The sequence below is a fragment of the Panthera pardus genome, unplaced genomic scaffold (genome assembly GCF_024362965.1).
Source record: "Panthera pardus isolate Hobbes unplaced genomic scaffold, ASM2436296v1 HiC_scaffold_333, whole genome shotgun sequence".
In the NCBI taxonomy this organism is placed as follows: Eukaryota; Metazoa; Chordata; class Mammalia; order Carnivora; family Felidae; genus Panthera; species Panthera pardus.
Genome location: NW_026526914.1, coordinates 236,445 through 298,756, shown reverse-complemented (window position 1 = coordinate 298,756; position 62,312 = coordinate 236,445). Strand labels below are relative to the sequence as shown.

At 55.0% G+C, this 62,312-nt stretch overlaps 4 protein-coding genes across 4 annotated transcripts; all 4 read right to left on the bottom strand.

The window, feature by feature from the left end:
• Nucleotides 1–12,321: 12,321 nt before the first annotated feature.
• LOC128774519 (testis-specific Y-encoded protein 1-like) lies at nt 12,322–15,031 on the bottom strand. The gene is made up of 5 exons (XM_053893585.1): nt 14,345–15,031; nt 13,051–13,128; nt 12,783–12,894; nt 12,499–12,644; nt 12,322–12,393 (listed from the first exon to the last, which is right to left on the bottom strand). Exons 1-5 carry the CDS (start codon nt 15,029–15,031, stop codon nt 12,322–12,324), a joined length of 1,095 nt encoding a protein of 364 aa, XP_053749560.1.
• Nucleotides 15,032–21,978: 6,947 nt separating this feature from the next.
• On the bottom strand, nt 21,979–24,526 carry LOC128774538 (testis-specific Y-encoded protein 3-like; the record flags this gene model as incomplete). The annotated part of the gene is made up of 6 exons (XM_053893604.1): nt 24,344–24,526; nt 23,387–23,545; nt 22,617–22,694; nt 22,361–22,472; nt 22,123–22,268; nt 21,979–22,029 (listed from the first exon to the last, which is right to left on the bottom strand). Coding segments are annotated over exons 1-6 (729 nt in total), but the record flags the coding sequence as incomplete, so codon positions are not given.
• A 12,641-nt stretch (nt 24,527–37,167) lies between these two features.
• On the bottom strand, nt 37,168–39,876 carry LOC128774520 (testis-specific Y-encoded protein 1-like). Its single transcript, XM_053893586.1, has 5 exons — nt 39,190–39,876; nt 37,897–37,974; nt 37,629–37,740; nt 37,345–37,490; nt 37,168–37,239 (listed from the first exon to the last, which is right to left on the bottom strand). Exons 1-5 carry the CDS (start codon nt 39,874–39,876, stop codon nt 37,168–37,170), a joined length of 1,095 nt encoding a protein of 364 aa, XP_053749561.1.
• A 6,938-nt stretch (nt 39,877–46,814) lies between these two features.
• LOC128774537 (testis-specific Y-encoded protein 3-like) lies at nt 46,815–49,362 on the bottom strand (the record flags this gene model as incomplete). The annotated part of the gene is made up of 6 exons (XM_053893603.1): nt 49,180–49,362; nt 48,223–48,381; nt 47,453–47,530; nt 47,197–47,308; nt 46,959–47,104; nt 46,815–46,865 (listed from the first exon to the last, which is right to left on the bottom strand). Coding segments are annotated over exons 1-6 (729 nt in total), but the record flags the coding sequence as incomplete, so codon positions are not given.
• Between the last annotated feature and the right edge of the window lie 12,950 nt (nt 49,363–62,312).

The following is a 62,312-nucleotide window of genomic DNA, read 5'->3' as shown; positions in this document are numbered from 1 at the left end:
TTCGGCGGTCCCGCCCCTAGGTCACCCGGAAACTGGGGCGCGTCTGTTGCATAGGCAGGAAGGCTCTGGGCCCCGTGCAGTGCAACTCCTCCGGGGGGCTTGCAGCCGGCCCTCTGTGCGCTCTGGGTGCCCTGTTTGGCTTCTGGCCATGCGAAAGCGACCTTTGCATTCCACGCTGCGCTGGGCACGCGGCTATCTACACACACGGGTAAAGGGGGACCTCCCCGCTTTGCCCATTTACACCGCCACCTTTGTTCATTGTGCCCCTAGTCCGACAAATCCACTCAGCGGATCACCTTGGCTGTCCGGGAGACGCATGTCAGCTGTGCGCCTGCTGTCTGTGCACCCCGGTTTTCCATCTGCTCAGCCTCCTTTGCATACTCTCTACGTCCATCCTTGCTCCCAGAAGACATGTATGTCATGACAGCAGTCTAGCAGTGCACCGGCTAGGGAAGGTCGGTGACCAGAGGTGTGTGACGTGGAGAGGACGCCACACTAGGGGAGGCTGCGTATCATGCGCGCCGCTCTTGCCGTTTGTCCCCGTTGCCTGGAAAGTGACACACTGGCAAGCACACACCCCCCTCTCATGATGGGCTGCCCATTGCTCCCGTGTGTGGCAGTGCACAGGAAAGACCCGTGACCGTGGGCCCTGGGATTCCTGGAGCTTGTGTCTGTCCCACAGACAGCGGTCCCCTTCCTCCCACAATGCTTGGCCATCTTCTCACAGGGACCCTCCCCAGGCCTTCGTTGGCCGTATGTCTGTTCATCCTGGTCCCATTTCCTTTACCACTCACTTAGGCGGCAGGCTGCCATGAGCGTGGGCGCTGGCTCAAAACACTGTCCCCCTGTGCCACAGGCAGCGTGATTTCAAGGGTCTCCGAGAGGTATCGGGGGGTTGGGGGATGCAGTGTTGGGACCCAAGTGAGGGACACGCCCCAGGGTCTACATGAAGCCACATGACCACTTTGGGGAAGCAATAAGCTGCAGACGGTGTGCAGTGAGGGCGATGATGTGGTCTCCCTCCCTGTCAGGGCAGTGGTGATGTGGACTCCCTGCCGGTCTATGTCAGACAGCATAAGCTACACACACACACACCACACAGAGCCACTGCAGGATTGGAGGCTCGAGATGCATTGCCTGGCCAGGCACCACACTCATGCATTGCCTTTTCCCTTTGGTGGAATGCAGTGTTCCCCTACCTCTTTATGGGACCAGGAGGCTGCCAGGCAGGCGGGGGATTCTAGGATTTCCAAATTCGTGTGCCGGGCCCTCTGGCCAACATGTTGCTTCCGTGACACAGAAGAGGTTCCTCCAGACTCGCTGGGCTATGTCAGGATACGAACGGGGTACAGAAATGCTCCAGGGTGGCTGTGATATATGAGGCAGCACACCACCGCTTCAGGTGACAGCAATGCATAGAAACGCAGGTGGATGGGGGGAGGCTGAACAGGTGGTAGGGGGCTGAGAGGGGGTGGCCAGTGTGACCGACAGAGAGGCAAACTCTTACCCAGAAAGGGAGAGGAACAGGTCCAGTGGTGAGCCCTCAAGCTGCCCTCAGCAGAGGACGTAGCGGGTGGGCAAGACAGGAAAGCAGGCCCAGACCCTGGTGCACCTGACCTATGCAACTCACTCCCTCCAGAGAAATGGGGCCTGTCAAACTCCCACGCATCGCCGGGAGACCCCGTGGCAGGAACGTGGGAACAAATCTGGGTCCCAGGTGCAGGGACTGTCTGGGACAAGCAGGCAATGCCTTTCAGTTTGAACAACACCTACCACAGTATTGGGGTCCCGGGGCCGGGCCCCAACTTCGCAAGGGACTCTAGACCAGCCAGGCCTGTCTCTGCAGGGTCATCCAGGAGGATGTTCACCGAGACACATACCCTGGCTGGGACCACAAGGCCTTGCGATGATCCCCTAGGCCGCTCCAGGAGCAGGGCCAGACTTACTCATGCTCTCTGCTGCCTCCCTCCACTAACGCCCACTTCCTTGCAGGGAACTTTGGTCCTCCTCCACTGCGCCATGGGTGGCCCAACCCCAACTTGCCCCTGGCCAAGGCAACACAGGACGAGCGGACCCAGGCAAAGTCCGGGCTTTCCTCCCGTCATGAAAGGTGATCAGCTAGCTCCGTGTCGATCCCAGGCGCGAAGGGATTGCACTCGCTGCACTTTGGCACAGGAGCCCCCCCTTACTCACCAAGTCAGGAAAGCCCCCAGTCTCTTTCCTTCGCTTGCCAACGGCCTACACACACTCACTCAGGCACAAAGATGCACGGCCACGCGGCACGTGGACACAGACACGTGCACGCTGCCAGCACAAACGCTAGGTCTCAGGCAAAAGTACTCACAGGCGCCAGCCACAATACATTCACAGACACACTCTAGTGGACCTGTGCACTCACTCATGCCCTCTGCCACATCCCACTCACGAGGCTAGCTCCTCCTCACGACTCACACTTGCTTTCCCCCTTCACACAGCACGTGCATTTGTCCTGGGGCCCAACCTGGCTGACAACTAGGGCAGATTCAGGACCTCCATTGGGTCACGGAAGCTTGCATTGAGATGCCAAGGAAAGAGAGCCACAACTGATACCAACCTTCCAGTACCAATGGCACCGGAACATGGCATGTGGAGAAACACCAGCTACGACTAGGTTCCCTGGCTCCTCGGCTCCTGCCCTTTCTTCAGACCCTCTCAACACTGGGCAGTCCCTTGGGTTTCAGTACCTCCCAGCTGGCTGCAACCTACAGGGCAAGGGCCAAGGGACTGACCTTTCTCAGTTCACATGTATACCCAGCTTGTGTGGGCTGCCTGGAGGCAGTCACGGCTTAGGAGGTCTGGATGTGCTCTGACCCCTGGTACTTGTGCGTTCCTTTGTGTGTTCCCCTGCAGCCCTGTGCCATCAGCAGCCTACTCCGTCCATATGGACACGCACAGCTCACGGAAACCCAGATGCACTGATACTGTGCAAGGACAGCACAGAGACAGAGAAAGAGAGATGGAGGTGCGGGAGGGAGGAAGCGTTCCCTCAAGAAAATGATCACAGGGACTCAGAGACAGACAGAGGCCAGAGGGACATGGAAGGAGGCCGAAGAAGGAGAGTAAGTCGCCACTAGAGACAGCCACAGAGGGGGAGTGTGTGTGTGTGTGCCCGTGCCCGTGCGTGTGCGTGTGAGTGCGTATGAATGAGTGAAATTGTCTGGGACTGAGACAGGGGTGTTGCCACGATTCCTGGACTCTCGAACGCCCTCTTCCAGCAGAATGGAGGCCCGGTATTGTCAGCAATCTCAGCGTTTTCCGGAACAGGACTCCCTTGCTTTGGGGCCCTAGCCCATCCTCAGGCTAGGGCCATAGAGCAGAAGGAGTGGGAACTTGAGGCATGAGGCTCCAGACTAGGCCCAGCAGGTGGAGTGTCAAGGCCCAAGGTTTTTAAATGCCTGCTGCCTCCTTCTGGAGCCCACCAGCATTTGGGAAGCACGCCCACGGCCCCGTGGCCCTTCGGACACTGAAGTGGCTGTGGCTGTGGCTGTGGCTGTGGCTGTGGCTGTGGCTGCGGTGGAGGTGGGGGAGAGGCAGAGGCAGAGGCAGTGAACTTTTTGACCATGGGTCCTTGGGGTGAAGGCGCTCCAGGCCAGACCCAGACAGTTGGCTGCTGTTCAGGAACAATCAGCTGGAGGGCAGTGGGCGTGGCTCCAGCATTTGAGCCCCTGCCTCCCCTCCCAGGTCTGGAGCAGGTTCTCTGCCTCCCCCTCCAGGGTGACCTCCCTGTTTGGTACATGCCCTTTTCCGCTTTGTCACCGACCACAACTTTCCTGTGGGATGTCTCATATCGGAGAACTGGTGCTACAGATCTCACCTCTTTGGGGAGGAGCCCGGATGGCAGACAGCATGGAAGCTTCTTAAGTGTCTCGCGTGCATGAGATACAGCCAGACCAACGCTAAACCATCCTACCCACCCAGGAAACTGACTGGAGGATTAGCACAGCAATCTGCATATCCTGAACCACCGAATTCAGCAGGTACGTGGCATGCAGAAGTGAACTTGGAGAGCGAGGAGGCATGGGAAGGGAGGTGCTTTTGTGCGCGGAGAGGCGAAGGAGACTGGGCAGGTGGAAATTTTACTAACTTTCTTTAATACTCTTCTACATGATTCTTTCCTTTTGTGTCTATATTCACAGATTCTATTTTACTCCCATCTTCTCCTTTTAGTCTACTTCAGTGTATTGGTTTTTCAAATTCTCACAACATTTCCCTTTTTAATATTTTTTATTAGTATTTTCTAAATTTTTCTCCACTCCCACGTTTTTTTCTCTCCTGTGTCAAAACCACTTTCAACACCCAGGTGAAACATGCCTAGAATCTAGCATCATTCATTCCATTATTCACATGTGTGTTTTTAAGTTTTTACTTTTAACATTTTATAATTTGAATATTTCATTGAATTTTCTACCTCATGAGTTCCTTTTCTCCATTCAAAATGACAAAGGGAAGGAATTCACCCAGAAAGAAAGAGCCTGAAGAAACGAGAGCCAGGGATTCAACCAACACAGACACAAGCAAGATGTCTGAAGCAGCATTTAGAAGCACGATTATGAGAATACTAGCTGCAGTCCAATGTAGATTAGAGTCCCTTTGTGCAGAGAAAAAATGCAGTAAAAACTGGCCAGAATGAAATTAAAAATGATATAACTGAGCTGCAATGACGGATGGATGCAGCGGTGTCAAGGATGGATGAGACAGAACAGAGAATCAGCGATTCAGAGGACCAACTTATGGAGACTATGGAAGCAGCAAAATCGAGGGAGATTAAGGAAAAGAGCACGATTGAAGAATTGGAGAAATCAGTGACTCATGCAGAACGAAAACCAACATCAGAATCATAGGGGTCCCGAAGAGGAAGAGAGAGAAAAAGGGGTAGAAAGGTTATGTGAGCAAATCATAGTGGGAAATTTTGCTAACCTGGGGAAAGACACACCATCAAAATCCAGGAAGCACCGAGGACCCCATCAGATTCAACAAAAACTGACCCTCAGCAAGGCATATCATATTCAAACTCACAAAGTACTCAGGCAAAGAGAATCATCAAGGCAGCAAGGGAAACAAGTCCCTAAACTACAAGAGAAGACAGATCAGGTTTGCAGCAGACCTATCCAGAGAAACTTGGCAGGCCTGAAAGGAGTGGTAGGATACGTTCAAAGTGCTGAATTAGAAACATCCACAGTGAAGAATTCTTTATGCAGCAAGGCCATCATTCAAAATAGAAACAGAGGAAAAAGGTTCCCAGATACACAAAATTTAAAGGAGTTTGTGACCGCTAAATCACACCTGCATGCAATTTTAAGGGGGGACACTCAGAGGGAAATTGATATCTATCTATCTATCTATCTATCTATCTATCTATCTATCTATCTATCTAACTATCTATCTATCTTTATAATTATATTTATATATACAAATAGATATAGAATTATATATATAGATGTATATAGACATATACATATCGATATAGATATAGATATATAGATACAGTTAATACAATACATATACATATACATACATACACATACACATACACATATACATACACATACACATATACATATAGATGGAGATGGAGACGTAGATACAGATATAAAGATATATAGATATGTTTTCCTCCAACTCTTCAAACAAGATAATGGCCATAAAATCGTGTCTTTCAGTACTACTTTAAACGTCAGTGGACTGAATGCTCCAATCAAAAAACATAGGGGAACAGAATGGATGAGAAAACAAGTTCCATCGATATGCTGTTTACCAGAGACCCACTTTAGATGTGAAAACAACTTCAGAGTGAAAAGAAGGGGATGGAGAATCATCTGTCATGCTACCCGTCAACAAAACAAAGCCAAAGTAGCCATACTTCTATCAGACAATCTAGACTTTAATTTAAGACTGTGTCAAGTGGTACACAAGGCCATGATGTCATAATTCAGGGGTCTATCCACCAAGAAGACCTAGCAAATGGATACATTTATGTGGCGTATTTGAGAGCAACCAAATATACAAACCAATTAAACGCAAACATAAGGAACCTCATTCTTAGTAATGCCATCATAGGAGGAGACTTCTATGCACTCACTCACTGCAATAGACAGATCATGTAAACGAAAAATCAACAAGCAAACGGGGGCTTTGAATGACACACTGGACAAGATGGGCTTCACAGATATGTTCAGAACATTTCATAATAAAGCAGCAGAATATACATTCTTCTCCGGTGCTCACGGAATATTCTCCTCTATAGATCATATGCTGGGGAAAACAGTCATCCCTAAGGAAGTTCAAAGAGATCGAGGTCACACCGTGCATATTTTCAGACCACAACACTAAGAGACTCGAAATCAACTACAAGAAACAATTTGGAAAGGTAACAAATACTGGGAGACTGAAGAACATCCTACTAAAGATTGAACGGGCTAAGCAAGCGTTGAAAGAGAATATAAAAAGTATACGGAAGTCAATGAAAATGTATATGGAAGTCAGTGATAACACCACAACCCAAAACCTCTGGGACGCACCAGGGTCGGTTATAAGAGGACCTATCTAGCAAGTCAGGTCTTGCTAAAGAAGAAAGAAAGATCTCAGAGACACAACCTCACCTTACGCCTTAAGAGGCTGTAAAAAGAACACCATACGAAACCCAAAACATTCAGGAGACAGAAAATAACAATGATTAACGGAAATTAATGCTATTGAAACCAAAAATCAAACAAAACAAAAACAAAAACAACCTCAAACAAACAAACAAAGAAACAAACCAAAATAGGAGAACAGATCAATGAGCCCAGAAGCTGCTTCTTTGAAGGAATTACCAAAATTGATAAGCCAGTCATCAGTTTGATGAAAAGGAAAAAGGAAAGGGCCCAAATAAAGAAACGCAAGAATGAAAGAGGAGACATCACAACCAACACAGCAGAAAGGCAAACAATAAGAAGAGAATATTAGGAGCCATTATTTGCCAATACAATGGGCAATCTGGAAGAAATGGACAAATTCCTAGAAATGTATACACTACCAAAGCTGAAAGAGGAAGAAAAGGAAAATTTGAACAGACCCATCGCCAGTAAAGAAATCAAATTAGTAATCAAAAACCTGCCGGAGGAAGAAGACTGCAGGGCCAGATGGCTTTCCAGGGGAGTGCCAGCAAACATTTAAGGAAGAGTTAACACTTATTCTCTTGAAGCTGTTCTCACAATAGAAATGGAAGGAAAACTTCCAAACTCTTTCTATGAAGCCAGCGTTACCTTGATTCCAAAACCGGAAAGAGACCCCACTGAAAAGGAGAACTATAGGCCAATTTCCCTGATGCACATGGATGCAAAACTCCTCAACAAGGTATTAGACACTCGGATCCAACAATACATGAAAATGTTATTCACCACGACCCAGTGGGATTTGTACCTGGGACGCAGGGCTGGTTCAACATCTGCAAAACAATTAACGTGATTCCTCACATCAATAAAAGAAAGGACGAGAACCACAGGATCCTCTCAATCGATGCAGACAGAGTGATGGACAAAATACAGCATCCTTTCCTGGTAAAACCCCTCAAGAAAGTAGGGATAGAAGGAGCACACATCGAGATCATAAAGCCATGTATGAACGACCCAACGTGAATATCATCTCAAGGAGCAAAAGCTCTCAGCTCAAGTCACGAACGAGACAGGAATGTCCACCGCCTCCACTGTTATTCAACACAGTATTGGAAGTCTTAGCCTCGGGCCTCTTCATCCTTCTGCTCCCCCTCTGCAGCTACTGCTCTTCCAGCCCTGGCTCTACCTTTCCTCCTCCTCCTCTTCTTCCCTCTGCTCACGTCCTCCTCAATTTCCTCCCCAGCTACTACTGCTCTTCGACTCGTGCTCCTCCTCTTGCTCGTCCTGGACTTCCTCCTCCTCCACTTCTTCCCTCGCCTGCACCCGATCATTCACTCGTCTTCCTCCTCCTGTAACTCCTCCCAGTCCTCTTCCTCCATCTGATCCTCCTCGTCCTTCACCTCTTCCTCCTCCTCCTCCAACTCTTCCTCCTAGGACTCTTCCTCCTTCTCCAGGTCCTCTCCTGCTACTGCCCTTCCTGCCCTACCTCTGACCTTTCACCTCTTCTTCCCTCTGCTCTCGTCCTAGTCGACTCCGTCCTCCAGCTGCTCCTGCTCCTCTGGCCCGTAATCCTCCTCTTCCTGGTGCTGGACATCATCCTCTTCCATTTGTCCTTCTCCTGCACCCAGTCATTCACTGCTCCTTCTCCTCCTCCTCTTCTTCTAACCCCACCCAATCCTCTTCCTCCAACTCCTCCTGCTCCTCCTCTCCCTCCACCTCTTCCTCCTCGGGCTCTTCCTCCTTCTGCTCCTACACTTCTACTCATGCTCTGGAACCCTGGCTCTATCTTTTCTCCCCACCCTCTTCCCTCTGCTCTCGTCCTCCTCAACATCCTCCCCCAGCTGCTCCTGCTCCTTTGGCTCGTGCTCCTCCTCATCCTGGACATCCTCCTCCTCCACTTGTTCCCTCTCCTGCACCCAATCATTCACCCTTCTCTTCCAGCTCTAACTCCTCCCAATCCTCTTCCTCCAACTCCTCCTCATCCTCCTACTCCTCCTCGTCCTCTTCCTCCTCCAATGCTTCCTCTGGACATCCTTCTATTCTCCAGGCACATCTTTGTCCCTTAAGACTACCACAATCTCCTCTAAGGACGGGAGCAATAGATCTCGCACTGCCCCCAAGTCATCCGCAATGAGCACCGGACCCTGCGGATGGGCTCTCACAGGCCTTTGTGTCCCTGCAAAAGGAGCCTGGCAACCTCCCAGGCCTCCCGGGGAGACTCGGTAGTGGGAACCTGGGAGCAGTGACGGGATCCCCGGTGCAGCGACACCCAAGGGATGGTCATATCGTGCTCTGTCTTTTCAACAACACCTACAGCAGTATCGGACCTAGAGGCCGGGACCCAACGGGCCTCCCACGCGACCCCTGACCAGCCAGCCTTGTGTCGGCAGCGCCATCCAGGAGGAAGCTCACCGACACGTATGCCAGGCCTGGGACCCCAAGGCGCTTCGATCACCCCCTAGGCGGATAAGGTCAGGCCTAGGTTACTGCATGGGACCTGATGCATCCGTACAGTCGTCCCCAGTTCCTTGTAGGACAGGTCGGACATCCTCCACTGGGCCATGGGGTCTCCATGCTGTCAGCTGGCAGCAGCCAACACATGACCAGCGGTACTGGGACACCGTCAAGCCTTTCCTCTCATGCTGGACGGTGGCCGTGTGTTTACCGAAAGCCCTGTATGGGGGCCACGGGCTGCGGGGAAGGCAGGTAGGTGGGTGGCCAGGCACAGACGAGACCACCCGCTGTGATCCCGCAGGGTCACTGGGACTTCACTTCCATCTGGCCCACACGCAAATTCTAGGGATGGGGCTTTGGGGGCAGTGCGGAAGCCTTGCAGCTTCAGCGTCAAGGAGCTGGGCACACACACCTGTGGGCACAGCCGGCAGCAGACTGGGACCAGTGTTCCTCCCTAGGCCCCTTTGACCGTCCACCACCTGAGAAGAATACTGGAGGGGCTGTACGGCTTTAGCCTCCCCAAAGCGCACACACAGTGGGCCATGTGCTGCCCACTGTGGTTTGGGGCAGGGCGGGGGGAGCCCGGTCAGAATCCTGACCACAATGTCCACAGCATCCTCTGTCGACATGCAACCGCTGAGACACTGAGAAAGGAACCCAGTTCCCCATTTACATGAGGCCAGGAGTCGACAAAGCCTGAGGCTAATCAGGGTCACCCGCACAGGGACTGAGAGGCGCATTCTGGCACCACTTACATGCAAGGGGAACACAGTTCTGGGACACACCTTGACATGTCCCCAGCCCAGCTGCAGCGACAGTGGTGATCTTGTGCTGCGGGGAGAGGTGTTGCTGGCAAGGAACTGTCCCCTCAGAGAGCAGCTGGCAGGCTGCTCACCTGCCCATCCACACATGGATCACGCACACCACCCTGCTATGGCACCCCTGGGGGACTCAAGTCACCTGAGGTCTAGGGTCCCAGCTCCTCCCTTTCCCTGGGCCTGGTGCACAGGAAGCAGAGAGGAGAGCCCCAAGGAAGAGCTGACTGGCGACAAAACATGGCTCGTCTGCCAAGAGCAGAGATTTTTGCTAGACTGCTCCCTCCAGGGAAATACCTACGCCCTCTGCACACCACGTAGCCTGACAGGTTGGGTTCCCTAGCTACCCTGTGCACAAAGCCTGGGCACACCATGTAGCCCCTACGTATTTGCTACTGTCGGCCCACCAGAGCCACTCACACACACACACACACACACACACACACACACACACACACACACACACTCACTCCCACATAGACACACACTAACACACACACAAGCACACTTACTCACTAGTGGTCCACTGGCCACTGGACACAGGCTGTCCTCCCCTCGGCCCCCCTCTTGACCTTGCACCAATCTCCCTTTTGCATCCTGACTTGAGCCCCCTGGCACAGCAACGATTGCACCCATCCCAGCGATTACCATCAGGACTCAGGAGGGAAGGGACTGCACTCTTGTATTCTGGCACCTGACCGTCCCACATAAGCACCTCATTCACACAGACCGCTGTGTCTCTCCTTGTCTCTCCAGTGGCCTAACCACCCACTCCTGCACACACAGAGACACACGGCTACGCAATCGCACGAACATATGCACGCTCACACTGCCGGCACCACCACGGATCTCAGGCCCAGTTTGCCACAGACGCCCACACACACTCGCACGAACTCACGCTGGATCTCTGCCCTCGTGCGTACTCTCTCCATGCATTCCCACTCATAAGCCTCGCTGCTGCCCACAACCCACACCTGCCCCTCCCCCTCACACATCTCCCATCCTGAGCCACTGTCTGAGGACAGGGCTCGGGGTCAAAGGAGCCCCGGGTGTGGGAGGCAGCAGCAAGGTATACTGCCATCGACTATGAGAAGGCTGCCTGCTCCTGAGTTGTCCGGGGACATGTGGTCTTAGCTCTGATCCTGACTGGAGGCTTTGCTGACTGGATTCTATCTCACCAAGGACACAACACCCCTCTGGGAGCAAGGGTCCTGGATGAAACCCCCCCGAGTCCTGGCCACACTGTACCACGACCCAATGGACCAATTTGGTCCCACTGTGCAATCCCCTTCCCTGCCTTTCGGCTCTGGCCTATACAATAAATCTCCAAATAACAGGTCTGTCTCTTCCTCCTCCTCCTTCCAGGCTCTTCCTGCCCAAGAAGGCAGGCCTCTGTGCACATGGCAACACCGGCCCCACCCCAGTACTGCACCTCTCCTGCACACACAGAATCACCCGGGCAGCGGCTAGGACAGTCACACTCAGGTCCCGTTCTCGTCGAGCCTCCTTGCGTCCCCCATAAACACACACAAACACATACACAAAAACAGAAGGGTTTTTAGCTTCCTGTATGTGTCCACATAAACATCGTGGAAACTCTTCAAGGCTGCCACACGTTATCTCTTCCTCAATTCTCTCCGGGGCACGTAGAAGACAGGAGACTCATCCACCCATCTCTTCCAGCACTGGTGGCGTCCTCCATTGTTTCTGCATGGGCAAAGATAGAAGCTCTGCGCCATTCACGCCCACACAGATGCAGAGCCCCTGACGCATGTGGGCACACGCAGACACATTTGCGTACACGCGCACACACGCACCCCCACGCAACAGACACCAAGAATGATACGGGATATTTGCAGATACATCCCAGATGGTGTCACTCTTGTGCCTCGCCCTTTTGCGATCCCCCTTGCTTTCTCACCCAGGGATTCATTTCCAGCCCCCAATGGCCTTGGACCAGTTCTAAGAATGGCTGTCGGGTTGCGGGAGGACATGGCGTGGTGGGGCACATGGAAGGAAGTGCGAGATTCTCACCACAGTGGCGCCTGGGGACACGGCAGCTCCTGACCCAAAGACTGGCAGGCAAATCCAGACTGAAGGAGCAGGGGGAAGCCCGGGACAGGGCGGACATCCACGGGGAGCATTTGTGGTGAAGCACTGCTCCTCCCCAGTTGCTCTCCAAAGCCCCAGCCCACAGCACAACTGCATTTGGTTTGCAGGCTTCGACCCTCTGTGTGTTTGCAGCTGAGTCTCTGCAGGTCCCCTGTCATCCTCCCACCCTCTCCCCATGCTACCTGTGTCCCTGTGTCGGCGGACCTTCCATTTCCAAGCCAATGTGTGGCCCACGTTCCCTTGCCCATACAACACGCAGGTCAACACACCGCATACTGGGGTCCTCACCGACACGTGAGCACGTCAGATCACTGTCTGCTGGTCCCTTCCTCCCTCAGGTAGTACTGCAGGGGATTGGGCCACAGGTCCTCGATGATGATCTGGAAGAGGACACAGGCCGGCGCCACATTGGGCATAGCCCACTCTCCTCTCTGGCCGGGGGCCACCCACATCCCCACTGCTGACGAAGGCCTCAGGGGCCCCACCTCGGCAATCCTGTTCGCCCCTGGGCAGCTGTGCTCACACAGCCAGTTGAACAAGTTAAGGCTGGTGGGGTCATGCCTGCGACTGGGAGCTCCACGTTCATAATCCCAGAACCACTGGACTGGAGTGGAACGCGATACCCTGTAGCCTGCAGGAAGAGAGGATTTGAGGAGCAAGCTGATGGCCTCCTCCCCACCCACCTGCCCCTCCCCCTCCCCCTCCCTCCTGCCCCTGATTCATGCTCCTCATCCCCCTGCCCCGCACCATCATGGGACCCACACCCTACCAGCAAAGCTCAGCTGATACTCCTTAATGATCACTGGGTTCCGGAAGTACGGGTTGGCCCCAAAGAAAAACATCACTCTGCAGCGGTACTTGGGATGGCCCACTTCTTCCACCTGCCGTGAGCAATGGGACAGGAGGGGGCAAGTGTCCTCCCTCGGGGTCCTGAGCTACTTGCCTGGCTGTGAGGGTGAGCACCTTTGCCTCACCTTCTCCTGCCCAAATCCCACACCCGACGGGACGGCCCCCAGCCACAGCCTCCCCGGTCTCACCTCCAAGTCGACCACGTAGCTGAGCACGTCTTTGTCCTGGGCACCGATCATGGCCGACAACTGGGGGTGATTCAGAATCTGTGCTGTGTCAAGGAGCTGTGCCTTCAGATGCTGTGGAAACAGACACAGCCCCCCTCCAACCCTCCCAGGCTAAGAGCAAGGGACTAGATCACGGCATGTGCAGAAAGACCAGGAAACACTAGTCCCCACACTCCTCAGCCTCTGCAGATGCATCAGACCCCATCGACACTGGGCAGTCCGTTGGCTTCCTGTACCTGCCACGCTGTCTGCACACAGCAGGGAGAGACTCCACTGCCTGCACGCCTCACAGTTCCTTCCTATATCTGACCTGTGTGGGCTGCCAGCAGCCCATCATAGCTTGTGATGTCGGCATGTGCTCTGACCCCTCCTCACGGCTGGGTTTCTTGGCATATTCCCGTGAAGACCTATGTTGTCACCAGCCTCCTGAGTCCAGATGGAATAACATGGCTTACAGGAACCCGACTGCACACTTACGCTGCAAGCAGAGGGTGTGGGAGGGAGAAAGAGATCGAGAAGCACGGACGAGGAGGGCCGAGGAGGGAAAAGGATTAGACACAGTGACACAGCCAGTCCGGAGAGAAAGACATGGGTGGGACCGAGCCGGAGCCTGAGGACAGAGAGGGAAGCAGGGGTGGAGATACCAGGAGAGAATCCTCTGTGTGTGTGTGTGTGTGTGTGTGTGTGTGTGTGTGTGTGTGTCAGGGTCTGAGGAGGCAGCTTGTACCCCATTCGGAGTGGGTCTCAGTCGTCCTACTGTCTGGCAAAGGGGCGTGGCGTGGTTCCACTAAAGGTCATGAGTGTGTGTCTGAAATGCTCTCTTTTGAAGGAACTGCTAGGAAACGTGCACAGCCTGTGAATGTGAAGGTGGGTGTGCGGCCTGCGTAACTCTCCCATTTTGCAGCGAAATGTTTCCTTGCCTTATCTGCTCTGAGTGAAGGCTGCTTTGTGCTACCCTAGCTCTGGTAGCATGGGGACACATGGCTCGTGTCTGCAAGTAATATTTGAGACCAGCCTGCAGGCCAACGTTGGCGGAGACCTAGAGGAAACAGACCCAGTCACCAAGTCCCCCCATCCCCAACAACCGCCCCTGTCCAAGGCCTTACACTGGATCCCAGACCACACCAACCCAGGGCCAGGGACCATTCCCCAGCTCTCCTCTCTGGGGGCCATCGCCCTGAGGCACCCTGCTCTCAGTGCCCAGCCCTCCTGCACAACAGCCCCCGCCATCACCCACCAGCACAAGGAAGGATACCGCCTGGGCCCAGAAGCCAGGGATGTGCTTGATGATGGCCCTTCTGTGATCCAGGTAAGAAATCTGCCTCCGAAGAATCCTGCGCTTCAGCCGCCATAAGGCCCTGGAATCCTGGGCATTCCCAGCGCTGATCTCCAGCTGAAGACGCTCCAGTGCTGCCAGCGGGTCCTGGGCTGAGGCAGGACGCAGCGCTGGCTCTTGCTGCTGCAGCGGCTGTGAGAGCTGGGGCCCCTCCTCCGCCTCTGCATCTGCCTCGCGCTTCTCCTCTTGCTCCTGAAACTCCTCCTGCTGCTGTCTCTCAACTTCCACCTCCTCCTCCTCCTCGTGCATGTCCTCTGCTTCTGGCTTGGCTTCCTCAGAATTCTCCTCTCCAGCCACCTCATCCTTGGTCGCCTCGCCGTCCTCTTCCTCCTCCCCGATCACCACCTCAGCCGCCACCATTCCGTCATCCAATATCAGCACCAATTCCTCCGCTGGGCTTGCCACCTGTATCTCACACCCGGCCTGGGTTTCCTGCACAGGATGGGCGCTTGCCGCCCCTGAACCTGGGGACTGCGGCCAGCCCACGCCCTCCAGCGCCCCTGCATTCCCGCGGGGCCGGGACTCTCCACCTTTCGCATCCGGGACGATCAGGGCCCAGGGTCGGCGGGAATCTCCGCTTTGTCCGGACCGCGACACGCTGGCCATGACGCTCGGCCCCGGCCCCAGTGTAGCTAGGGCAGCCTCAGGACAAGGACAGGAAACGGCAGCAGGTGGGGGGAGCCTTGGCCGCAAGACCATTAGCTCCCTGAAGCCTCCCGCCGCAGCCCGCCAAAGTTGAGCGCAGGCGCACGGGCTCTGGGATTTGAGGACTCCGCATTGGCTGTGGCTGCTGTGGAGGAGGGGCCGAGACAGAGGCAGTGAAGAGTGTGCGCATGCGGCCTGGGGGCGAAGTGGTTCCAGGGCAGGTCAGGCCAGCTGGCCAGGTTCGGGGAGCAATCAGTTGCAAGACAGCAAGACAGGGTGCTGGCCGCCAGCAAGCGCGCGCCAATGGCCGGTCCAGGCTCTGGAGCGAGTGCCAAGGTGCCAGCGTGGCCCCCGTTTGCCGCATGTCCTCTTCAGCGCTGTCACCTTCCAGCCTTCACTTGCGAGGTCCCCGGTATCGCGCAGTCTGTGGTCGCTTGTACACCCTTTCCCCAGAGGCCTCACTACGGGCACCAGAGCATTCAGCACAGGATCGTCCACGCCGTGAGCCACTCCCTGCTCCGTGCCTTGCCCCTTCTTCATGAAGCTGGGGCAAAGCCTGGAGAAGTCCTTAGTGTCACGCCTACCGGGGCCACATGGCCGTCCCCACGGTATCTCCTCGTTGGCCGTCAGGCTGAGGGCGGCGGTAAGGTGGGTGCCCACCCAGAACCAGTGACACCCACCCTAGACCCACCCCACCGCCATGTCCTTGCAAGAACACAGCTCAGTAGACCTCACTGCACTGCAATGCAGAGCAAAGAACAACCCCCAGAGCACCATCTGCCACTGGTGCCCTACTGATCTCCGTACAGAGCGCCAGGGAGATGGGGTAGTAGGATTTAGCAGCTTGCTCCGGTCCTGAAATCTAACCTTCCACTAAAAGGAGGACGACTCCAACCACGCAGGGCACGTAGGGGCCCTTCACCGAGAATTGCAGACTTGTCTGTGTCTGTCTCTGAGAAAGCCCCGTGCCTGCTTTCACTAGTACACACGAAAGCAGACGAGTTCCCTTCCCATTTCCCAGGCACCAACAAGAATTCTGAAGAAGCATGCACCCAGACACAGAAGGTCCACTGAGAGAGACAGTGAAAAAGAGACACACAGAGAGACAGAGCTATAGAGGGAGAGAGAGAGACACGTGCTAGCAGAGCAGATGAAGGAAGGACGAGTGGAGGGGAAGACCAGCCTGGAGAGGGAGAGTCCGGGGAGATTGGCGGGAGAGACAGGGAGGAGGAGCAAGACAAGAAGAGACAGAGGGGCACCTATTACAAGGAAGACAGGCGGAGACAGGGGGAGGCATTAGTGATGGAGAGGAGGGAGACGAAGACAAAGAGAGCTGGAAGGAAAGTGGGAGGGAGGGACAGGAAGAAGACAAGGGAGGGGGAGGCAAGGAGAGGGTAGGAGGAAGGAGAGCAGGGGCAGCCGAGGCGGAGACAGGTGGGCTGACTCTGAAGACAGGGCAACTGCAGTGTGCACTCTCTTTCACCTGGTGAAATTCACCTGTGCAATTTGCACAGAGACGAATGCTCTACAGTGGTCAGCCCTCAGCACAAAAGGCACCGCTCCCACCTGGACCTTAAGGGCAGTCTGAAACGATCGCTGAACTAGAAGGAAGCTGCAGTGAGGTCATTCGGGGTGAGGAAGAGGGCACCGCAGGGAAGAAAACAAGGACCCGTTCCCCACAGGGCTGCTGGAAGTCCTGTACTTACCAGCAGGAGACAGCAAACGGGACTGCCGGAAAGACACAGCAGAGATTTAGGCACAGCACATGCGGGAAGAAATCACGTCCCAAAGCTCGGCAAATTCAAGCAAAAGCAGAGGCTGCACATCCATGAATGTCAATGCTTTCCGAGTGGAACCAACGAAGTTCTCACAGATGCCCAGGAAATGTGCTCAACTCTGAGGCCCCCTCGCCTCTGGCAAGCTTCTCATCCAAAGCGACTCATTACAGAGAAAGGGTGGACCGTGAGCAAAAGAGCCAAGGTCTCCTTCGGATCCCCGGACGCAGACAGGTGATCCGCCCAGTAATTTCAAGCCAACGTATGGTGATAAAGGTTACCTTCCACCACAGTGATGGAGGAAACTCGCACCCGAGGGGAGGACAATGAGTGAGAACCGCATCCCAGGCTGTAAGCTAAGGACAGACCATCAAGCTGTATTGGAAGGTCACGAGACCGTGACTCAAATGTCTGTACAGACACAGAGCGTCTGCAGAAGCACGAGGGCTGGATAGTTGTAAGCAGGTAGCAGGATTTCTAAGTCTGGGCTGCCTGTATGATACGAAAGGCTAACACGTACAAGCAGAGCTATGCCCATGTGATGCGGATCAGCCTCCTGAGGCGGTACTTTGTACCCTGTGGAGGACCTGGGAGACGCATGCAGGCAGGCTCCTTGTGCACCTCTGCCACCAGGCACACGTGTGGGAAACGTAGGGCCAAAGGGTTTGCCGCCGGGCTTAGTGTGGCTCACCCTTCTGCGGGTGCATTGAGCATCAGTGCAGAAAGCACTGGGCTCACTGAAAGAAGCCAGCCCCTGACAGAAGCACAGTGGTGGTGAGCCCTGCCTGATGGATTCCTGAGGAGACTAAAGGAGTTAAAGGCATGCAGTCCACCAGAGAGTAGAGTGGTGCTAATCAGGGGAGGGTGCGATGAGGAGGTGTCGGGGCTCGGGTGTGAAGATGCAGTCATGCCATGTGCATGAGTTCTGGAGATTTAACTTGCACAGGGCAGCCGTAAGCAATGCTTCACCGCCTCGTCAGATTTCTCAGAGGCAAGTGCTCTCACCACACACAAAGAGGGGTCGCTGAGAAATGTCCCGGTGAAGGTGGCTGGACGGAGCGCTTGCACGTGAAGGATACGGGCACATCCGTCACTGCCCGTTGTGTCCCTCAGGCACGCACTAGTCCTGGTGGACTAAGCTGAGCTCAGAACCCAGCAGTCAAAGGTGTCAGCCTCGTTCCTGCAAACATGGATCAGACTCCCAGGTAGGACGTAATGGACAAATTAGGGACCAGAACACACAGGAGGCACACGGAAACGAGACACACACTGGCAGGGGGAAGTCTCTCCCAGCCAGGAACATGCCACGTGGCAAAAGAGTAAGTGGGAAAACGTTGCCGGTCCGCTTTTCACAATTTACGCCTGCATCTGCAATGTGCCGGCCAGTGACGTTTGAGCCCCTCGGGCGCAAAGGGTTTGAAAACAGAAGGACAGAAAATAGAGGTGTGACGGAATGCTCACAGCAAGCCAGCTGCATTTGGGGACATTAACTGGCTGGCAGTGAGTGCATGGCCAATCCTCTGACGAAGGTCCTACAGGCACGGAAGGATTTCTGGCTCCTGGAACATAGAACAGAACACGCAGAAGCCCCTCCACCTGACAGCAGGACAGCAACTGGATCTGTCAGTGGAAGAAAGGGGTTGAATGCAGAGGGAAGCACACTCAAGCGCAGAAGCATACACCAAAGACAAGACAGGCCACCAGAGCCACAGCTGACCCAACACACAGGTGTGCAGAGACGAAGGCGGTTACACGGGTACAGCTGTGCCCACTTAGGCCAGGCAAGGAGGCATCACCAGAGAGGTGTCGGCACAGGCAAAGCCAGGAAAAGACACAAACACGCCAGGGCTCACTCAGGGAGACAGAGGAGCACAGGCAATGCGAGACATTTCCTGTGAACAGAGAACAACGTGACGATCCCGACAGGCCAATGAGACACGTGTGGTCCAGAGACATGGAAGTCAGAAGGCTCCTGAATTGCTGAGGGTGTCCTCTCTCGAGGGACAGCACTCTGGAGCCCACACACGCTGATGTTGGGGTGGAAGAGGCCGCTGGGCAGCAGATACAGTTGTGCAGGGGGTTTAGCAGCTCCTGGACCCTAGGGCTCCCCGGGGAGAGCTGCGGATACGGGAGGACACCCGGGGATGCCGGGTGTGCAGCATGAGGGCTGTAATCCCTCGGACACAGAGCACCGAGGCCTCTGCCCACGGACCTCAAGTGTCCACACTCGAGGGTTTGGCTCTGGGTGCCGTGAGTGCATTCCACACCCACACCTTGTCCGTACCTTGTCTTTGGGACAGGCCGGGCGGAAACGTCACCCTGGCCCCTAAGGAGGTATTGGCTGGAGATATTAACATGTGGGGGACCCTGTGTTCACCTGTCCCCTAAAGTGTTCCTGCTCGGCAAGACCTATCAAGTAACGGCCTGCTTGTGCAGGAAGATGCCCCAAAGGGCCCAGCCTCATGACCACTGAGGCCGTATTCCCACTGCACAATCACTGGCCATACTTTCTTTGGATGTTCACACCCAAAGACTCGGGTCAGCACTGGGAGCTTTTCCAGGGTACCCTGACATTTACCCATCAAGCAGCTGAGAAGACGTGCCTCTCCAGCCAGTGTGCAGACAGCAGCGAGAGAAAGGCCTGCCTTCCCTTCTAGAGAGTGCGACAGCCTCTGCCCTGGAAGAGGTAAGGCTTGGTCGCACAGATCCTCAACTCCACAGCGTGCTGACACCCCGCTGACCGTGTTGTCTGCATATGATAGGGGCAAGAGGCCTCCATGCATTGGGACTGCCCACGCCTTCTCTGGAATAGAGCCACTGCAGAGAAGGCTCTTGTACTGCAGAGCTGTGCAGTGGGGATCCTGGGGAGCTTGGGCAGCTTGGGAGACAGGAATATTAGTGTCGGGAGGTCAGTGTCAGGCACGCTGTGCTGGGGGCCGTGTTACATGGGGATACAGAAGAGCCTGCGATGGACAAGGCTGAACTCTGTCGACTGCACTGCTCGCACGGTGGAGCTTTTGCCCCATCCCTAGCACAGACATCTCTGGCAAGCAGCCATCTGCTGTGTAAGGAGTATCCCAGCACTCACGTCTTCGCAGGTGAGGCTCGTCCCAGTCCTTTCTAAGCTCCAGGCCTGCCGGGGACCTCTGCACAGAATGCTAAGGCCTCACAAGTCCATCGTTCCCTATGTGGCTGAGGCAGCCTTTGTCCTGGCACTCAGGCAAAGGAACACAGGCTGCCTGGGACGAGGCGACCTCCCTGAGCGCCTGCTGGTGTTTGCACTTGGGAGTCTTCTCACAAGTCTCACATGGCGTGTTGGACACACGGCTTAAGCCTGTGGACACAGAGGAAGAGCATCACCCGACTCATCACGGCTGATGATGAGAGGGCAGAGGGCACACGGGAGAGGTTGGCGTGTTCGTGCCCTTGAAGAGCCCCACCTCCCCGCGACCCTCCCCTCTGTTGGCTTGCAATCCGGGCCACCCATTCGTAACCAGAGGTCTTTTCAGAAACAGCAAAGTTCACACAAGGGCATCAGCACTAGGACTCCTTCAGGAGTCTTGTGTGTGTGTGTGTGTGTGTGTGTGTGTGTGTGTGTGTGTGTGTGTGTGAGAATAAGTGAAGCGGTGTTTGGGAGGCTCAGCTTCAGGAAGTGGAACCAGAAAAGTTCGCTGTGATTTTGGAGTTGCGTGAGACTGTAGTGGGCTGTTTTCTCTGCAGTGTGTATGTTGTCCCTGTCAACTCTGCCTGAAGCAGAACTTCATCGGTCTTACCCACCCACTCTGCCTCTGGTCCCTCGGTTCCTTCCCCTGGACGCCAATCTTACAACCTGCTCACAATCCCTCAAATATGTGTGGCTGGTCCTGAGATCCTGACCTTGTCCACAAGACAGTCTGCATTGGTAGACGTCTGAAAACCAGAGGGTAATCAACCCTGGGAATTCCTCCCTGTGTGGCGGTTCAGTCAACATGACTGAGGGTGTCCCCATGCGGGATTCTGGGGGCACCATCATGGACATGCCCAATCCCTGAATATTGGACATCCCTGGCCTGTGCTGGCCTCTCCGTTTCCTTGAATTTCCTCATTTTCACAGGAAAGCTATGAACCTGGGCACTGGCCTTTCTCTCAGGTTTATGCCCTGGCCTCCCTCACTCAAGTCCCCATTGCTTCAATCTTACTGACCTCACATGCAATCCCAATGTGTGACCCATCCCTACGGACAATGTCCTACGTCCCGCCCTTCCTTGGAACTCCAATGTGCAGGCACAGAACACTTACACCTCTGGACAGCCGCATGTATACATGGACACGCCCCAGAGCGAACCTGAGAGGAAGACACACACAAACACTTCATGCTGTTTATCTCCCATTCTATATTTCTTCAAATGTATTGGACCCCCGCCCTGCGCCACGTGTCACCACCACCCTTGTCCTTATTTCATGGCCAGGAGAATCTTGTGGACCATCGGTGAGCATCGGAAGGGTTTCCACTGGGGTCGATGAAGTGCGACGCTCCTTCATACTCTTCTCAAGATCGTGCATATCCCTGGGATATATGGGTACACACAGACAGACAGACAGACAGACACACACACATACACACACACACACACACACACACACACACGCACACACACACACACACACACACACAGGACAGGTGAGAGTCTTATCTTGGCCCTGAGTAAGGTTGCTTGAATGTTTCCAAACGGAAAGTAGGATGGGAGGGTGTGATAAGCTGTGCCAAAGCTGACAAGGGGATCCAGAAGCCAGACAACATGTGGGATGGTGGTAGGAGGCCTGAGGGTGGGGTTCATGGTCCGGGAATGACAGTTGTCACCGTGCTATGTGATGAGCCAGCTTTGGTTGTCCCGCTTTGCTCATTCTTTTTGTCTAGCCCCCTTCCCACCTTCAGGCTCCCCAAAGGGGCAAAGCCTCTTTGACACGTTACTTCTTAAGACTCCCTGTCTCAGGCTGATGCCCTTTTGACCTGGGGTCACCTCCTGGGCCGCTGTGAGTCTCGGTGCCTCCATGCAGAAGAGAATTGTGCCCTGGACCCCATGACACACATTTCCGTGCCCACACCCTTGGCTGCTCACCTCTTTCCCTCTCAGTTCTCTCTCCTGGGGCCTCCTTCATCTTGAAATACGGCAGGGGGTTGGGCCAAAGATCCTCTATGATTATCTGGTAGGGGAGACAGGCCAGGCCTCAGGTAGCTATCCCACGCAGTGGGGGAACCCATGAAAATCACCTCCCTTCCTTGTTACAGGGCCCCACCTCAGCAATCCTGCTAGAGCCGGCAAAGCTGTGGTCAGAGAACCAGTTGAAGAAGTTGAGGCTGCTGTTGTCATGCCTGCGTCTGTAGGCCTCCTGTCTGTACCTTGGGTACCACTGGATGGGACTGGAATGAGACGCCCTATACCCTGCAGGAAGACGAGTATGTGAGAAGGCGCCAGAGAACTAATCACATTCAACCCTGCACCCACTGCCGCCCATGCAGTCAGTGGACACTTACCATCAAGGCCTAGGACATACTCCTTCGTAACGACTTCATTCTGGAAGTAGGAGTTCTTGCCAAAAAACAGCAGGATCTTCCGGCATTCCCTGGGAAACTTGTGTTCCTCCACCTGCCGTGGTACAGTGGGGCAGAAATGTGAAATCTTGTTCCAGGAGACCCGCCCTCCCCTGAGGAAGGAACACATCACTTCTCCCCACCACCTCCCCTCCCCACACAGCCAGCCACCCACACCACCTCCCACTCCCAGGCCGACCTTCAAATTGGTCATGTGGCGAAGCATGCTTTCATCGGGCTTACTAATCAGGGCTGACATCTGAGGGTGGTTCACAAACTGCCGCAGGTCAAAGAGCCTTCAGGTGCTGGGCGTGAGAGAGCTCGAACCAGAGAACCAGTGTGGACAGCATCCAGGCGTCCTCCCCCCGGGACTGGCGTCCTCCCCCAGGGTCTCAAGCCCTCCCCACAGGCTGCGTCCAGGCCCACGGGGTCTCAGGATCGCGCAGGGCTCTGCTAGACACGCACAGGAGGCTGTGCATGCCCAGACGCCCGCAACCACGCCTAGCTTTGTGTGCTCGTGAGGACACTGAGGACGCTTACTTCCACACAGCCAGACAGCACACATCCGGTCTCGCGCCGACCAGTGGGCATTCACATCGCCTTCCCCGCAGCAAGATGCTTAGCGGGACCCAGAAACGTGCCCCCACGCGGCTTTGTGTGGGAAGAAGCCCTCGGTCATTTCCCCGACCTGGCCTGGACCTCCACCGCCACTCCCCACTCTCCCAGCGCTGTTTCCGTGCCAGGTGCGACGTAAAGCACACATGCCTCCCCCACCCCGGCACTGCCCTCCTCCCACACTCATTGCAGAGCCAGGACCACCGGATGGGATCACGTTTGCACGTTCCCGGCCACTGGAGCGTGGCTTAGCTCCAGTCCCTGTCCTGGGTTCCTCTAAATGGCACCTCCCTTTCCTTCCTCTTGCGCAAGCCCAGCCCCCTGTGGACCCTCCACCAGCAGCAGGAAGGATACAGCCTTGGCCCAGAAACCACGGATGCCCTGGATAAGGGCACCTCTCTGCTGCAGATGTCGCTGCCGCCTCTGCCACATCCTGAGTTTGAGTCGAGCGTGCTCCCGGCTGGCTTGTTTATTCACCGGCTGTAGCTCTATCTGAAGGGCCTCCAGAGCCTCCAGAGCCTCCAGTGGGGAAGGGCAAGGACGGAGGCCTGACTCTACCTGCTCCTTCTTAGCCTGCTTCACCTGCAGCTCCTGGGCTTCTTCCACCCATCGGCCTTCCTGCTCACTCGGCTTCTGTTCCTCCTCCACCCGCTCCTCCTTGTCCTCCTTGCCCTCCACCTCCTCCTCGCCCTGCTGCTGCTCCTCCAGCGCTTCCTTCTCCTGCTCCTCTTCCTCCTCGGTTTGCAATTCTGCTCTCCCTTTAATGGCTCGCACGCCTTCCCTTCCTCCTCCTGCTCCTCCTCCTGGTCCCCTTCCCCTGCCACTGCCGCCGCCAATGCCTCCACCGCCACCGCCGCGGCCGGCGCCGTGGCCGCCGCCGCGCCCGCTTCTATACCCTGCTGCTCCTGCTCCTCCCCTTTCATTTCCGCCAACTCCTCCTCCTTCCGCTCTTCCTCCTTCTGCTTGGGCTTCTGCTGCTCCTCCTCCTTCTAATCTTTTACTCCTGCTGCCTCTCCCCCTCTTCCTCCTCCTCCTCCTCCTCCTTCTGCTCTTCTGGTCCTGCTGCTCCCCCTCGCCCTTCAGGTCCTCCTCCTCGTGAACTTGGACCTTCTCCTTCCCCGGCTCCTGCTCCTCGTCCTCCTCCCCCTTCTTCCTCTGCTCATGCCCCTCTGCCCCAGGCGCGTCCTCTTCCGCGGCCGCCACCTCAACCTCCTCCTCCGCCAGGCCCCACAGCGCCTCCACCGCCACTATGTCATGCACCAGCGGCACCGATATCTCGCTGGGGCCGCCCACCTGCCTCTCGGGTCGGGCCTGGCCTTCCTGCACAGGCTGTTCGCTTGTGGCCTGCGAGCCTTCGGCCTGCGGCACCTCCGGCCCTGCCGGAGACCCAGTGTCCCCACGGGCCCTCGTCTCTCGACCGCCCCGTTCCCGGTCGAAGGCGGCATGGGGGCTCCGGGCATCCCCAGTGTTTCGGAAACACGAGTCGTGCAACATGCGGCCCCGGCCCGAGACACCAACTGTGGCTCCTACCGACGACGAAGCGGGAGGTGAAAGCACGGCCCCCCTCCCCAGACCCAGTGAGTGGAGCCCTGAGGGCAATGGCTGGCAACTCGCTCCCCCTTCCTCCCAGAGCCCAAAGGTCGAGGGGGCGCATGCGCATGCGCATGCGCATGCGCATGGTGCTGTACCCAGGATGCCTCGGCGGTGGCTATCGCTATGCCGATGCTGCCTCGGAGGCCTTTGTGGTGAGAGGTGTGCGCCTGCGGCTTTGAGGCTGAGGGAGCTCCAAGCCACGCCCAGGCCGCTTCACTGCCTTCAGGACCAATCATAGGGACGGTGGCGTGCGTGGCTTCGGCGGTCCCGCCCCTAGGTCACCCGGAAACTGGGGCGCGTCTGTTGCATAGGCAGGAAGGCTCTGGGCCCCGTGCAGTGCAACTCCTCCGGGGGGCTTGCAGCCGGCCCTCTGTGCGCTCTGGGTGCCCTGTTTGGCTTCTGGCCATGCGAAAGCGACCTTTGCATTCCACGCTGCGCTGGGCACGCGGCTATCTACACACACGGGTAAAGGGGGACCTCCCCGCTTTGCCCATTTACACCGCCACCTTTGTTCATTGTGCCCCTAGTCCGACAAATCCACTCAGCGGATCACCTTGGCTGTCCGGGAGACGCATGTCAGCTGTGCGCCTGCTGTCTGTGCACCCCGGTTTTCCATCTGCTCAGCCTCCTTTGCATACTCTCTACGTCCATCCTTGCTCCCAGAAGACATGTATGTCATGACAGCAGTCTAGCAGTGCACCGGCTAGGGAAGGTCGGTGACCAGAGGTGTGTGACGTGGAGAGGACGCCACACTAGGGGAGGCTGCGTATCATGCGCGCCGCTCTTGCCGTTTGTCCCCGTTGCCTGGAAAGTGACACACTGGCAAGCACACACCCCCCTCTCATGATGGGCTGCCCATTGCTCCCGTGTGTGGCAGTGCACAGGAAAGACCCGTGACCGTGGGCCCTGGGATTCCTGGAGCTTGTGTCTGTCCCACAGACAGCGGTCCCCTTCCTCCCACAATGCTTGGCCATCTTCTCACAGGGACCCTCCCCAGGCCTTCGTTGGCCGTATGTCTGTTCATCCTGGTCCCATTTCCTTTACCACTCACTTAGGCGGCAGGCTGCCATGAGCGTGGGCGCTGGCTCAAAACACTGTCCCCCTGTGCCACAGGCAGCGTGATTTCAAGGGTCTCCGAGAGGTATCGGGGGGTTGGGGGATGCAGTGTTGGGACCCAAGTGAGGGACACGCCCCAGGGTCTACATGAAGCCACATGACCACTTTGGGGAAGCAATAAGCTGCAGACGGTGTGCAGTGAGGGCGATGATGTGGTCTCCCTCCCTGTCAGGGCAGTGGTGATGTGGACTCCCTGCCGGTCTATGTCAGACAGCATAAGCTACACACACACACACCACACAGAGCCACTGCAGGATTGGAGGCTCGAGATGCATTGCCTGGCCAGGCACCACACTCATGCATTGCCTTTTCCCTTTGGTGGAATGCAGTGTTCCCCTACCTCTTTATGGGACCAGGAGGCTGCCAGGCAGGCGGGGGATTCTAGGATTTCCAAATTCGTGTGCCGGGCCCTCTGGCCAACATGTTGCTTCCGTGACACAGAAGAGGTTCCTCCAGACTCGCTGGGCTATGTCAGGATACGAACGGGGTACAGAAATGCTCCAGGGTGGCTGTGATATATGAGGCAGCACACCACCGCTTCAGGTGACAGCAATGCATAGAAACGCAGGTGGATGGGGGGAGGCTGAACAGGTGGTAGGGGGCTGAGAGGGGGTGGCCAGTGTGACCGACAGAGAGGCAAACTCTTACCCAGAAAGGGAGAGGAACAGGTCCAGTGGTGAGCCCTCAAGCTGCCCTCAGCAGAGGACGTAGCGGGTGGGCAAGACAGGAAAGCAGGCCCAGACCCTGGTGCACCTGACCTATGCAACTCACTCCCTCCAGAGAAATGGGGCCTGTCAAACTCCCACGCATCGCCGGGAGACCCCGTGGCAGGAACGTGGGAACAAATCTGGGTCCCAGGTGCAGGGACTGTCTGGGACAAGCAGGCAATGCCTTTCAGTTTGAACAACACCTACCACAGTATTGGGGTCCCGGGGCCGGGCCCCAACTTCGCAAGGGACTCTAGACCAGCCAGGCCTGTCTCTGCAGGGTCATCCAGGAGGATGTTCACCGAGACACATACCCTGGCTGGGACCACAAGGCCTTGCGATGATCCCCTAGGCCGCTCCAGGAGCAGGGCCAGGCTTACTCATGCTCTCTGCTGCCTCCCTCCACTAACGCCCACTTCCTTGCAGGGAACTTTGGTCCTCCTCCACTGCGCCATGGGTGGCCCAACCCCAACTTGCCCCTGGCCAAGGCAACACAGGACGAGCGGACCCAGGCAAAGTCCGGGCTTTCCTCCCGTCATGAAAGGTGATCAGCTAGCTCCGTGTCGATCCCAGGCGCGAAGGGATTGCACTCGCTGCACTTTGGCACGGGAGCCCCCCCTTACTCACCAAGTCAGGAAAGCCCCCAGTCTCTTTCCTTCGCTTGCCAACGGCCTACACACACTCACTCAGGCACAAAGATGCACGGCCACGCGGCACGTGGACACAGACACGTGCACGCTGCCAGCACAAACGCTAGGTCTCAGGCAAAAGTACTCACAGGCGCCAGCCACAATACATTCACAGACACACTCTAGTGGACCTGTGCACTCACTCATGCCCTCTGCCACATCCCACTCACGAGGCTAGCTCCTCCTCACGACTCACACTTGCTTTCCCCCCTCACACAGCACGTGCATTTGTCCTGGGGCCCAACCTGGCTGAAAACTAGGGCAGATTCAGGACCTCCATTGGGTCACGGAAGCTTGCATTGAGATGCCAAGGAAAGAGAGCCACAACTGATACCAACCTTCCAGTACCAATGGCACCGGAACATGGCATGTGGAGAAACACCAGCTACGACTAGGTTCCCTGGCTCCTCGGCTCCTGCCCTTTCTTCAGACCCTCTCAACACTGGGCAGTCCCTTGGGTTTCAGTACCTCCCAGCTGGCTGCAACCTACAGGGCAAGGGCCAAGGGACTGACCTTTCTCAGTTCACATGTATACCCAGCTTGTGTGGGCTGCCTGGAGGCAGTCACGGCTTAGGAGGTCTGGATGTGCTCTGACCCCTGGTACTTGTGCGTTCCTTTGTGTGTTCCCCTGCAGCCCTGTGCCATCAGCAGCCTACTCCGTCCATATGGACACGCACAGCTCACGGAAACCCAGATGCACTGATACTGTGCAAGGACAGCACAGAGACAGAGAAAGAGAGATGGAGGTGCGGGAGGGAGGAAGCGTTCCCTCAAGAAAATGATCACAGGGACTCAGAGACAGACAGAGGCCAGAGGGACATGGAAGGAGGCCGAAGAAGGAGAGTAAGTCGCCACTAGAGACAGCCACAGAGGGGGAGTGTGTGTGTGTGTGCCCGTGCCCGTGCGTGTGCGTGTGAGTGCGTATGAATGAGTGAAATTGTCTGGGACTGAGACAGGGGTGTTGCCACGATTCCTGGACTCTCGAACGCCCTCTTCCAGCAGAATGGAGGCCCGGTATTGTCAGGAATCTCAGCGTTTTCCGGAACAGGACTCCCTTGCTTTGGGGCCCTAGCCCATCCTCAGGCTAGGGCCATAGAGCAGAAGGAGTGGGAACTTGAGGCATGAGGCTCCAGACTAGGCCCAGCAGGTGGAGTGTCAAGGCCCAAGGTTTTTAAATGCCTGCTGCCTCCTTCTGGAGCCCACCAGCATTTGGGAAGCACGCCCACGGCCCCGTGGCCCTTCGGACACTGAAGTGGCTGTGGCTGTGGCTGTGGCTGTGGCTGTGGCTGCGGTGGAGGTGGGGGAGAGGCAGAGGCAGAGGCAGTGAACTTTTTGACCATGGGTCCTTGGGGTGAAGGCGCTCCAGGCCAGACCCAGACAGTTGGCTGCTGTTCAGGAACAATCAGCTGGAGGGCAGTGGGCGTGGCTCCAGCATTTGAGCCCCTGCCTCCCCTCCCAGGTCTGGAGCAGGTTCTCTGCCTCCCCCTCCAGGGTGACCTCCCTGTTTGGTACATGCCCTTTTCCGCTTTGTCACCGACCACAACTTTCCTGTGGGATGTCTCATATCGGAGAACTGGTGCTACAGATCTCACCTCTTTGGGGAGGAGCCCGGATGGCAGACAGCATGGAAGCTTCTTAAGTGTCTCGCGTGCATGAGATACAGCCAGACCAACGCTAAACCATCCTACCCACCCAGGAAACTGACTGGAGGATTAGCACAGCAATCTGCATATCCTGAACCACCGAATTCAGCAGGTACGTGGCATGCAGAAGTGAACTTGGAGAGCGAGGAGGCATGGGAAGGGAGGTGCTTTTGTGCGCGGAGAGGCGAAGGAGACTGGGCAGGTGGAAATTTTACTAACTTTCTTTAATACTCTTCTACATGATTCTTTCCTTTTGTGTCTATATTCACAGATTCTATTTTACTCCCATCTTCTCCTTTTAGTCTACTTCAGTGTATTGGTTTTTCAAATTCTCACAACATTTCCCTTTTTAATATTTTTTATTAGTATTTTCTAAATTTTTCTCCACTCCCACGTTTTTTTCTCTCCTGTGTCAAAACCACTTTCAACACCCAGGTGAAACATGCCTAGAATCTAGCATCATTCATTCCATTATTCACATGTGTGTTTTTAAGTTTTTACTTTTAACATGTTATAATTTGAATATTTCATTGAATTTTCTACCTCATGAGTTCCTTTTCTCCATTCAAAATGACAAAGGGAAGGAATTCACCCAGAAAGAAAGAGCCTGAAGAAACGAGAGCCAGGGATTCAACCAACACAGACACAAGCAAGATGTCTGAAGCAGCATTTAGAAGCACGATTATGAGAATACTAGCTGCAGTCCAATGTAGATTAGAGTCCCTTTGTGCAGAGAAAAAATGCAGTAAAAACTGGCCAGAATGAAATTAAAAATGATATAACTGAGCTGCAATGACGGATGGATGCAGCGGTGTCAAGGATGGATGAGACAGAACAGAGAATCAGCGATTCAGAGGACCAACTTATGGAGACTATGGAAGCAGCAAAATCGAGGGAGATTAAGGAAAAGAGCACAATTGAAGAATTGGAGAAATCAGTGACTCATGCAGAACGAAAAACAACATCAGAATCATAGGGGTCCCGAAGAGGAAGAGAGAGAAAAAGGGGTAGAAAGGTTATGTGAGCAAATCATAGTGGGAAATTTTGCTAACCTGGGGAAAGACACACCATCAAAATCCAGGAAGCACCGAGGACCCCATCAGATTCAACAAAAACTGACCCTCAGCAAGGCATATCATATTCAAACTCACAAAGTACTCAGGCAAAGAGAATCATCAAGGCAGCAAGGGAAACAAGTCCCTAAACTACAAGAGAAGACAGATCAGGTTTGCAGCAGACCTATCCAGAGAAACTTGGCAGGCCTGAAAGGAGTGGTAGGATACGTTCAAAGTGCTGAATTAGAAACATCCACAGTGAAGAATTCTTTATGCAGCAAGGCCATCATTCAAAATAGAAACAGAGGAAAAAGGTTCCCAGATACACAAAATTTAAAGGAGTTTGTGACCGCTAAATCACACCTGCATGCAATTTTAAGGGGGGACACTCAGAGGGAAATTGATATCTATCTATCTATCTATCTAACTATCTATCTATCTATCTATCTTTATAATTATATTTATATATACAAATAGATATAGAATTATATATATAGATGTATATAGACATATACATATCGATATAGATATAGATATATAGATACAGTTAATACAATACATATACATATACATACATACACATACACATACACATACACATACACATACACATACACATATACATATAGATGGAGATGGAGACGTAGATACAGATATAAAGATATATAGATATGTTTTCCTCCAACTCTTCAAACAAGATAATGGCCATAAAATCGTGTCTTTCAGTACTACTTTAAACGTCAGTGGACTGAATGCTCCAATCAAAAAACATAGGGGAACAGAATGGATGAGAAAACAAGTTCCATCGATATGCTGTTTACCAGAGACCCACTTTAGATGTGAAAACAACTTCAGAGTGAAAAGAAGGGGATGGAGAATCATCTGTCATGCTACCCGTCAACAAAACAAAGCCAAAGTAGCCATACTTCTATCAGACAATCTAGACTTTAATTTAAGACTGTGTCAAGTGGTACACAAGGCCATGATGTCATAATTCAGGGGTCTATCCACCAAGAAGACCTAGCAAATGGATACATTTATGTGGCGTATTTGAGAGCAACCAAATATACAAACCAATTAAACGCAAACATAAGGAACCTCATTCTTAGTAATGCCATCATAGGAGGAGACTTCTATGCACTCACTCACTGCAATAGACAGATCATGTAAACGAAAAATCAACAAGCAAACGGGGGCTTTGAATGACACACTGGACAAGATGGGCTTCACAGATATGTTCAGAACATTTCATAATAAAGCAGCAGAATATACATTCTTCTCCGGTGCTCACGGAATATTCTCCTCTATAGATCATATGCTGGGGAAAACAGTCATCCCTAAGGAAGTTCAAAGAGATCGAGGTCACACCGTGCATATTTTCAGACCACAACACTAAGAGACTCGAAATCAACTACAAGAAACAATTTGGAAAGGTAACAAATACTGGGAGACTGAAGAACATCCTACTAAAGATTGAACGGGCTAAGCAAGCGTTGAAAGAGAATATAAAAAGTATACGGAAGTCAATGAAAATGTATATGGAAGTCAGTGATAACACCACAACCCAAAACCTCTGGGACGCACCAGGGTCGGTTATAAGAGGACCTATCTAGCAAGTCAGGTCTTGCTAAAGAAGAAAGAAAGATCTCAGAGACACAACCTCACCTTACGCCTTAAGAGGCTGTAAAAAGAACACCATACGAAACCCAAAACATTCAGGAGACAGAAAATAACAATGATTAACGGAAATTAATGCTATTGAAACCAAAAATCAAACAAAACAAAAACAAAAACAACCTCAAACAAACAAACAAAGAAACAAACCAAAATAGGAGAACAGATCAATGAGCCCAGAAGCTGCTTCTTTGAAGGAATTACCAAAATTGATAAGCCAGTCATCAGTTTGATGAAAAGGAAAAAGGAAAGGGCCCAAATAAAGAAACGCAAGAATGAAAGAGGAGACATCACAACCAACACAGCAGAAAGGCAAACAATAAGAAGAGAATATTAGGAGCCATTATTTGCCAATACAATGGGCAATCTGGAAGAAATGGACAAATTCCTAGAAATGTATACACTACCAAAGCTGAAAGAGGAAGAAAAGGAAAATTTGAACAGACCCATCGCCAGTAAAGAAATCAAATTAGTAATCAAAAACCTGCCGGAGGAAGAAGACTGCAGGGCCAGATGGCTTTCCAGGGGAGTGCCAGCAAACATTTAAGGAAGAGTTAACACTTATTCTCTTGAAGCTGTTCTCACAATAGAAATGGAAGGAAAACTTCCAAACTCTTTCTATGAAGCCAGCGTTACCTTGATTCCAAAACCGGAAAGAGACCCCACTGAAAAGGAGAACTATAGGCCAATTTCCCTGATGCACATGGATGCAAAACTCCTCAACAAGGTATTAGACACTCGGATCCAACAATACATGAAAATGTTATTCACCACGACCCAGTGGGATTTGTACCTGGGACGCAGGGCTGGTTCAACATCTGCAAAACAATTAACGTGATTCCTCACATCAATAAAAGAAAGGACGAGAACCACAGGATCCTCTCAATCGATGCAGACAGAGTGATGGACAAAATACAGCATCCTTTCCTGGTAAAACCCCTCAAGAAAGTAGGGATAGAAGGAGCACACATCGAGATCATAAAGCCATGTATGAACGACCCAACGTGAATATCATCTCAAGGAGCAAAAGCTCTCAGCTCAAGTCACGAACGAGACAGGAATGTCCACCGCCTCCACTGTTATTCAACACAGTATTGGAAGTCTTAGCCTCGGGCCTCTTCATCCTTCTGCTCCCCCTCTGCAGCTACTGCTCTTCCAGCCCTGGCTCTACCTTTCCTCCTCCTCCTCTTCTTCCCTCTGCTCACGTCCTCCTCAATTTCCTCCCCAGCTACTACTGCTCTTCGACTCGTGCTCCTCCTCTTGCTCGTCCTGGACTTCCTCCTCCTCCACTTCTTCCCTCGCCTGCACCCGATCATTCACTCGTCTTCCTCCTCCTGTAACTCCTCCCAGTCCTCTTCCTCCATCTGATCCTCCTCGTCCTTCACCTCTTCCTCCTCCTCCTCCAACTCTTCCTCCTAGGACTCTTCCTCCTTCTCCAGGTCCTCTCCTGCTACTGCCCTTCCTGCCCTACCTCTGACCTTTCACCTCTTCTTCCCTCTGCTCTCGTCCTAGTCGACTCCGTCCTCCAGCTGCTCCTGCTCCTCTGGCCCGTAATCCTCCTCTTCCTGGTGCTGGACATCATCCTCTTCCATTTGTCCTTCTCCTGCACCCAGTCATTCACTGCTCCTTCTCCTCCTCCTCTTCTTCTAACCCCACCCAATCCTCTTCCTCCAACTCCTCCTGCTCCTCCTCTCCCTCCACCTCTTCCTCCTCGGGCTCTTCCTCCTTCTGCTCCTACACTTCTACTCATGCTCTGGAACCCTGGCTCTATCTTTTCTCCCCACCCTCTTCCCTCTGCTCTCGTCCTCCTCAACATCCTCCCCCAGCTGCTCCTGCTCCTTTGGCTCGTGCTCCTCCTCATCCTGGACATCCTCCTCCTCCACTTGTTCCCTCTCCTGCACCCAATCATTCACCCTTCTCTTCCAGCTCTAACTCCTCCCAATCCTCTTCCTCCAACTCCTCCTCATCCTCCTACTCCTCCTCGTCCTCTTCCTCCTCCAATGCTTCCTCTGGACATCCTTCTATTCTCCAGGCACATCTTTGTCCCTTAAGACTACCACAATCTCCTCTAAGGACGGGAGCAATAGATCTCGCACTGCCCCCAAGTCATCCGCAATGAGCACCGGACCCTGCGGATGGGCTCTCACAGGCCTTTGTGTCCCTGCAAAAGGAGCCTGGCAACCTCCCAGGCCTCCCGGGGAGACTCGGTAGTGGGAACCTGGGAGCAGCGACGGGATCCCCGGTGCAGCGACACCCAAGGGATGGTCATATCGTGCTCTGTCTTTTCAACAACACCTACAGCAGTATCGGACCTAGAGGCCGGGACCCAACGGGCCTCCCACGCGACCCCTGACCAGCCAGCCTTGTGTCGGCAGCGCCATCCAGGAGGAAGCTCACCGACACGTATGCCAGGCCTGGGACCCCAAGGCGCTTCGATCACCCCCTAGGCGGATAAGGTCAGGCCTAGGTTACTGCATGGGACCTGATGCATCCGTACAGTCGTCCCCAGTTCCTTGTAGGACAGGTCGGACATCCTCCACTGGGCCATGGGGTCTCCATGCTGTCAGCTGGCAGCAGCCAACACATGACCAGCGGTACTGGGACACCGTCAAGCCTTTCCTCTCATGCTGGACGGTGGCCGTGTGTTTACCGAAAGCCCTGTATGGGGGCCACGGGCTGCGGGGAAGGCAGGTAGGTGGGTGGCCAGGCACAGACGAGACCACCCGCTGTGATCCCGCAGGGTCACTGGGACTTCACTTCCATCTGGCCCACACGCAAATTCTAGGGATGGGGCTTTGGGGGCAGTGCGGAAGCCTTGCAGCTTCAGCGTCAAGGAGCTGGGCACACACACCTGTGGGCACAGCCGGCAGCAGACTGGGACCAGTGTTCCTCCCTAGGCCCCTTTGACCGTCCACCACCTGAGAAGAATACTGGAGGGGCTGTACGGCTTTAGCCTCCCCAAAGCGCACACACAGTGGGCCATGTGCTGCCCACTGTGGTTTGGGGCAGGGCGGGGGGAGCCCGGTCAGAATCCTGACCACAATGTCCACAGCATCCTCTGTCGACATGCAACCGCTGAGACACTGAGAAAGGAACCCAGTTCCCCATTTACATGAGGCCAGGAGTCGACAAAGCCTGAGGCTAATCAGGGTCACCCGCACAGGGACTGAGAGGCGCATTCTGGCACCACTTACATGCAAGGGGAACACAGTTCTGGGACACACCTTGACATGTCCCCAGCCCAGCTGCAGCGACAGTGGTGATCTTGTGCTGCGGGGAGAGGTGTTGCTGGCAAGGAACTGTCCCCTCAGAGAGCAGCTGGCAGGCTGCTCACCTGCCCATCCACACATGGATCACGCACACCACCCTGCTATGGCACCCCTGGGGGACTCAAGTCACCTGAGGTCTAGGGTCCCAGCTCCTCCCTTTCCCTGGGCCTGGTGCACAGGAAGCAGAGAGGAGAGCCCCAAGGAAGAGCTGACTGGCGACAAAACATGGCTCGTCTGCCAAGAGCAGAGATTTTTGCTAGACGGCTCCCTCCAGGGAAATACCTACGCCCTCTGCACACCACGTAGCCTGACAGGTTGGGTTCCCTAGCTACCCTGTGCACAAAGCCTGGGCACACCATGTAGCCCCTACGTATTTGCTACTGTCGGCCCACCAGAGCCACTCACACACACACACACACACACACACACACACACTCACTCCCACATAGACACACACTAACACACACACAAGCACACTTACTCACAAGTGGTCCACTGGCCACTGGACACAGGCTGTCCTCCCCTCGGCCCCCCTCTTGACCTTGCACCAATCTCCCTTTTGCATCCTGACTTGAGCCCCCTGGCACAGCAACGATTGCACCCATCCCAGCGATTACCATCAGGACTCAGGAGGGAAGGGACTGCACTCTTGTATTCTGGCACCTGACCGTCCCACATAAGCACCTCATTCACACAGACCGCTGTGTCTCTCCTTGTCTCTCCAGTGGCCTAACCACCCACTCCTGCACACACAGAGACACACGGCTACGCAATCGCACGAACATATGCACGCTCACACTGCCGGCACCACCACGGATCTCAGGCCCAGTTTGCCACAGACGCCCACACACACTCGCACGAACTCACGCTGGATCTCTGCCCTCGTGCGTACTCTCTCCATGAATTCCCACTCATAAGCCTCGCTGCTGCCCACAACCCACACCTGCCCCTCCCCCTCACACATCTCCCATCCTGAGCCACTGTCTGAGGACAGGGCTCGGGGTCAAAGGAGCCCCGGGTGTGGGAGGCAGCAGCAAGGTATACTGCCATCGACTATGAGAAGGCTGCCTGCTCCTGAGTTGTCCGGGGACATGTGGTCTTAGCTCTGATCCTGACTGGAGGCTTTGCTGACTGGATTCTATCTCACCAAGGACACAACACCCCTCTGGGAGCAAGGGTCCTGGATGAAACCCCCCCGAGTCCTGGCCACACTGTACCACGACCCAATGGACCAATTTGGTCCCACTGTGCAATCCCCTTCCCTGCCTTTCGGCTCTGGCCTATACAATAAATCTCCAAATAACAGGTCTGTCTCTTCCTCCTCCTCCTTCCAGGCTCCTCCTGCCCAAGAAGGCAGGCCTCTGTGCACATGGCAACACCGGCCCCACCCCAGTACTGCACCTCTCCTGCACACACAGAATCACCCGGGCAGCGGCTAGGACAGTCACACTCAGGTCCCGTTCTCGTCGAGCCTCCTTGCGTCCCCCATAAACACACACAAACACATACACAAAAACAGAAGGGTTTTTAGCTTCCTGTATGTGTCCACATAAACATCGTGGAACCTCTTCAAGGCTGCCACACGTTATCTCTTCCTCAATTCTCTCCGGGGCACGTAGAAGACAGGAGACTCATCCACCCATCTCTTCCAGCACTGGTGGCGTCCTCCATTGTTTCTGCATGGGCAAAGATAGAAGCTCTGCGCCATTCACGCCCACACAGATGCAGAGCCCCTGACGCATGTGGGCACACGCAGACACATTTGCGTACACGCGCACACACGCACCCCCACGCAACAGACACCAAGAATGATACGGGATATTTGCAGATACATCCCAGATGGTGTCACTCTTGTGCCTCGCCCTTTTGCGATCCCCCTTGCTTTCTCACCCAGGGATTCATTTCCAGCCCCCAATGGCCTTGGACCAGTTCTAAGAATGGCTGTCGGGTTGCGGGAGGACATGGCGTGGTGGGGCACATGGAAGGAAGTGCGAGATTCTCACCACAGTGGCGCCTGGGGACACGGCAGCTCCTGACCCAAAGACTGGCAGGCAAATCCAGACTGAAGGAGCAGGGGGAAGCCCGGGACAGGGCGGACATCCACGGGGAGCATTTGTGGTGAAGCACTGCTCCTCCCCAGTTGCTCTCCAAAGCCCCAGCCCACAGCACAACTGCATTTGGTTTGCAGGCTTCGACCCTCTGTGTGTTTGCAGCTGAGTCTCTGCAGGTCCCCTGTCATCCTCCCACCCTCTCCCCATGCTACCTGTGTCCCTGTGTCGGCGGACCTTCCATTTCCAAGCCAATGTGTGGCCCACGTTCCCTTGCCCATACAACACGCAGGTCAACACACCGCATACTGGGGTCCTCACCGACACGTGAGCACGTCAGATCACTGTCTGCTGGTCCCTTCCTCCCTCAGGTAGTACTGCAGGGGATTGGGCCACAGGTCCTCGATGATGATCTGGAAGAGGACACAGGCCGGCGCCACATTGGGCATAGCCCACTCTCCTCTCTGGCCGGGGGCCACCCACATCCCCACTGCTGACGAAGGCCTCAGGGGCCCCACCTCGGCAATCCTGTTGGCCCCTGGGCAGCTGTGCTCACACAGCCAGTTGAACAAGTTAAGGCTGGTGGGGTCATGCCTGCGACTGGGAGCTCCACGTTCATAATCCCAGAACCACTGGACTGGAGTGGAACGCGATGTCCTGTAGCCTGCAGGAAGAGAGGATTTGAGGAGCAAGCTGATGGCCTCCTCCCCACCCACCTGCCCCTCCCCCTCCCCCTCCCTCCTGCCCCTGATTCATGCTCCTCATCCCCCTGCCCCGCACCATCATGGGACCCACACCCTACCAGCAAAGCTAAGCTGATACTCCTTAATGATCACTGGGTTCCGGAAGTACGGGTTGGCCCCAAAGAAAAACATCACTCTGCAGCGGTACTTGGGATGGCCCACTTCTTCCACCTGCCGTGAGCAATGGGACAGGAGGGGGCAAGTGTCCTCCCTCGGGGTCCTGAGCTACTTGCCTGGCTGTGAGGGTGAGCACCTTTGCCTCACCTTCTCCTGCCCAAATCCCACACCCGACGGGACGGCCCCCAGCCACAGCCTCCCCGGTCTCACCTCCAAGTCGACCACGTAGCTGAGCACGTCTTTGTCCTGGGCACCGATCATGGCCGACAACTGGGGGTGATTCAGAATCTGTGCTGTGTCAAGGAGCTGTGCCTTCAGATGCTGTGGAAACAGACACAGCCCCCCTCCAACCCTCCCAGGCTAAGAGCAAGGGACTAGATCACGGCATGTGCAGAAAGACCAGGAAACACTAGTCCCCACACTCCTCAGCCTCTGCAGATGCATCAGACCCCATCCACACTGGGCAGTCCGTTGGCTTCCTGTACCTGCCACGCTGTCTGCACACAGCAGGGAGAGACTCCACTGCCTGCACGCCTCACAGTTCCTTCCTATATCTGACCTGTGTGGGCTGCCAGCAGCCCATCATAGCTTGTGATGTCGGCATGTGCTCTGACCCCTCCTCACGGCTGGGTTTCTTGGCATATTCCCGTGAAGACCTATGTTGTCACCAGCCTCCTGAGTCCAGATGGAATAACATGGCTTACAGGAACCCGACTGCACACTTACGCTGCAAGCAGAGGGTGTGGGAGGGAGAAAGAGATCGAGAAGCACGGACGAGGAGGGCCGAGGAGGGAAAAGGATTAGACACAGTGACACAGCCAGTCCGGAGAGAAAGACATGGGTGGGACCGAGCCGGAGCCTGAGGACAGAGAGGGAAGCAGGGGTGGAGATACCAGGAGAGAATCCTCTGTGTGTGTGTGTGTGTGTGTGTGTGTGTGTGTGTGTGTGTGTCAGGGTCTGAGGAGGCAGCTTGTACCCCATTCGGAGTGGGTCTCAGTCGTCCTACTGTCTGGCAAAGGGGCGTGGCGTGGTTCCACTAAAGGTCATGAGTGTGTGTCTGAAATGCTCTCTTTTGAAGGAACTGCTAGGAAACGTGCACAGCCTGTGAATGTGAAGGGGGTGTGCGGCCTGCGTAACTCTCCCATTTTGCAGCGAAATGTTTCCTTGCCTTATCTGCTCTGAGTGAAGGCTGCTTTGTGCTACCCTAGCTCTGGTAGCATGGGGACACATGGCTCGTGTCTGCAAGTAATATTTGAGACCAGCCTGCAGGCCAACGTTGGCGGAGACCTAGAGGAAACAGACCCAGTCACCAAGTCCCCCCATCCCCAACAACCGCCCCTGTCCAAGGCCTTACACTGGATCCCAGACCACACCAACCCAGGGCCAGGGACCATTCCCCAGCTCTCCTCTCTGGGGGCCATCGCCCTGAGGCACCCTGCTCTCAGTGCCCAGCCCTCCTGCACAACAGCCCCCGCCATCACCCACCAGCACAAGGAAGGATACCGCCTGGGCCCAGAAGCCAGGGATGTGCTTGATGATGGCCCTTCTGTGATCCAGGTAAGAAATCTGCCTCCGAAGAATCCTGCGCTTCAGCCGCCATAAGGCCCTGGAATCCTGGGCATTCCCAGCGCTGATCTCCAGCTGAAGACGCTCCAGTGCTGCCAGCGGGTCCTGGGCTGAGGCAGGACGCAGCGCTGGCTCTTGCTGCTGCAGCGGCTGTGAGAGCTGGGGCCCCTCCTCCGCCTCTGCATCTGCCTCGCGCTTCTCCTCTTGCTCCTGAAACTCCTCCTGCTGCTGTCTCTCAACTTCCACCTCCTCCTCCTCCTCGTGCATGTCCTCTGCTTCTGGCTTGGCTTCCTCAGAATTCTCCTCTCCAGCCACCTCATCCTTGGTCGCCTCGCCGTCCTCTTCCTCCTCCCCGATCACCACCTCAGCCGCCACCATTCCGTCATCCAATATCAGCACCAATTCCTCCGCTGGGCTTGCCACCTGTATCTCACACCCGGCCTGGGTTTCCTGCACAGGATGGGCGCTTGCCGCCCCTGAACCTGGGGACTGCGGCCAGCCCACGCCCTCCAGCGCCCCTGCATTCCCGCGGGGCCGGGACTCTCCACCTTTCGCATCCGGGACGATCAGGGCCCAGGGTCGGCGGGAATCTCCGCTTTGTCCGGACCGCGACACGCTGGCCATGACGCTCGGCCCCGGCCCCAGTGTAGCTAGGGCAGCCTCAGGACAAGGACAGGAAACGGCAGCAGGTGGGGGGAGCCTTGGCCGCAAGACCATTAGCTCCCTGAAGCCTCCCGCCGCAGCCCGCCAAAGTTGAGCGCAGGCGCACAGGCTCTGGGATTTGAGGACTCCGCATTGGCTGTGGCTGCTGTGGAGGAGGGGCCGAGACAGAGGCAGTGAAGAGTGTGCGCATGCGGCCTGGGGGCGAAGTGGTTCCAGGGCAGGTCAGGCCAGCTGGCCAGGTTCGGGGAGCAATCAGTTGCAAGACAGCAAGACAGGGTGCTGGCCGCCAGCAAGCGCGCGCCAATGGCCGGTCCAGGCTCTGGAGCGAGTGCCAAGGTGCCAGCGTGGCCCCCGTTTGCCGCATGTCCTCTTCAGCGCTGTCACCTTCCAGCCTTCACTTGCGAGGTCCCCGGTATCGCGCAGTCTGTGGTCGCTTGTACACCCTTTCCCCAGAGGCCTCACTACGGGCACCAGAGCATTCAGCACAGGATCGTCCACGCCGTGAGCCACTCCCTGCTCCGTGCCTTGCCCCTTCTTCATGAAGCTGGGGCAAAGCCTGGAGAAGTCCTTAGTGTCACGCCTACCGGGGCCACATGGCCGTCCCCACGGTATCTCCTCGTTGGCCGTCAGGCTGAGGGCGGCGGTAAGGTGGGTGCCCACCCAGAACCAGTGACACCCACCCTAGACCCACCCCACCGCCATGTCCTTGCAAGAACACAGCTCAGTAGACCTCACTGCACTGCAATGCAGAGCAAAGAACAACCCCCAGAGCACCATCTGCCACTGGTGCCCTACTGATCTCCGTACAGAGCGCCAGGGAGATGGGGTAGTAGGATTTAGCAGCTTGCTCCGGTCCTGAAATCTAACCTTCCACTAAAAGGAGGACGACTCCAACCACGCAGGGCACGTAGGGGCCCTTCACCGAGAATTGCAGACTTGTCTGTGTCTGTCTCTGAGAAAGCCCTGTGCCTGCTTTCACGAGGACACACGAAAGCAGACGAGTTCCCTTCCCATTTCCCAGGCACCAACAAGAATTCTGAAGAAGCATGCACCCAGACACAGAAGGTCCACTGAGAGAGACAGTGAAAAAGAGACACACAGAGAGACAGAGCTATAGAGGGAGAGAGAGAGACACGTGCTAGCAGAGCAGATGAAGGAAGGACGAGTGGAGGGGAAGACCGGCCTGGAGAGGGAGAGTCCGGGGAGATTGGCGGGAGAGACAGGGAGGAGGAGCAAGACAAGAAGAGACAGAGGGGCACCTATTACAAGGAAGACAGGCGGAGACAGGGGGAGGCATTAGTGATGGAGAGGAGGGAGACGAAGACAAAGAGAGCTGGAAGGAAAGTGGGAGGGAGGGACAGGAAGAAGACAAGGGAGGGGGAGGCAAGGAGAGGGTAGGAGGAAGGAGAGCAGGGGCAGCCGAGGCGGAGACAGGTGGGCTGACTCTGAAGACAGGGCAACTGCAGTGTGCACTCTCTTTCACCTGGTGAAATTCACCTGTGCAATTTGCACAGAGACGAATGCTCTACAGTGGTCAGCCCTCAGCACAAAAGGCACCGCTCCCACCTGGACCTTAAGGGCAGTCTGAAACGATCGCTGAACTAGAAGGAAGCTGCAGTGAGGTCATTCGGGGTGAGGAAGAGGGCACCGCAGGGAAGAAAACAAGGACCCGTTCCCCACAGGGCTGCTGGAAGCCCTGTACTTACCAGCAGGAGACAGGAAACGGGACTGCCGGAAAGACACAGCAGAGATTTAGGCACAGCACATGCGGGAAGAAATCACGTCCCAAAGTTCGGCAAATTCAAGCAAAAGCAGAGGCTGCACATCCATGAATGTCAATGCTTTCCGAGTGGAACCAACGAAGTTCTCACAGATGCCCAGGAAATGTGCTCAACTCTGAGGCCCCCTCGCCTCTGGCAAGCTTCTCATCCAAAGCGACTCATCACAGAGAAAGGGTGGACCGTGAGCAAAAGAGCCAAGGTCTCCTTCGGATCCCCGGACGCAGACAGGTGATCCGCCCAGTAATTTCAAGCCAACGTATGGTGATAAAGGTTACCTTCCACCACAGTGATGGAGGAAACTCGCACCCGAGGGGAGGACAATGAGTGAGAACCGCATCCCAGGCTGTAAGCTAAGGACAGACCATCAAGCTGTATTGGAAGGTCACGAGACCGTGACTCAAATGTCTGTACAGACACAGAGCGTCTGCAGAAGCACGAGGGCTGGATAGTTGTAAGCAGGTAGCAGGATTTCTAAGTCTGGGCTGCCTGTATGATACGAAAGGCTAACACGTGCAAGCAGAGCTATGCCCATGTGATGCGGATCAGCCTCCTGAGGCGGTACTTTGTACCCTGTGGAGGACCTGGGAGACGCATGCAGGCGGGCTCCTTGTGCACCTCTGCCACCAGGCACACGTGTGGGAAACGTAGGGCCAAAGGGTTTGCCGCCGGGCTTAGTGTGGCTCACCCTTCTGCGGGTGCATTGAGCATCAGTGCAGAAAGCACTGGGCTCACTGAAAGAAGCCAGCCCCTGACAGAAGCACAGTGGTGGTGAGCCCTGCCTGATGGATTCCTGAGGAGACTAAAGGAGTTAAAGGCATGCAGTCCACCAGAGAGTAGAGTGGTGCTAATCAGGGGAGGGTGCGATGAGGAGGTGTCGGGGCTCGGGTGTGAAGATGCAGTCATGCCATGTGCATGAGTTCTGGAGATCTAACTTGCACAGGGCAGCCGTAAGCAATGCTTCACCGCCTCGTCAGATTTCTCAGAGGCAAGTGCTCTCACCACACACAAAGAGGGGTCGCTGAGAAATGTCCCGGTGAAGGTGGCTGGACGGAGCGCTTGCACGTGAAGGATACGGGCACATCCGTCACTGCCCGTTGTGTCCCTCAGGCACGCACTAGTCCTGGTGGACTAAGCTGAGCTCAGAACCCAGCAGTCAAAGGTGTCAGCCTCGTTCCTGCAAACATGGATCAGACTCCCAGGTAGGACGTAATGGACAAATTAGGGACCAGAACACACAGGAGGCACACGGAAACGAGACACACACTGGCAGGGGGAAGTCTCTCCCAGCCAGGAACATGCCACGTGGCAAAAGAGTAAGTGGGAAAACGTTGCCGGTCCGCTTTTCACAATTTACGCCTGCATCTGCAATGTGCAGGCCAGTGACGTTTGAGCCCCTCGGGCGCAAAGGGTTTGAAAACAGAAGGACAGAAAATAGAGGTGTGACGGAATGCTCACAGCAAGCCAGCTGCATTTGGGGACATTAACTGGCTGGCAGTGAGTGCATGGCCAATCCTCTGACGAAGGTCCTACAGGCACGGAAGGATTTCTGGCTCCTGGAACATAGAACAGAACACGCAGAAGCCCCTCCACCTGACAGCAGGACAGCAACTGGATCTGTCAGTGGAAGAAAGGGGTTGAATGCAGAGGGAAGCACACTCAAGCGCAGAAGCATACACCAAAGACAAGACAGGCCACCAGAGCCACAGCTGACCCAACACACAGGTGTGCAGAGACGAAGGCGGTTACACGGGTACAGCTGTGCCCACTTAGGCCAGGCAAGGAGGCATCACCAGAGAGGTGTCGGCACAGGCAAAGCCAGGAAAAGACACAAACACGCCAGGGCTCACTCAGGGAGACAGAGGAGCACAGGCAATGCGAGACATTTCCTGTGAACAGAGAACAACGTGACGATCCCGACAGGCCAATGAGACACGTGTGGTTCAGAGACATGGAAGTCAGAAGGCTCCTGAATTGCTGAGGGTGTCCTCTCTCGAGGGACAGCACTCTGGAGCCCACACACGCTGATGTTGGGGTGGAAGAGGCCGCTGGGCAGCAGATACAGTTGTGCAGGGGGTTTAGCAGCTCCTGGACCCTAGGGCTCCCCGGGGAGAGCTGCGGATACGGGAGGACACCCGGGGATGCCGGGTGTGCAGCATGAGGGCTGTAATCCCTCGGACACAGAGCACCGAGGCCTCTGCCCACGGACCTCAAGTGTCCACACTCGAGGGTTTGGCTCTGGGTGCCGTGAGTGCATTCCACACCCACACCTTGTCCGTACCTTGTCTTTGGGACAGGCCGGGCGGAAACGTCACCCTGGCCCCTAAGGAGGTATTGGCTGGAGATATTAACATGTGGGGGACCCTGTGTTCACCTGTCCCCTAAAGTGTTCCTGCTCGGCAAGACCTATCAAGTAACGGCCTGCTTGTGCAGGAAGATGCCCCAAAGGGCCCAGCCTCATGACCACTGAGGCCGTATTCCCACTGCACAATCACTGGCCATACTTTCTTTGGATGTTCACACCCAAAGACTCGGGTCAGCACTGGGAGCTTTTCCAGGGTACCCTGACATTTACCCATCAAGCAGCTGAGAAGACGTGCCTCTCCAGCCAGTGTGCAGACAGCAGCGAGAGAAAGGCCTGCCTTCCCTTCTAGAGAGTGCGACAGCCTCTGCCCTGGAAGAGGTAAGGCTTGGTCGCACAGATCCTCAACTCCACAGCGTGCTGACACCCCGCTGACCGTGTTGTCTGCATATGATAGGGGCAAGAGGCCTCCATGCATTGGGACTGCCCACGCCTTCTCTGGAATAGAGCCACTGCAGAGAAGGCTCTTGTACTGCAGAGCTGTGCAGTGGGGATCCTGGGGAGCTTGGGCAGCTTGGGAGACAGGAATATTAGTGTCGGGAGGTCAGTGTCAGGCACGCTGTGCTGGGGGCCGTGTTACATGGGGATACAGAAGAGCCTGCGATGGACAAGGCTGAACTCTGTCGACTGCACTGCTCGCACGGTGGAGCTTTTGTTTAGCACAGACATCTCTGGCAAGCAGCCATCTGCTGTGTAAGGAGTATCCCAGCACTCACGTCTTCGCAGGTGAGGCTCGTCCCAGTCCTTTCTAAGCTCCAGGCCTGCCGGGGACCTCTGCACAGAATGCTAAGGCCTCACAAGTCCATCGTTCCCTATGTGGCTGAGGCAGCCTTTGTCCTGGCACTCAGGCAAAGGAACACAGGCTGCCTGGGACGAGGCGACCTCCCTGAGCGCCTGCTGGTGTTTGCACTTGGGAGTCTTCTCACAAGTCTCACATGGCGTGTTGGACACACGGCTTAAGCCTGTGGACACAGAGGAAGAGCATCACCCGACTCATCACGGCTGATGATGAGAGGGCAGAGGGCACACGGGAGAGGTTGGCGTGTTCGTGCCCTTGAAGAGCCCCACCTCCCCGCGACCCTCCCCTCTGTTGGCTTGCAATCCGGGCCACCCATTCGTAACCAGAGGTCTTTTCAGAAACAGCAAAGTTCACACAAGGGCATCAGCACTAGGACTCCTTCAGGAGTCTTGTGTGTGTGTGTGTGTGTGTGTGTGTGTGTGTGTGTGTGTGTGTGAGAATAAGTGAAGCGGTGTTTGGGAGGCTCAGCTTCAGGAAGTGGAACCAGAAAAGTTCGCTGTGATTTTGGAGTTGCGTGAGACTGTAGTGGGCTGTTTTCTCTGCAGTGTGTATGTTGTCCCTGTCAACTCTGCCTGAAGCAGAACTTCATCGGTCTTACCCACCCACTCTGCCTCTGGTCCCTCGGTTCCTTCCCCTGGACGCCAATCTTACAACCTGCTCACAATCCCTCAAATATGTGTGGCTGGTCCTGAGATCCTGACCTTGTCCACAAGACAGTCTGCATTGGTAGACGTCTGAAAACCAGAGGGTAATCAACCCTGGGAATTCCTCCCTGTGTGGCGGTTCAGTCAACATGACTGAGGGTGTCCCCATGCGGGATTCTGGGGGCACCATCATGGACATGCCCAATCCCTGAATATTGGACATCCCTGGCCTGTGCTGGCCTCTCCGTTTCCTTGAATTTCCTCATTTTCACAGGAAAGCTATGAACCTGGGCACTGGCCTTTCTCTCAGGTTTGTGCCCTGGCCTCCCTCACTCAAGTCCCCATTGCTTCAATCTTACTGACCTCACATGCAATCCCAATGTGTGACCCATCCCTACGGACAATGTCCTACGTCCCGCCCTTCCTTGGAACTCCAATGTGCAGGCACAGAACACTTACACCTCTGGACAGCCGCATGTATACATGGACACGCCCCAGAGCGAACCTGAGAGGAAGACACACACAAACACTTCATGCTGTTTATCTCCCATTCTATATTTCTTCAAATGTATTGGACCCCCGCCCTGCGCCACGTGTCACCACCACCCTTGTCCTTATTTCATGGCCAGGAGAATCTTGTGGACCATCGGTGAGCATCGGAAGGGTTTCCACTGGGGTCGATGAAGTGCGACGCTCCTTCATACTCTTCTCAAGATCGTGCATATCCCTGGGATATATGGGTACACACAGACAGACAGACAGACAGACACACACACATACACACACACACACACACACACACACACACACACGCACACACACACACACACACACACAGGACAGGTGAGAGTCTTATCTTGGCCCTGAGTAAGGTTGCTTGAATGTTTCCAAACGGAAAGTAGGATGGGAGGGTGTGATAAGCTGTGCCAAAGCTGACAAGGGGATCCAGAAGCCAGACAACATGTGGGATGGTGGTAGGAGGCCTGAGGGTGGGGTTCATGGTCCGGGAATGACAGTTGTCACCGTGCTATGTGATAAGCCAGCTTTGGTTGTCCCGCTTTGCTCATTCTTTTTGTCTAGCCCCCTTCCCACCTTCAGGCTCCCCAAAGGGGCAAAGCCTCTTTGACACGTTACTTCTTAAGACTCCCTGTCTCAGGCTGATGCCCTTTTGACCTGGGGTCACCTCCTGTGCCGCTGTGAGTCTCGGTGCCCCCATGCAGAAGAGAATTGTGCCCTGGACCCCATGACACACATTTCCGTGCCCACACCCTTGGCTGCTCACCTCTTTCCCTCTCAGTTCTCTCTCCTGGGGCCTCCTTCATCTTGAAATACGGCAGGGGGTTGGGCCAAAGATCCTCTATGATTATCTGGTAGGGGAGACAGGCCAGGCCTCAGGTAGCTATCCCACGCAGTGGGGGAACCCATGAAAATCACCTCCCTTCCTTGTTACAGGGCCCCACCTCAGCAATCCTGCTAGAGCCGGCAAAGCTGTGGTCAGAGAACCAGTTGAAGAAGTTGAGGCTGCTGTTGTCATGCCTGCGTCTGTAGGCCTCCTGTCTGTACCTTGGGTACCACTGGATGGGACTGGAATGAGACGCCCTATACCCTGCAGGAAGACGAGTATGTGAGAAGGCGCCAGAGAACTAATCACATTCAACCCTGCACCCACTGCCGCCCATGCAGTCAGTGGACACTTACCATCAAGGCCTAGGACATACTCCTTCGTAACGACTTCATTCTGGAAGTAGGAGTTCTTGCCAAAAAACAGCAGGATCTTCCGGCATTCCCTGGGAAACTTGTGTTCCTCCACCTGCCGTGGTACAGTGGGGCTGAAATGTGAAATCTTGTTCCAGGAGACCCGCCCTCCCCTGAGGAAGGAACACATCACTTCTCCCCACCACCTCCCCTCCCCACACAGCCAGCCACCCACACCACCTCCCACTCCCAGGCCGACCTTCAAATTGGTCATGTGGCGAAGCATGCTTTCATCGGGCTTACTAATCAGGGCTGACATCTGAGGGTGGTTCACAAACTGCCGCAGGTCAAAGAGCCTTCAGGTGCTGGGCGTGAGAGAGCTCGAACCAGAGAACCAGTGTGGACAGCATCCAGGCGTCCTCCCCCCGGGACTGGCGTCCTCCCCCAGGGTCTCAAGCCCTCCCCACAGGCTGCGTCCAGGCCCACGGGGTCTCAGGATCGCGCAGGGCTCTGCTAGACACGCACAGGAGGCTGTGCATGCCCAGACGCCCGCAACCACGCCTAGCTTTGTGTGCTCGTGAGGACACTGAGGACGCTTACTTCCACACAGCCAGACAGCACACATCCGGTCTCGCGCCGACCAGTGGGCATTCACATCGCCTTCCCCGCAGCAAGATGCTTAGCGGGACCCAGAAACGTGCCCCCACGCGGCTTTGTGTGGGAAGAAGCCCTCGGTCATTTCCCCGACCTGGCCTGGACCTCCACCGCCACTCCCCACTCTCCCAGCGCTGTTTCCGTGCCAGGTGCGACGTAAAGCACACATGCCTCCCCCACCCCGGCACTGCCCTCCTCCCACACTCATTGCAGAGCCAGGACCACCGGATGGGATCACGTTTGCACGTTCCCGGCCACTGGAGCGTGGCTTAGCTCCAGTCCCTGTCCTGGGTTCCTCTAAATGGCACCTCCCTTTCCTTCCTCTTGCGCAAGCCCAGCCCCCTGTGGACCCTCCACCAGCAGCAGGAAGGATACAGCCTTGGCCCAGAAACCACGGATGCCCTGGATAAGGGCACCTCTCTGCTGCAGATGTCGCTGCCGCCTCTGCCACATCCTGAGTTTGAGTCGAGCGTGCTCCCGGCTGGCTTGTTTATTCACCGGCTGTAGCTCTATCTGAAGGGCCTCCAGAGCCTCCAGAGCCTCCAGTGGGGAAGGGCAAGGACGGAGGCCTGACTCTACCTGCTCCTTCTTAGCCTGCTTCACCTGCAGCTCCTGGGCTTCTTCCACCCATCGGCCTTCCTGCTCACTCGGCTTCTGTTCCTCCTCCACCCGCTCCTCCTTGTCCTCCTTGCCCTCCACCTCCTCCTCGCCCTGCTGCTGCTCCTCCAGCGCTTCCTTCTCCTGCTCCTCTTCCTCCTCGGTTTGCAATTCTGCTCTCCCTTTAATGGCTCGCACGCCTTCCCTTCCTCCTCCTGCTCCTCCTCCTGGTCCCCTTCCCCTGCCACTGCCGCCGCCAATGCCTCCACCGCCACCGCCGCGGCCGGCGCCGTGGCCGCCGCCGCGCCCGCTTCTATACCCTGCTGCTCCTGCTCCTCCCCTTTCATTTCCGCCAACTCCTCCTCCTTCCGCTCTTCCTCCTTCTGCTTGGGCTTCTGCTGCTCCTCCTCCTTCTAATCTTTTACTCCTGCTGCCTCTCCCCCTCTTCCTCCTCCTCCTCCTCCTCCTTCTGCTCTTCTGGTCCTGCTGCTCCCCCTCGCCCTTCAGGTCCTCCTCCTCGTGAACTTGGACCTTCTCCTTCCCCGGCTCCTGCTCCTCGTCCTCCTCCCCCTTCTTCCTCTGCTCATGCCCCTCTGCCCCAGGCGCGTCCTCTTCCGCGGCCGCCACCTCAACCTCCTCCTCCGCCAGGCCCCACAGCGCCTCCACCGCCACTATGTCATGCACCAGCGGCACCGATATCTCGCTGGGGCCGCCCACCTGCCTCTCGGGTCGGGCCTGGCCTTCCTGCACAGGCTGTTCGCTTGTGGCCTGCGAGCCTTCGGCCTGCGGCACCTCCGGCCCTGCCGGAGACCCAGTGTCCCCACGGGCCCTCGTCTCTCGACCGCCCCGTTCCCGGTCGAAGGCGGCATGGGGGCTCCGGGCATCCCCAGTGTTTCGGAAACACGAGTCGCGCAACATGCGGCCCCGGCCCGAGACACCAACTGTGGCTCCTACCGACGACGAAGCGGGAGGTGAAAGCACGGCCCCCCTCCCCAGACCCAGTGAGTGGAGCCCTGAGGGCAATGGCTGGCAACTCGCTCCCCCTTCCTCCCAGAGCCCAAAGGTCGAGGGGGCGCATGCGCATGCGCATGCGCATGGTGCTGTACCCAGGATGCCTCGGCGGTGGCTATCGCTATGCCGATGCTGCCTCGGAGGCCTTTGTGGTGAGAGGTGTGCGCCTGCGGCTTTGAGGCTGAGGGAGCTCCAAGCCACGCCCAGGCCGCTTCACTGCCTTCAGGACCAATCATAGGGACGGTGGCGTGCGTGGCTTCGGCGGTCCCGCCCCTAGGTCACCCGGAAACTGGGGCGCGTCTGTTGCATAGGCAGGAAGGCTCTGGGCCCCGTGCAGTGCAACTCCTCCGGGGGGCTTGCAGCCGGCCCTCTGTGCGCTCTGGGTGCCCTGTTTGGCTTCTGGCCATGCGAAAGCGACCTTTGCATTCCACGCTGCGCTGGGCACGCGGCTATCTACACACACGGGTAAAGGGGGACCTCCCCGCTTTGCCCATTTACACCGCCACCTTTGTTCATTGTGCCCCTAGTCCGACAAATCCACTCAGCGGATCACCTTGGCTGTCCGGGAGACGCATGTCAGCTGTGCGCCTGCTGTCTGTGCACCCCGGTTTTCCATCTGCTCAGCCTCCTTTGCATACTCTCTACGTCCATCCTTGCTCCCAGAAGACATGTATGTCATGACAGCAGTCTAGCAGTGCACCGGCTAGGGAAGGTCGGTGACCAGAGGTGTGTGACGTGGAGAGGACGCCACACTAGGGGAGGCTGCGTATCATGCGCGCCGCTCTTGCCGTTTGTCCCCGTTGCCTGGAAAGTGACACACTGGCAAGCACACACCCCCCTCTCATGATGGGCTGCCCATTGCTCCCGTGTGTGGCAGTGCACAGGAAAGACCCGTGACCGTGGGCCCTGGGATTCCTGGAGCTTGTGTCTGTCCCACAGACAGCGGTCCCCTTCCTCCCACAATGCTTGGCCATCTTCTCACAGGGACCCTCCCCAGGCCTTCGTTGGCCGTATGTCTGTTCATCCTGGTCCCATTTCCTTTACCACTCACTTAGGCGGCAGGCTGCCATGAGCGTGGGCGCTGGCTCAAAACACTGTCCCCCTGTGCCACAGGCAGCGTGATTTCAAGGGTCTCCGAGAGGTATCGGGGGGTTGGGGGATGCAGTGTTGGGACCCAAGTGAGGGACACGCCCCAGGGTCTACATGAAGCCACATGACCACTTTGGGGAAGCAATAAGCTGCAGACGGTGTGCAGTGAGGGCGATGATGTGGTCTCCCTCCCTGTCAGGGCAGTGGTGATGTGGACTCCCTGCCGGTCTATGTCAGACAGCATAAGCTACACACACACACACCACACAGAGCCACTGCAGGATTGGAGGCTCGAGATGCATTGCCTGGCCAGGCACCACACTCATGCATTGCCTTTTCCCTTTGGTGGAATGCAGTGTTCCCCTACCTCTTTATGGGACCAGGAGGCTGCCAGGCAGGCGGGGGATTCTAGGATTTCCAAATTCGTGTGCCGGGCCCTCTGGCCAACATGTTGCTTCCGTGACACAGAAGAGGTTCCTCCAGACTCGCTGGGCTATGTCAGGATACGAACGGGGTACAGAAATGCTCCAGGGTGGCTGTGATATATGAGGCAGCACACCACCGCTTCAGGTGACAGCAATGCATAGAAACGCAGGTGGATGGGGGGAGGCTGAACAGGTGGTAGGGGGCTGAGAGGGGGTGGCCAGTGTGACCGACAGAGAGGCAAACTCTTACCCAGAAAGGGAGAGGAACAGGTCCAGTGGTGAGCCCTCAAGCTGCCCTCAGCAGAGGACGTAGCGGGTGGGCAAGACAGGAAAGCAGGCCCAGACCCTGGTGCACCTGACCTATGCAACTCACTCCCTCCAGAGAAATGGGGCCTGTCAAACTCCCACGCATCGCCGGGAGACCCCGTGGCAGGAACGTGGGAACAAATCTGGGTCCCAGGTGCAGGGACTGTCTGGGACAAGCAGGCAATGCCTTTCAGTTTGAACAACACCTACCACAGTATTGGGGTCCCGGGGCCGGGCCCCAACTTCGCAAGGGACTCTAGACCAGCCAGGCCTGTCTCTGCAGGGTCATCCAGGAGGATGTTCACCGAGACACATACCCTGGCTGGGACCACAAGGCCTTGCGATGATCCCCTAGGCCGCTCCAGGAGCAGGGCCAGGCTTACTCATGCTCTCTGCTGCCTCCCTCCACTAACGCCCACTTCCTTGCAGGGAACTTTGGTCCTCCTCCACTGCGCCATGGGTGGCCCAACCCCAACTTGCCCCTGGCCAAGGCAACACAGGACGAGCGGACCCAGGCAAAGTCCGGGCTTTCCTCCCGTCATGAAAGGTGATCAGCTAGCTCCGTGTCGATCCCAGGCGCGAAGGGATTGCACTCGCTGCACTTTGGCACGGGAGCCCCCCCTTACTCACCAAGTCAGGAAAGCCCCCAGTCTCTTTCCTTCGCTTGCCAACGGCCTACACACACTCACTCAGGCACAAAGATGCACGGCCACGCGGCACGTGGACACAGACACGTGCACGCTGCCAGCACAAACGCTAGGTCTCAGGCAAAAGTACTCACAGGCGCCAGCCACAATACATTCACAGACACACTCTAGTGGACCTGTGCACTCACTCATGCCCTCTGCCACATCCCACTCACGAGGCTAGCTCCTCCTCACGACTCACACTTGCTTTCCCCCCTCACACAGCACGTGCATTTGTCCTGGGGCCCAACCTGGCTGAAAACTAGGGCAGATTCAGGACCTCCATTGGGTCACGGAAGCTTGCATTGAGATGCCAAGGAAAGAGAGCCACAACTGATACCAACCTTCCAGTACCAATGGCACCGGAACATGGCATGTGGAGAAACACCAGCTATGACTAGGTTCCCTGCCTCCTCGGCTCCTGCCCTTTCTTCAGACCCTCTCAACACTGGGCAGTCCCTTGGGTTTCAGTACCTCCCAGCTGGCTGCAACCTACAGGGCAAGGGCCAAGGGACTGACCTTTCTCAGTTCACATGTATACCCAGCTTGTGTGGGCTGCCTGGAGGCAGTCACGGCTTAGGAGGTCTGGATGTGCTCTGACCCCTGGTACTTGTGCGTTCCTTTGTGTGTTCCCCTGCAGCCCTGTGCCATCAGCAGCCTACTCCGTCCATATGGACACGCACAGCTCACGGAAACCCAGATGCACTGATACTGTGCAAGGACAGCACAGAGACAGAGAAAGAGAGATGGAGGTGCGGGAGGGAGGAAGCGTTCCCTCAAGAAAATGATCACAGGGACTCAGAGACAGACAGAGGCCAGAGGGACATGGAAGGAGGCCGAAGAAGGAGAGTAAGTCACCACTAGAGACAGCCACAGAGGGGGAGTGTGTGTGTGTGTGCCCGTGCCCGTGCGTGTGCGTGTGAGTGCGTATGAATGAGTGAAATTGTCTGGGACTGAGACAGGGGTGTTGCCACGATTCCTGGACTCTCGAACGCCCTCTTCCAGCAGAATGGAGGCCCGGTATTGTCAGCAATCTCAGCGTTTTCCGGAACAGGACTCCCTTGCTTTGGGGCCCTAGCCCATCCTCAGGCTAGGGCCATAGAGCAGAAGGAGTGGGAACTTGAGGCATGAGGCTCCAGACTAGGCCCAGCAGGTGGAGTGTCAAGGCCCAAGGTTTTTAAATGCCTGCTGCCTCCTTCTGGAGCCCACCAGCATTTGGGAAGCACGCCCACGGCCCCGTGGCCCTTCGGACACTGAAGTGGCTGTGGCTGTGGCTGTGGCTGTGGCTGTGGCTGCGGTGGAGGTGGGGGAGAGGCAGAGGCAGAGGCAGTGAACTTTTTGACCATGGGTCCTTGGGGTGAAGGCGCTCCAGGCCAGACCCAGACAGTTGGCTGCTGTTCAGGAACAATCAGCTGGAGGGCAGTGGGCGTGGCTCCAGCATTTGAGCCCCTGCCTCCCCTCCCAGGTCTGGAGCAGGTTCTCTGCCTCCCCCTCCAGGGTGACCTCCCTGTTTGGTACATGCCCTTTTCCGCTTTGTCACCGACCACAACTTTCCTGTGGGATGTCTCATATCGGAGAACTGGTGCTACAGATCTCACCTCTTTGGGGAGGAGCCCGGATGGCAGACAGCATGGAAGCTTCTTAAGTGTCTCGCGTGCATGAGATACAGCCAGACCAACACTAAACCATCCTACCCACCCAGGAAACTGACTGGAGGATTAGCACAGCAATCTGCATATCCTGAACCACCGAATTCAGCAGGTACGTGGCATGCAGAAGTGAACTTGGAGAGCGAGGAGGCATGGGAAGGGAGGTGCTTTTGTGCGCGGAGAGGCGAAGGAGACTGGGCAGGTGGAAATTTTACTAACTTTCTTTAATACTCTTCTACATGATTCTTTCCTTTTGTGTCTATATTCACAGATTCTATTTTACTCCCATCTTCTCCTTTTAGTCTACTTCAGTGTATTGGTTTTTCAAATTCTCACAACATTTCCCTTTTTAATATTTTTTATTAGTATTTTCTAAATTTTTCTCCACTCCCACGTTTTTTTCTCTCCTGTGTCAAAACCACTTTCAACACCCAGGTGAAACATGCCTAGAATCTAGCATCATTCATTCCATTATTCACATGTGTGTTTTTAAGTTTTTACTTTTAACATTTTATAATTTGAATATTTCATTGAATTTTCTACCTCATGAGTTCCTTTTCTCCATTCAAAATGACAAAGGGAAGGAATTCACCCAGAAAGAAAGAGCCTGAAGAAACGAGAGCCAGGGATTCAACCAACACAGACACAAGCAAGATGTCTGAAGCAGCATTTAGAAGCACGATTATGAGAATACTAGCTGCAGTCCAATGTAGATTAGAGTCCCTTTGTGCAGAGAAAAAATGCAGTAAAAACTGGCCAGAATGAAATTAAAAATGATATAACTGAGCTGCAATGACGGATGGATGCAGCGGTGTCAAGGATGGATGAGACAGAACAGAGAATCAGCGATTCAGAGGACCAACTTATGGAGACTATGGAAGCAGCAAAATCGAGGGAGATTAAGGAAAAGAGCACAATTGAAGAATTGGAGAAATCAGTGACTCATGCAGAACGAAAAACAACATCAGAATCATAGGGGTCCCGAAGAGGAAGAGAGAGAAAAAGGGGTAGAAAGGTTATGTGAGCAAATCATAGTGGGAAATTTTGCTAACCTGGGGAAAGACACACCATCAAAATCCAGGAAGCACCGAGGACCCCATCAGATTCAACAAAAACTGACCCTCAGCAAGGCATATCATATTCAAACTCACAAAGTACTCAGGCAAAGAGAATCATCAAGGCAGCAAGGGAAACAAGTCCCTAAACTACAAGAGAAGACAGATCAGGTTTGCAGCAGACCTATCCAGAGAAACTTGGCAGGCCTGAAAGGAGTGGTAGGATACGTTCAAAGTGCTGAATTAGAAACATCCACAGTGAAGAATTCTTTATGCAGCAAGGCCATCATTCAAAATAGAAACAGAGGAAAAAGGTTCCCAGATACACAAAATTTAAAGGAGTTTGTGACCGCTAAATCACACCTGCATGCAATTTTAAGGGGGGACACTCAGAGGGAAATTGATATCTATCTATCTATCTATCTAACTATCTATCTATCTATCTATCTATCTTTATAATTATATTTATATATACAAATAGATATAGAATTATATATATAGATGTATATAGACATATACATATCGATATAGATATAGATATATAGATACAGTTAATACAATACATATACATATACATACATACACATACACATACACATATACATACACATACACATATACATATAGATGGAGATGGAGACGTAGATACAGATATAAAGATATATAGATATGTTTTCCTCCAACTCTTCAAACAAGATAATGGCCATAAAATCGTGTCTTTCAGTACTACTTTAAACGTCAGTGGACTGAATGCTCCAATCAAAAAACATAGGGGAACAGAATGGATGAGAAAACAAGTTCCATCGATATGCTGTTTACCAGAGACCCACTTTAGATGTGAAAACAACTTCAGAGTGAAAAGAAGGGGATGGAGAATCATCTGTCATGCTACCCGTCAACAAAACAAAGCCAAAGTAGCCATACTTCTATCAGACAATCTAGACTTTAATTTAAGACTGTGTCAAGTGGTACACAAGGGCATGATGTCATAATTCAGGGGTCTATCCACCAAGAAGACCTAGCAAATGGATACATTTATGTGGCGTATTTGAGAGCAACCAAATATACAAACCAATTAAACGCAAACATAAGGAACCTCATTCTTAGTAATGCCATCATAGGAGGAGACTTCTATGCACTCACTCACTGCAATAGACAGATCATGTAAACGAAAAATCAACAAGCAAACGGGGGCTTTGAATGACACACTGGACAAGATGGGCTTCACAGATATGTTCAGAACATTTCATAATAAAGCAGCAGAATATACATTCTTCTCCGGTGCTCACGGAATATTCTCCTCTATAGATCATATGCTGGGGAAAACAGTCATCCCTAAGGAAGTTCAAAGAGATCGAGGTCACACCGTGCATATTTTCAGACCACAACACTAAGAGACTCGAAATCAACTACAAGAAACAATTTGGAAAGGTAACAAATACTGGGAGACTGAAGAACATCCTACTAAAGATTGAATGGGCTAAGCAAGGGTTGAAAGAGAATATAAAAAGTATACGGAAGTCAATGAAAATGTATATGGAAGTCAGTGATAACACCACAACCCAAAACCTCTGGGACGCACCAGGGTCGGTTATAAGAGGACCTATCTAGCAAGTCAGGTCTTGCTAAAGAAGAAAGAAAGATCTCAGAGACACAACCTCACCTTACGCCTTAAGAGGCTGTAAAAAGAACACCATACGAAACCCAAAACATTCAGGAGACAGAAAATAACAATGATTAACGGAAATTAATGCCATTGAAACCAAAAATCAAACAAAACAAAAACAAAAACAACCTCAAACAAACAAACAAAGAAACAAACCAAAATAGGAGAACAGATCAATGAGCCCAGAAGCTGCTTCTTTGAAGGAATTACCAAAATTGATAAGCCAGTCATCAGTTTGATGAAAAAGAAAAAGGAAAGGGCCCAAATAAAGAAACGCAAGAATGAAAGAGGAGACATCACAACCAACACAGCAGAAAGGCAAACAATAAGAAGAGAATATTAGGAGCAATTATTTGCCAATACAATGGGCAATCTGGAAGAAATGGACAAATTCCTAGAAATGTATACACTACCAAAGCTGAAAGAGGAAGAAAAGGAAAATTTGAACAGACCCATCGCCAGTAAAGAAATCAAATTAGTAATCAAAAACCTGCCGGAGGAAGAAGACTGCAGGGCCAGATGGCTTTCCAGGGGAGTGCCAGCAAACATTTAAGGAAGAGTTAACACTTATTCTCTTGAAGCTGTTCTCACAATAGAAATGGAAGGAAAACTTCCAAACTCTTTCTATGAAGCCAGCGTTACCTTGATTCCAAAACCGGAAAGAGACCCCACTGAAAAGGAGAACTGTAGGCCAATTTCCCTGATGCACATGGATGCAAAACTCCTCAACAAGGTATTAGACACTCGGATCCAACAATACATGAAAATGTTATTCACCACGACCCAGTGGGATTTGTACCTGGGACGCAGGGCTGGTTCAACATCTGCAAAACAATTAACGTGATTCCTCACATCAATAAAAGAAAGGACGAGAACCACAGGATCCTCTCAATCGATGCAGACAGCGTGATGGACAAAATACAGCATCCTTTCCTGGTAAAACCCCTCAAGAAAGTAGGGATAGAAGGAGCACACATCGAGATCATAAAGCCATGTATGAACGACCCAACGTGAATATCATCTCAAGGAGCAAAAGCTCTCAGCTCAAGTCACGAACGAGACAGGAATGTCCACCGCCTCCACTGTTATTCAACACAGTATTGGAAGTCTTAGCCTCGGGCCTCTTCATCCTTCTGCTCCCCCTCTGCAGCTACTGCTCTTCCAGCCCTGGCTCTACCTTTCCTCCTCCTCCTCTTCTTCCCTCTGCTCACGTCCTCCTCAATTTCCTCCCCAGCTACTACTGCTCTTCGACTCGTGCTCCTCCTCTTGCTCGTCCTGGACTTCCTCCTCCTCCACTTCTTCCCTCGCCTGCACCCGATCATTCACTCGTCTTCCTCCTCCTGTAACTCCTCCCAGTCCTCTTCCTCCATCTGATCCTCCTCGTCCTTCACCTCTTCCTCCTCCTCCTCCAACTCTTCCTCCTAGGACTCTTCCTCCTTCTCCAGGTCCTCTCCTGCTACTGCCCTTCCTGCCCTACCTCTGACCTTTCACCTCTTCTTCCCTCTGCTCTCGTCCTAGTCGACTCCGTCCTCCAGCTGCTCCTGCTCCTCTGGCCCGTAATCCTCCTCTTCCTGGTGCTGGACATCATCCTCTTCCATTTGTCCTTCTCCTGCACCCAGTCATTCACTGCTCCTTCTCCTCCTCCTCTTCTTCTAACCCCACCCAATCCTCTTCCTCCAACTCCTCCTGCTCCTCCTCTCCCTCCACCTCTTCCTCCTCGGGCTCTTCCTCCTTCTGCTCCTACACTTCTACTCATGCTCTGGAACCCTGGCTCTATCTTTTCTCCCCACCCTCTTCCCTCTGCTCTCGTCCTCCTCAACATCCTCCCCCAGCTGCTCCTGCTCCTTTGGCTCGTGCTCCTCCTCATCCTGGACATCCTCCTCCTCCACTTGTTCCCTCTCCTGCACCCAATCATTCACCCTTCTCTTCCAGCTCTAACTCCTCCCAATCCTCTTCCTCCAACTCCTCCTCATCCTCCTACTCCTCCTCGTCCTCTTCCTCCTCCAATGCTTCCTCTGGACATCCTTCTATTCTCCAGGCACATCTTTGTCCCTTAAGACTACCACAATCTCCTCTAAGGACGGGAGCAATAGATCTCGCACTGCCCCCAAGTCATCCGCAATGAGCACCGGACCCTGCGGATGGGCTCTCACAGGCCTTTGTGTCCCTGCAAAAGGAGCCTGGCAACCTCCCAGGCCTCCCGGGGAGACTCGGTAGTGGGAACCTGGGAGCAGCGACGGGATCCCCGGTGCAGCGACACCCAAGGGATGGTCATATCGTGCTCTGTCTTTTCAACAACACCTACAGCAGTATCGGACCTAGAGGCCGGGACCCAACGGGCCTCCCACGCGACCCCTGACCAGCCAGCCTTGTGTCGGCAGCGCCATCCAGGAGGAAGCTCACCGACACGTATGCCAGGCCTGGGACCCCAAGGCGCTTCGATCACCCCCTAGGCGGATAAGGTCAGGCCTAGGTTACTGCATGGGACCTGATGCATCCGTACAGTCGTCCCCAGTTCCTTGTAGGACAGGTCGGACATCCTCCACTGGGCCATGGGGTCTCCATGCTGTCAGCTGGCAGCAGCCAACACATGACCAGCGGTACTGGGACACCGTCAAGCCTTTCCTCTCATGCTGGACGGTGGCCGTGTGTTTACCGAAAGCCCTGTATGGGGGCCACGGGCTGCGGGGAAGGCAGGTAGGTGGGTGGCCAGGCACAGACGAGACCACCCGCTGTGATCCCGCAGGGTCACTGGGACTTCACTTCCATCTGGCCCACACGCAAATTCTAGGGATGGGGCTTTGGGGGCAGTGCGGAAGCCTTGCAGCTTCAGCGTCAAGGAGCTGGGCACACACACCTGTGGGCACAGCCGGCAGCAGACTGGGACCAGTGTTCCTCCCTAGGCCCCTTTGACCGTCCACCACCTGAGAAGAATACTGGAGGGGCTGTACGGCTTTAGCCTCCCCAAAGCGCACACACAGTGGGCCATGTGCTGCCCACTGTGGTTTGGGGCAGGGCGGGGGGAGCCCGGTCAGAATCCTGACCACAATGTCCACAGCATCCTCTGTCGACATGCAACCGCTGAGACACTGAGAAAGGAACCCAGTTCCCCATTTACATGAGGCCAGGAGTCGACAAAGCCTGAGGCTAATCAGGGTCACCCGCACAGGGACTGAGAGGCGCATTCTGGCACCACTTACATGCAAGGGGAACACAGTTCTGGGACACACCTTGACATGTCCCCAACCCAGCTGCAGCGACAGTGGTGATCTTGTGCTGCGGGGAGAGCTGTTGCTGGCAAGGAACTGTCCCCTCAGAGAGCAGCTGGCAGGCTGCTCACCTGCCCATCCACACATGGATCACGCACACCACCCTGCTATGGCACCCCTGGGGGACTCAAGTCACCTGAGGTCTAGGGTCCCAGCTCCTCCCTTTCCCTGGGCCTGGTGCACAGGAAGCAGAGAGGAGAGCCCCAAGGAAGAGCTGACTGGCGACAAAACATGGCTCGTCTGCCAAGAGCAGAGATTTTTGCTAGACTGCTCCCTCCAGGGAAATACCTACGCCCTCTGCACACCACGTAGCCTGACAGGTTGGGTTCCCTAGCTACCCTGTGCACAAAGCCTGGGCACACCATGTAGCCCCTACGTATTTGCTACTGTCGGCCCACCAGAGCCACTCACACACACACACACACACACACACACACACACACACACACACACACTCACTCCCACATAGACACACACTAACACACACACAAGCACACTTACTCACTAGTGGTCCACTGGCCACTGGACACAGGCTGTCCTCCCCTCGGCCCCCCTCTTGACCTTGCACCAATCTCCCTTTTGCATCCTGACTTGAGCCCCCTGGCACAGCAACGATTGCACCCATCCCAGCGATTACCATCAGGACTCAGGAGGGAAGGGACTGCACTCTTGTATTCTGGCACCTGACCGTCCCACATAAGCACCTCATTCACACAGACCGCTGTGTCTCTCCTTGTCTCTCCAGTGGCCTAACCACCCACTCCTGCACACACAGAGACACACGGCTACGCAATCGCACGAACATATGCACGCTCACACTGCCGGCACCACCACGGATCTCAGGCCCAGTTTGCCACAGACGCCCACACACACTCGCACGAACTCACGCTGGATCTCTGCCCTCGTGCGTACTCTCTCCATGCATTCCCACTCATAAGCCTCGCTGCTGCCCACAACCCACACCTGCCCCTCCCCCTCACACATCTCCCATCCTGAGCCACTGTCTGAGGACAGGGCTCGGGGTCAAAGGAGCCCCGGGTGTGGGAGGCAGCAGCAAGGTATACTGCCATCGACTATGAGAAGGCTGCCTGCTCCTGAGTTGTCCGGGGACATGTGGTCTTAGCTCTGATCCTGACTGGAGGCTTCGCTGACTGGATTCTATCTCACCAAGGACACAACACCCCTCTGGGAGCAAGGGTCCTGGATGAAACCCCCCCGAGTCCTGGCCACACTGTACCACGACCCAATGGACCAATTTGGTCCCACTGTGCAATCCCCTTCCCTGCCTTTCGGCTCTGGCCTATACAATAAATCTCCAAATAACAGGTCTGTCTCTTCCTCCTCCTCCTTCCAGGCTCTTCCTGCCCAAGAAGGCAGGCCTCTGTGCACATGGCAACACCGGCCCCACCCCAGTACTGCACCTCTCCTGCACACACAGAATCACCCGGGCAGCGGCTAGGACAGTCACACTCAGGTCCCGTTCTCGTCGAGCCTCCTTGCGTCCCCCATAAACACACACAAACACATACACAAAAACAGAAGGGTTTTTAGCTTCCTGTATGTGTCCACATAAACATCGTGGAAACTCTTCAAGGCTGCCACACGTTATCTCTTCCTCAATTCTCTCCGGGGCACGTAGAAGACAGGAGACTCATCCACCCATCTCTTCCAGCACTGGTAGCGTCCTCCTTTGTTTCTGCATGGGCAAAGATAGAAGCTCTGCGCCATTCACGCCCACACAGATGCAGAGCCCCTGACGCATGTGGGCACACGCAGACACATTTGCGTACACGCGCACACACGCACCCCCACGCAACAGACACCAAGAATGATACGGGATATTTGCAGATACATCCCAGATGGTGTCACTCTTGTGCCTCGCCCTTTTGCGATCCCCCTTGCTTTCTCACCCAGGGATTCATTTCCAGCCCCCAATGGCCTTGGACCAGTTCTAAGAATGGCTGTCGGGTTGCGGGAGGACATGGCGTGGTGGGGCACATGGAAGGAAGTGCGAGATTCTCACCACAGTGGCGCCTGGGGACACGGCAGCTCCTGACCCAAAGACTGGCAGGCAAATCCAGACTGAAGGAGCAGGGGGAAGCCCGGGACAGGGCGGACATCCACGGGGAGCATTTGTGGTGAAGCACTGCTCCTCCCCAGTTGCTCTCCAAAGCCCCAGCCCACAGCACAACTGCATTTGGTTTGCAGGCTTCGACCCTCTGTGTGTTTGCAGCTGAGTCTCTGCAGGTCCCCTGTCATCCTCCCACCCTCTCCCCATGCTACCTGTGTCCCTGTCTTGGCGGACCTTCCATTTCCAAGCCAATGTGTGGCCCACGTTCCCTTGCCCATACAACACGCAGGTCAACACACCGCATACTGGGGTCCTCACCGACACGTGAGCACGTCAGATCACTGTCTGCTGGTCCCTTCCTCCCTCAGGTAGTACTGCAGGGGATTGGGCCACAGGTCCTCGATGATGATCTGGAAGAGGACACAGGCCGGCGCCACATTGGGCATAGCCCACTCTCCTCTCTGGCCGGGGGCCACCCACATCCCCACTGCTGACGAAGGCCTCAGGGGCCCCACCTCGGCAATCCTGTTCGCCCCTGGGCAGCTGTGCTCACACAGCCAGTTGAACAAGTTAAGGCTGGTGGGGTCATGCCTGCGACTGGGAGCTCCACGTTCATAATCCCAGAACCACTGGACTGGAGT

Bases quoted from the DNA above. Each gene is read 5' to 3' on its own strand.
- LOC128774519 (XM_053893585.1), bottom strand. From the start codon at position 15,031: ATGGCCAGCGTGTCGCGGTCCGGACAAAGCGGAGATTCCCGCCGACCC. The intron at 12,645-12,782 runs GTAGGGTGTGGG...CTCTTCCTGCAG, and splicing joins GTATCAGCTGAGCTTTGCTG to GCTACAGGGTATCGCGTTCC. The intron at 12,394-12,498 runs GTGGGGCCCCTG...GTCCTCTTCCAG, and splicing joins GGGCGAACAGGATTGCCGAG to ATCATCATCGAGGACCTGTG.
- LOC128774520 (XM_053893586.1), bottom strand. From the start codon at position 39,876: ATGGCCAGCGTGTCGCGGTCCGGACAAAGCGGAGATTCCCGCCGACCC. The intron at 37,975-39,189 runs GTATCCTTCCTT...GACACAGCACAG, and splicing joins CTGGCTTCTGGGCCCAGGCG to ATTCTGAATCACCCCCAGTT. The intron at 37,741-37,896 runs GTGAGACCGGGG...TGCTCACGGCAG, and splicing joins GCTACGTGGTCGACTTGGAG to GTGGAAGAAGTGGGCCATCC.